The 72,089-nt window shown below is 38.2% G+C and overlaps 1 protein-coding gene and 1 long non-coding RNA gene across 2 annotated transcripts; one reads left to right on the plus strand and one right to left on the minus strand.

The window, feature by feature from the left end:
• The first annotated feature begins 12,371 nt into the window (after positions 1 to 12,371).
• On the plus strand, positions 12,372 to 27,355 carry LOC132492640 (uncharacterized). The gene is made up of 3 exons (XR_009532836.1): positions 12,372 to 12,873; positions 26,034 to 26,117; positions 27,294 to 27,355. It is a non-coding gene; the product is annotated as an uncharacterized LOC132492640 (long non-coding RNA).
• A 6,398-nt stretch (positions 27,356 to 33,753) lies between these two features.
• LOC132491666 (putative spermatogenesis-associated protein 31C1) lies at positions 33,754 to 42,831 on the minus strand. Its single transcript, XM_060100500.1, has 4 exons — positions 42,673 to 42,831; positions 36,528 to 36,585; positions 36,112 to 36,172; positions 33,754 to 35,883 (listed from the first exon to the last, which is right to left on the minus strand). The coding sequence occupies exons 1-4, from the start codon at positions 42,829 to 42,831 to the stop codon at positions 33,861 to 33,863; spliced, it is 2,301 nt and encodes a 766-aa protein (XP_059956483.1). The 3' UTR covers positions 33,754 to 33,860.
• Positions 42,832 to 72,089: the final 29,258 nt, after the last annotated feature.

Below are 72,089 nucleotides of genomic sequence, written 5' to 3' on the forward strand. Positions count from 1 at the left end.
TGGGATGGAGATCTCTGGGAGATTTTCGCTGCTTGATATTATGTGGAGCTGGGAGGTCTCTTGTGGACCCGTGTCCTGAAGTTGGCTCTCCCACTTCAGAGGCACAGCACTGGTTCCTGGCTGCAGCACCAAGAGCCTTTCATTCACCCGGCTCAGAATAACAGGGAGAAAAAGCAGAAAGAAAGAATTAGTAGAAGAAAGAAAGAGAGAGGGAAAGAAAGGAAGAAGGGAAGAAAGGAAGGAAGGAAGGAAGAAAGAAAGAAAGGAGGGAGGGAGTGAGGAAGGATGGAAAGAAAGAAGGAAAGAAAGGAGGGAGGGAGGGAGCAATGAAAGCAAAAGGAAGAGTGAATGGAAGAAGGGAGGGAGGGAGGGAGGAAGGAAAGAAAAAGAAAGTGGAAAGAAGAAGGGTGGGAGGGAGGGAGGAAAGAAAAAGAAAGAAGGAAAGGAAGAGCGGAGGGAGGGAGGGAGGAAGGGAAGGTAGGAAAAAAAGAAAGAGCAGGTAAAGTAAAATAGAATAAAGTATGAAATATAGTAGCGTTATTAAAATTAGAAAGTAATTATTGAAAAAAAAAAAAAAACGGACCGATAGAACCCTGGGACATATGGTGGAAGCAAAGCTATACAGAGAGAATCTTACACAGAAGATTACACATACACATTCACAAAAAGAGAGCAGGGGGAAAAATAAAAAATCTTGCTCTCCAAGTCCACCTCCTCAATTTGGGATAATTCGTTGTAAAAAGAGGAAAAGGGCAAGAAGTCTGAAATCTTGCTCTCTAAGTCCACCTCCTTACTTTGGAATAATTCGTTGTAAAAAGAGGAAAAGGGGGGAAAGTCTTAAATCTTGTCCTCAAAGTCCACTTCCTCAATTTGGGATGATTCGCTGTCCATTCATGCACTCCACAGATGCAGGGCACATCAAATGGACCGTGGAGCTTTAATCCGCTGCCTCCGAGGCTGCACAGAGAGATTTCCCTGACTCTGCTCTCACAGCTCCGGGGTCTCAGCCTTGGACCTGGCCCCGTCTCTGTGCGTAGGTCGCCGGAGGGCGTCCGTTCTTCGCTCAGACAGGACGGGTTTAAAGGAGCCGCTGATTCGGGGGCTCTGGCTCACTCAGGCAGAGGGGAGGGAGGGGCGCGCAGTGTGGGGCGGGCCTGCGGCGGCAGAGGCCGGCGTGACGTTGCAGCAGCCTGTGGCGCTCCGTGCGCTTTCCCGGGAAAGCCGTCCCCGGGTCTCGGGACCCCGGCAGTGGCGGGGTGCACAGGTCCCCCGGAAGGCGGGGCGGACAGTGACCCGCGCTCGCACACAGGCCCCGCGGCTGCGGTGGCGGCGGGCGGCGACAGGCGGCGGCGGTGGCGGGCCGCGGGGGCGGCGGCGGCGGCGGCGGCGGTGGGCCGCGGCGGCGGCGGGCGGCGGCGGGCGGCGGGCGGCGGCGGGCGGTGGGCGGATGTAGAGTCAATGTGGCGTGCAACTTCTTAGTTTAAAGGAAGTGCTTGGCTTGTTCAGGTGAGGCCATTGTTCCGCATCTCAGCGGTATTCAGAGGATGGCACTGGTCGTGGAGTCCTGTCACATCAAATTTTCTCCTCCTGGGGTCACAGGTTGCCTGGACAGGTTTCTGGGGGTAAGTATGGCTGCAGGTGAGGAGGGGAGAGCAGCAGAGTCCGCCAGAACCTGGGAAGGAAGAAGGGCTGGGGACAAGCGTCTGGTGCCCCGCATGCGGAGCGCAGAGCTACCCCTCACTGAGGCTAGAGCTTCCTAAAACGTTGTTTTTCAACAATCTTTAGCAAACATATCTTAGTTTTATTAATCAGAGGGAATATAGGAGCTCAATTTGATATAGGGAACTTGAGCATTCCATCAACATGAATTTGAAGAATACACTAAGAATATCTTCTACATTACATTGGAGTAGTGAATTACTGGTAATTATTTAGGGAATTCTTTTGAAAAATATAGTCACCAGGGGCCAATAATTGAATTCTATTGAAATAGAGATAGATATTAATAAGAATGGAAAATTATATTTTCATTTTATATTGCCCATATCTTCATTTTATTTGTAGGTTTTGAAAGTTTGCAAGAGAAAGATATCAGAATTTATACTTCATTCAGCAGAATCCCTTGGAGCAAATGATCACGCACTCAGAATACATAAGTGGAGACATTACTGACTGTGGCCCAGGAGACAAGGACAAGACCTAGAAAAGACACAGTCAATAATGGAGGGAAAGAAAGATTGGAATAGACAGGCATTTCTCTTAATGAAAAATGTTAACAGTAGAATCCTTGAGGGAGAATCTTTGAAAACATTGGATTTCTATAACAATAAAAAATTGAGTCCCAAAGTACAATGAGAAATAACAATAATGAATAAATAGGATAAAGAAATTATATGTTAACTGGCATACATTCCAGGCGATGATCAGACTCCTGCAGAAACCAGGGCTTTTTGGCCTTTAATTCCCCTTGGGCAGAACTGCAGCGCCCCTGTCCGCAGCCTTCAGCCATCAACTCCAGGACTACAGAGGCAGAGTCCTGGCCCTCAAGTCAGGCTGCCTCACTGACTTGAATGCCCATGGAAAAGGGAACATTGATCCTGACCTGAGACACAGCCCTCAGATGTTTATAAGCTGGAAAGTCTGCATCAGACTTCCTTGCATCTCTCTAGGGTGAACTAGGGAAAACAAAATGTCACAAAACCCTTTCCCACAGAAGAAGTCTGGGAAAAAACACATGACGATCTTGGCCTTGGTGCCAGGTGAGGCTGATCTCACTAGAGCACACCTTCTCCTGGGTTTGGTACCAGAATCCAGGGCCCTGGTGGGAGGACCTGGGCTCTGCCCTGGGTTCCATGGACACAGACAAGCAAGTGTGATCTCAGCAACCTTCAAGGACCCAGATGTGAGAAAGAGGCAATGAAGACACGATGGCTGCTTCAGGGTGGCTTGGTGTCAGCCTAGAACAGCTGGACTTCATAAGGAATAACACACTGTGGAGGGAAATAATAAAGAATTTATAATAGGAACAGAAAATAGTTTTATTTGAGCCAAGCTGAGGGCTATAATCTGGGAGGCAGCCCCTCAAAAGGCTCTAAGGAACTTCTCCACTGAAGCATGGTAGTCTTATACTTTATCAGAACAAAGAACATACATCAAACATGACAGGGGTCTATTCCTTAAAGATTTCAAAAGAGACAGATTTAGTACATATATAGTGAGATAGTAGGATCCTGGCACGTGGGAAAGGAGCCTCATCTTCGAGAGGGTGTTAACATGGGCATCATAAGAAGGGAGTCATTTATCCTTCTTTTTGAATCAGACATTTCTTTTCCTTAATGGTTAAAGCAGATGTGCTGTGTGTGTTTGACAGGCTCTTTCAGTTCACACAAAGTTTACACTGAACCATGTATAAGCCTAAATGATTTCCCCATACCTCACCTCATTACGTGAAAAATTTCTCCCTCAACACTATAATTTGGGGCTTGACTAATCTTGGCGATAAACCAGACCCATAATACCCTCAGCTCTCTAGGCCTCTCCACCTGCAGATCCTGCTGTATCCTCCCCCCAGGTCACAGCACCACAAGAGGGTGTCAGGTGAGGGGTTTGGGGCTCAGAGAATTGACTCCCGAAAGTGTTTCTGTTTTCCAAGATAAATAACAATACAGTTTGGATTCTAAAAATCATCCAAATAAGTGAAAAAAAAATGCTAGACCAACAGTGAATCACAGCGTTTTTCATAAGATAAGTGAATGTTATATAATGAAAGAGTAAATAGAGCCCAGAGGCTTTAATATGTAAAATTAAAATGGAGTTCAGTAGTGTTTAAAATACATCCAAAGGTCATATTTATGAGCTGCAAGTCCAGCTGTATTCCACAAGAATTTAGGCAAATGTATGAAAGATGAGTTATGAGTAAAGCACTATCCCCAAACCGTGGGTGTGGGGAAACTCATCCTAGCACTTTGTGCAGAACAAATACATTGCAACCATATCTGGTTTCAAAACTGATATTTTCTGCAACTAAAAAGGCAGAAATAAGCTAAATAAGCTACCTATCCCCCCTTTGTCCTTCAGTTATTAATTAAGACTCCTATTTCTTCCTCTCTTATCTATTATTTAAATTATAATTTCAAATGCCAAAATATTCAGCTATTATATATGTTATTGTTCTCTTAACTTAGTCTCTACACAACCTGAAATTTCTTTTTAATTTCCCTATTATATAATTAGTTTTATATTCATCAATTATGTGATATTTCCAGCAGGTACTGAGCTTTTATGCTCCAAATGTATGCCCTTCCATACTTTAACGCACATAAATATACTTTATACTTTTACATCAATTTAAAAGGTAATCTATTGAGTGCAAATTCTGTCTTCAGCATTTTGTTGGGGTCAGCAGTGGGGAGTGAAAATGTAGAAGAAGGAAAAGACATGGCTTATTGTTCTCAAACGAAGTTACAGAGAAGCCTCTGACTTCCTTACCAAAAGGAGGCCCATTTCTTTTTCAATGTCTTTTCTTTTTAAAAAAAAAAAAATATTTATTTATTTATTTATGGCTGCATTGGGTTTTTGTTGCAGTGTGAGGGCTTCTCATTGTGGTGGCTCCTCTTGTTGCGCAGCACAGACTCTAGGCTCATGGGCTTCACTAGTTGCAACTTGCGGGCTCAGTAGTTGTGGCTTGCGGAGTTAGTTGCTCCACGATATGTGGGATCTTCCTGGACCAGGGCTTGAACCCGTGTCCCCTGCACTGGCAGGCGGATTCTTAACCACTGTGCAACCAGGGAAGCCCTCAATGTCTTTTCTATTGACTTCAAATCTATCGGGCTTTAAAATGATTTGTGTGTGTGTGCTCATATTCTGACTGTCTCTCACAGCAGATTGTGAGTTCTCTGAAAGTGAGGCAGGAGATAAATGGGCCCCAGGGTAAGCAGCAGGAGTTCATTCCCTCTGGACAGAAACTCCAAAATATCAATAACAGGGCAATCGAGAAAGGAGGCTGTGCCCTGCCCAGATAAGAGATAAAAGACTAGATGTTCCTCATTCTCGTAGTCAAGGAGACCTTCCCAGCTACACATGTGCAGAAGGGTTCCTTGGAGGTCAAAAAGGGAGAGGGCACCACCCCATAGTAAGTGATGTCAACTACCCATAGGCCTCTTTGCTAGAATCCATCTTGGCTAAGAGATGCACATGAACACGGGAGGACCCTGAGGTATACCAAATATGGACTCAGAACCAGGCAAAGCAAGATGATTGGTCAAAGGAAACCTGGAAGAATTTCCCCATAAAAGTGATTCAAACTACCAAGTGAGCGCAACTCTCTCTGAGCCCGCCCATGTGTCTAGCCACATGTATTCTTTGTCCTCCTAATAAACACTTTACTTGTTTCACTACTTTCCATCTCTGTGGAAATTCATTTCTACACAGCAGACAGGCCAGGACCTTGTCACTGGTCACTAGTCCCTGGTGGTCTAGTGGCTAGGATTTAGTGCTTTCACTGCCCCAGCCTGACTTCAATCTCTGGCCAGGAACCAAAATCCTGCTTCAAGCAGCTGCAGGCTGAGGCCACCTGAGATGAAAACAGGGGCAATGTTTATCTTGTTTAAGATCATGTCTTGTCAAAAAACAAAATTCAACTGAGTAAATTTGAAAATCTGATTGGCCTTATTTGATGCTTTATGAATTGGGCAGCATCTCATGTAGTAAATAGGGCACTTTGAGAAATTTTACAGAGTAGAAGGTTTTTATAGAAAGGAGGGTGGGCAAGAGAGTCATTAGCAAAAGAAAAAAAGGTTATTTGGGACCAGTACTATCTTCTCTTTGTAGGGAAGGGAAGCCTTGAGTTTTATCTTGCAGATTGCCTCTTCTTCTTGGGTTGGGGGAGATGGAGAGGGCCCCTGTGATAGATTACCACATTGGTGCCGACCAGAAAATTGCAGATTTCAGAATTAAGATAACATTTCTGGTGAAGGTCGAAATTGCAAGTAGGTTAGGTATTAAATATATGCGTGGTATCGTGGGCTTCAGCACAAATGAAACCATTTTGTGTCAGTGGTTTTCCTCCTTAATAGTCCCTAATGCAGAACTAGCAGAAACACAACAAAGATTTGTGAAAAAGGAAATGAGTGCCTAACTCAATTGGTCAACTTGTGTAAAGAATGTGGCATAAGAATAAAAAGATCTAGAGAGCAGATGAAAGAAGCTTTTGTTTATATTTTTAAAAGGAATGTCTTCTGTGTTTTCAAATTACTGCAAATCTAATCAGCAATGTTGATGTGACTCTTAAAAATGATGCTTTTTGAAAGGTTAGAGAAAGAAAAACAAGAAAAAAATAAGGATGTTTGGCATTCTGGATGTTGGCTAAATGGCAATTTAATCACTAAGAACATATTTTATTCTATTGTCATGATATATGGGTAATATATGTAAAGATATATTTATATGTCATACATAATATATATTTCCTTTTAATCACCCCTATTGGGGTACAATTTACATACAACTAATAGCACTCATGTTAAGTGTATAGCACAGTTAGATAAATTTTGACAAATATGTACAGTTGTGTAATCACTACCACAATCATGATACAGAAAATTTCCATTACCCAGAAAGTTTCCTTAGGCTGCTTTGTGGTCAATCCTCACCTTCCTACAAAAGTGATATGATGATTTGCTTTCAGTGACTATAGTTTTCCCATTCTCAAATTTCCAAAAGTAGAATCTAACAGTGTGTATTTGGTTCCTGTTTTCTTTCACTCAGCATGTTTTGAGATTCATCCATGTTATGTATATTAATATTTCATTCCCCTTTATTGCTGATGTGAATTACTCATTCACTTGATGATGAACATTTGAGCTGTTTACAGTTTGCAGCCTTAACCTTTATGAAACCATCGGGATTTCCATTAGAATTCTTTAATTTCTTACCCAATTCAATGGTATGATTTGAAAGTTATCAGAAACCTGCACTTGTCAGAAAGTCTTTAGTATGAATCTTCCTGAAGATGAAGCATTTTTGCAAAAGCATCTATGAATGATAAAAAGACTTAAAAAGACACAGGTAAAGAGCTGGTTAAAATGCAATTGACAAAAAATTTGTTTACTTCTGTAACATACAAATTTGACATATTCAAATTTTAGAAATTTTATTTAATTTCATATAACATAAGAATATCTGGGCCTCCCTGGTGGCGCAGTGGTTGAGAGTCCGCCTGCCGATGCAGGGGATACGGGTTCGTGCCCCGGTCTGGGAGGATCCCATATGCCGCGGAGCGGCTGGGCCCGTGGGCCATGGCTGCTGGGCCTGCGCGTCCGGAGCCTGTGCTCCGCAACGGGAGAGGCCACAACAGTGAGAGGCCCGCGTACAGCAGAAAAAAAAAAAAAAAAAAAAAAAAAAAAAGAATATCTATATTAATGATATTTAGTATAATCTAAATGTATAACCTAAGAAGGTTGGAGATACATTTATCTCTAATCAATTGACAGTGCCTCCCATAACGTACCAAATCATCCTAATTAGTTTAATATCTCTCTTTGAGATGACTTAGGGGTCCTCCGAAACATCCCAAAGGTATCTAGAGGTCAAAGTATCTTTCATTAGGATTCTATCCTTGAGAAGTTTATCCAAAATGTTAAAAAGTTTCAAGACACTTGGTCAAATAGGATTACAGACCACTGTGAAACAATGCTTATGCATTTAAGCAAAGTTACAATGAAAGATTTTAAAAGCAAGTACAGAAAGTTATAACAGATTATTTAAAAGGTAAAGAAAATTTACAATCTTAATCAAAAGCAAATCAATATTCCAAGAAAACGTTTTTCTCTTAAAAGAGAGAGAAAAAATTTTTAAGTTTTTGTACCACTTTACTTTTAATCTTAAAATTCATTTACTCAATTAAATTCATTCTAATCTTAGTGAGTCCTGACAACACATAGAATTTCTTTCTAAAGATTACTTTTTCCCCAGAAATCTACAACTTTCTATATTCATATTAACTTGCCCTTTATTTTATTTCCTCTTTAGAAATAACCAGCTTTAAGACAAAATTACTTCCTTTTCCTTTAACAAAATAAATTCCTATTCTTCATACCTTCTTTTAATGAAAACACACATCCTATTACCCTGTATACGAAAATGTTCTCATTATTTCTAGTGGCTTTAATTACATATTTAATTAGAATTCTCAAGTCTTAAAAACCTAAATTCCTAGTGAAAATTAAGAAGTAGGCAATTATGAGCTGTTCTTTACATTAGCATTCTGTAGATTGGCAAATTTATAAATAAATGCTATTTATAATTTCTAACATGTACTTTCTTATGGAAAATGTCTCAGTGTGACACCAAACATATTTATTAATAGTCTTAAATATCTTTACTTTCTCTGTAAAAGGAAGCCAATGTTTAGTAATTAATATTTCAGTATATTATTTTATTTGGAAAAGACCTTGATATTCAATGAATTCTCATCATTTAGCTTAATTTAGTTAAACTCTAAAATTTCAAGTTACTAAAACTTCCAGAAAAGCTATTTTTAAGTAGACATTCCTAAAACATAATTATTCCCAGAGTTCACCTAAAAACTCTTGTCTCATTTACCTCTATTTTATTCACTTGTTCTCAAAAATTATGTTTAGATTACCCAAGAAAACTTTATGAGACATTAGACCAAGTCAGCCATTATCCCAAATTTAATATTGAATATTTTTCAGATCACATGAATCTGAAATTCATTCAAGTTAGTTTCTTTTATATTTCTGAGAATTTCTGTAAGTGCTTAATTTCCTTTAAGCCAATTAAATAGAGCTCATTTACAAACTAACTTTGATAATACCATCCAAAGGAAAAGAGATATATTTATAATGTACACATGGACATACATACATTCCAGACAAACAGAGATCTCACAGTTTCCCTGCCTGAGTTTAAAAAGGACTCTTCTCCCTTTTTTTCCCCCCTCAGTCTCAGGAATTGGCGATGGTATAGACAAGAGTGAGTGAGAGTACATTAGAGCCCAGGGTAGAACATTTACATTTCAAAGGCACAGGGAGAAAAATGTAAGTTCCTCCTAGTAAGATTTGTTTCCTTCTGGTCAGAAGAGTGAAGAGATACTTTTAACAAGCCAGCTTTTTCGTATGCAAAAACAAGATTTAGAATGTCAAAAAGTGCCCCCTCTGGGGCATTATTCTCCAGAGCCTAAAGAATACTGTGACCACATGATTTTAGAAAAAATATCACCTTCTCCTTTTCATGGGTATGAGCCCGTGAAAGTAAGACCTAAGAATTTCCCAATTCTGCAAAATACACCGTAGGGAATATAAGATGAAACAGAGCTCTGATTACCCCTTCTCAGTTGTTTATGGCTGGTAATCTTAAAATCTCAAACAAACAAACAAATGTAGTCTCTCAGGGTTTCAAACTCCTAAGCCCAAAAGGGAAAATCCCAACAAATGTTTAGCCACTGACAGACCCAAATGGCTAAGAGAATGAATACCCTGGTATTATCACACACAAGTTCCACTACTTACTAGAGAAATCTCAACCAGCAAAGCATGTGTCTTTTTCCCTTTACCACAGGAATCAAAAGTGCCATGGGCCAATGATGCCTGGTCAGTGGCAAGTGTTCAGGGCCATCTCTGAGACAAAGGTGCTCAAGCAGCTGCTGAGTAGTATCCATGAGCTGCCACTGGTCAGGGGCCAGTGTGCTATGGTTGAGATGCCCACTAGGGATGGTGGCCCCTTCATGGTTGCCCAAATTATTGCCAAACCAAACACAGATTCACTCACCCAATGTAGAGCAAAGCCAATCTACTGATACCAGTTGTGGTGAAGGAAAGTACAGTGTTTATTTGCAGGATGCGAAGCAAGGATAACAAGCAGCTAATGTTCAAAAGACCCAAACTCCCTGAAGACTTTTGGGCAAATGTTTCTAAAGACAACATTAGGAGTGAGGGTCTCAGGGTGAATTATCAGTTCATGGACATTCTTTTGATTAGTTGGTGGAGAGGTGACAGGGTGATGTTTTGGGAACCTTAATCATCAGCCTTCTTGTTCCAACCAGTCTGGGACCTACATGCTTGTGATCAGCATGTAGTCAAATCCTCCATCAGGTGGAGAGCCTTAGTGCCTACAGAAAACGCTCAAGTGTCGTGGTCCATACGTGGGTTGGAAAAGAATTTCCAGACACAAGGCAGAACGTAAAGAAGATAGAATTTATTAGAGGAAAGTGTCTCTGCCAGAACAGCAGGCTGACTTTCTAGTAGTCTGGGGTAGTGGACCCCAAACATGTGCTATTGATCAGTTTTTATAGCCAGAAAACAAAGGAATGCTCCAAGGTGAAAATTTCGTTTACTAATTGGTCGAGGCACATATACTTTCCTTCTATAGAGTGGCAGTGGGACAGGGAAGATGCCTTTTCTTATTTGGGACAGGTCTCATCGCCCAGCTGGGCTCAGGAATTTCATAACTATCACAACATGGTGGGGAGGGCAATTAAGAGTCTGATAAGGGGTGTAACGCTGACACTTTTTCAGAGAGGGTTGTCCTTTGTCCTTGAAGCACCATTGTCCTTGGAGCACCACATCAAGGATATGTGTCAGACTGTTATCTATAGCCCTTGAGGAGAAAGGGATAGAGACAACACTGTTTTTCAATCTATTGTTACTTTTCTTGCTTGACTGCTTTTCCTTTGTTTCTGAATTTGGTCAGTTCTATAATCATTAACTGCTCTTTGGAAATCAAGGGAGGCCTAGGAGACTAAAGCTTTGTTCTACAAACAAGAAGCAGGGAACACTTTGAGTCTGTCACTGGGAAAGCCCCACAGGATTCTACTCAGTTTCACAATCATGAATAAAGTTGTTTCTATGAACGTTCATGTACAAATTTTGTGTGGACATATTTTTCTCATTTAAATTCCTAGGGGGTGAAATTAGGGGATTGTATTAATGCCAAACTGTTTTCCAAAGTAGTACATCATTTCACATTTTCTTCAGGAATGTATGAGACTTCTGGTTGTTCTCCATCCTTACTAACATTTGATGCTATCAATCTTTTTAATTTTAGTCATTCTAGTAGATGTGAAGTTATTTGCATTGTGGTTTTAATTTTTCTTTGATGACTAATAATGCTGAACATTTTAAAATGTTGCTTATTTACCATTCATGTGTCTTCTTTGGTTAAGTGTCTTATTAAATTTTTTGCCTAATTTAAAATAAATTGTTTGTCTACTAAGTAGTGTTTTAGTAAAAGCTGCAGAAGAAGCAAGTTTGGCTGGATTACAGAAAACAAGGGGGAGAGTGGTAGGAATGAGGCCAAGAGAGACATGGGAGAAGGGGAGAACAGATCAAAAAGGACTTTGAGGCCTTGGTGAGAACTTTGGATTTATTGTAATTAAATTGAATTCACTGGACGATTTTGAGTATAGAGTGGCACAATCAGGCTTAAATTTTAAGGGACCACTTTGGCAGCTCTGTGAACAGGCCAGAGGAACAGGAGTAAACACAGGATAGACTAGGAGGTTATTGCAGCAGTCAGAAAGAGAGAAACTGGTTAGCTGCAGTTCTGAATGAGCTTTCCCCTCACTCTTGTTCCTGACATTCCAAACTGCATAATTTCAGATGTGGAAGACTGAGAAATTTCCTGGCTTTTCTCAACAGAATATTGACTTACTCAAGGCCTTTAAGTGGAACACACTCTACTGAGGGTTGAGAGACAGCTGACAATAGTGGCTTGCTTAGCTTAACTCCGTGGTTATGGTTGTTAGTTGTGGTTGCAATATTATGGTTGTGTGACTCTTTGGTTAGTATTCACTTTCTCCATCTTGGAATATACGTTTGATGAGGATGGAAAAATGATCTCTGCTTTTAACTGTAGCCTCAGTTTGAGCACAGTGCCTGCCAATTAGCATTTAGTCAATGGGTTTTTTTGTAGGGGAGTGAATGTGTGTATGTGTGAGGGAGAGAGAGAAGAGGGGCAGAAACAGAGAGGGGAAGAGACAGCCATAGGGACAGGGGAACAAGTCCATATTGCAAAAGAACAGGACAATATTTTCTGTGAGTAGAATGCTCAGAGCCTGTGTACTGTGTTCTTTTCTACTTTCTCAGGTTAGATTTATCACTTCATACATTTTCTTTATCTTATCCAAAATGAATCTACATTTTTTTTTCTTATAAGTATAAAGAAAAAGATGTTTTGGGGGGGAAAATTTTTAATGTCTCACTACAATTCAAGTACCATACATGTCTCTTTCTATTATTTGTATATCTTGAAAATATACCAGCATTATTGTCTAACACAAAGGAGGCACTAAATAAAAGTTTTTCTTTGAAACATTGTTACTATAAATTATAAGAGACAGGAGCCATGTTTTCACAGCTCTGTTTCTTGAGCACCCAGCCCAACGGTATTGTGGAGATGGAATAACAATCACCATGAGCACAGGTCACTGCTGACAAAGGGACTTGCTTTCTCTCTAAACCATTTGACTTTGTTGGTGCCCAGGGCAGGATGCTCCAAAATATGCCTCAGTGGAATATTACTTTGAATTAAAGTTACTGAAGAAATGACTGATGCAAGAGAGACACACTGACCTTCCTCTCTGTCTCCATGAAAGCAGGAAATTAATATCTCATGTGAATGGTGCCCTCCCTGTACCAGGAGGTAGAAAGACATCATTAGCACCAGAGATAGGGAATGCAGGGTCAAGAAGGCTGTATAAACCTTGTTACTTCTTTAACTCAAGAAGGTTGGCAGGGACATTTCTTCCTCCTCAACAGCTGACAAGACAACCAGGAGGCTGGCTAAACCCTGCTTCCCACCACAAGACTGCTGCAGCTGAGAGATCCTAGGACACATGACAAAGGCCAGCAGAAGGTAAAATTTCTTCTCTCCTCAACTTCCCAGGCCTGTAAGGTCTGGTGGGTGGGAAAGTGCTTAAGAGTCTCCTTTTCTCTATCTCTAAATTTAGATTAGCAGAAGAAAATACTTATGGAGCAAGATCCTTGTGACATAGAAAATCTGGTTTTTGGAAATGAGTAATCTCATCTCAGTTTTTCTTAATCCTTTCCTCCCAGAGATAGTAACTGTTTTTCTTTATCTCTGTCTCCTGAGTCATGTTTCATAAGAAGAAAGAACCATAGGGCAGAGTACAGGCATAGACCCTATAAGTCTGCTGTTGGAGACAGCCTCACAGACTGGTGAGTTAACAGTTCTCTCCAGTCCAGTGCCTATTAAGACAAACTTTGCTGTCAGTCCTCTAGATAAAAACCGGATGAGATTTTTCCTTCTGTATTTTTCTATGTCCTGAGAGTTTGGCTTTTTGTCCAGTGAGAATATTCTCTCTGGTCTCCACCATCTGGATGGTGTATTTACTGGGGTGCATCTGGTAACCAGTTGAATTGACTGGGGTTCTGAGACGCAAAGTCATAAACAGCACACTCTAGTCTTGTCGTGCCAGCTGTCAGAGGAGTTTGTCCTAAGGGGACCCAGTCCATAAGGGGCCTTTGTTGTTTCAACCTTCATTACCTTGTAAGTGTTGGAAAAGTCCCATTCCAGCAGCATATGCCTGATGTCACAGATTAGTAGGTTTGGGATCAGAGGGGCCTCAAATTCCCAGGAGAGACCAGGGACACAGTTTGCATTATACCACCCTTACTGCCTGTGCAATGAAGGCCTTTGCTTTCTTAGATTATCCTTGGAAATGAATTTTCACATTATAGGGGCTATACCATCCGTGCCCTCTCCATCTGAAAGTATGCTTATTTCATCCATGGTAAGGATTTATTCTAAGCCAGAAAAGTTACCTCTGGGTCGTTCCATAAAAAGCCTTACTGATTTGAGTCACTATTTGAAATTAATGAAAGGTCTTACTCCTCAATGGCCAGATGATGGCTCCTTTAAATATGCTGTATTTAAAAGATTACCTTTTTGAGAGCTCTCATCATAAACAGCTGTCATATTGGTATTTATGGAAGGATCAAATTGAAAGGAAAAATAATGTATAACAGCTAGCCTTAGGGAATCGTTATTAAGATGAAATAACAGAAATTAGACTTAAAGATCCAACGTGAATTCCCCTTTTTAAGAAAAATTTTAAAAATTGCCCCATCTCCTCAGCAATTCCTTAGGCCCTCCTACAAATAATTAGGAAAAGATCAGTTGGAAGCCAATATTCAAGAGCTAATAGAAACAATTATCTTTGTCTTCCAAATCTCTACAAAACCAGAAATGCAACTTAGGAACAAGTCAAGGCCCATTTATCTTCACCAACCCTGAAACCTATTCCTCTCAAATTCTTGTAGATATTATAAAAGTTGAGGATAATTGGAGCAAAATTGTCCTGTACTTAAGAAGAAAAAGTTTTTAAAATAATTACCCTGAGACTTATGATAATAGAAAAATACACTCCAAAACTCACAGAAGAAAATTTACATTTTTTTCTCTGTCCCTTAACGTTATAAATCTTACCATGTCTTTGAAATGTAAACACAGCCACATTGCCTGAGACTGAGCCCAGATTATCTCAATTGTTAGAACCTGAAACTAAAATTTAAAGAAAAAAAAGGAAAGAGGTTTTTTTTTAAACAAAAACCACCAAAAAAAACCCTCTCTTGCTCAAACTCTAAATCACAGTCTCCTTAAAATTGTTTATCAAGGGCAAGTACACTTAAAGGGCAAGAAGACTTAAAAGTCTTCTCCATAACTAATAAAAGACTGTAGCTATCTGAGTGAGTAAACTTAATTTATTCCAACAAGCAATCTAAAAATTCTCAAAAATATAACAAAAACGAATACAAATATTTTTCAAATTCACATGATCTTAGATAATTTTTGGTAAGCAAAATCTAGTTCAGGTTTAATGGTTTAATTAATACAGACATATCTTAAGAGTTATCAGCATTAAGTATAATAGCTTTATGCTATGTAGTTTTACTAAAAGTCAAATAAGCTCATGTTATCTCTTTTACAAAATTTCTCAGAAAACAGTAATAATAATAATAATTTAAGATGATGGCTAACACTACTTTAACATCTTATGAAATTGTCATGAGTAATCTGAGTGATTGTTAAGAACAAATTAATTAAATAGACATAAGAATTCTTTTAGGTAAACTTTTTTTAGCAATAATTGTTTTTGCTATGTCAACTTAAATAGTTTTCTAAATGTCTTTGATAAATTGTACCCTTAGAGTTTTGCTAAGTTAAATTAAATGAATTGAATGTCTAGATCATTTCCAACTAAGACAAAATACTGAAATATTAATTGCTGCACGAGTCTAAGTTTACCTACTTTTGACCTCTTATTACACACTAAATATGTTTGGTTCTATTAGTAAACATGTCTTGTGCTTCATTAAAAGCTTGTACTATGGGGCTTCCCTGGTGGCACAGTGGTTGAGAATCTGCCTGCCAATGCAGGGGACACGGGTTCGAGCCCTGGTCTGGGAAGATCCCACATGCCGCAGAGCAACTGGGTCTGTGAGCCACAATTACTGAGCCTGCGCGTCTGGAGCCTGTGCTCTGCAACAAGAGAGGCCGTGATAGTGAGAGGCCCGTGCACCGAGATGAGGAGTGGCCCCCGCTTGCCACAACTAGAGAAAGCCCTCACACAGAAACAAAGACCCAACACAGCCATAAATAAATAAATAAATAAATTAAAAAAAAAAAAAGCTTGTACTATGAAGTCGAATATGTTTCTAGAAATTATGAAATGTATTTATAAGTTTGCCAAGCCACAAAATACTTACACAGTTAATAATTTTTAACTTTATCTTTACAAAAAAATTAAAGCTTCAAAGGATTAAGAATTGTAAATAATATATGTGGTTAAAGCTACTAGGAATTATAAGGAAATTAGAATATGTTTTGGGGTAAGAAAAAGTGTAAGCTATGGAGATGTTTTTGTTCATGTAAAAACTTTGTTAAGTGATTTTTGTCCTAAAGCTGGTAACTTCTAAATGGGAAAGAGAACAAGGGACAAATCAAAATGGGCAGAGAAAGTTGTAAGAGGTTTGTTAAAAAGGAATCTTTAGAAAGGAATTTTATGTGTAGTCAGGTCTAAGATTGGAATGAATTTAATAAAGTGATTGAGTTTTAATATCCAAAGTAAGCTGGTAGAAAATTAAAATTTGTTTTTTCTCTCTTTTTGCAAAATTTTCTTAATTATTGGTCTGCTCTTAATGAGAAATTGTAAACAAAGACTTTTTTTTACATTTAATGTAATCTGTCTAGCAAAACAAATATTGTACATTTTGTCTTGATGAGTCTGATAATTTTGAAGAAAAACTGAGTGCTTTCAACATTAAAAGAGCTAAGTCTTTTTACACTATTTAACTATCTGTATTTACATGTGAATCTTTGTCACTTTGATTAAATTGATAACTAAATATTAATTCACAGTGACATATGATCATATTTGACAAAGTGTTTTAAAACATTTTTATTTTTGAAAAAGTAGATTTTCCCCTAAGTCAAATTCAAAATGAAGTCTTATTGACCTGGAAATAATGTTCAGGTTTTCCAGAGGCCCCTTGGAACACCCTCAAAGATTTGTTTTATCTTATTAGAAAAGAGAGCTATGAAACTCATTAGGCTTATTTGGTATGTTACTTACATGGGAAGCATTGCTAAATAAATGATCATAAACTCTAGGTTATATCATAAGGGTGAATGTTATTAATATAAATGTTCTAGAAAGTATATGAAATTCCTAAAATTGGATATGTCCTAGTATAATGTTATCAGTCATAATTCTAGTTATTATCTTAAATGTTTTGTGTCACAGAGATAAATTTTCTTGTCAATTCCATTAGAATGAATCAAATTTTTAGTAATGGATATTTGTCTTTTATTACTTAGACAATGGTTTTACTCAGATGCTTTTACAAAAGCTTCCTGAAAATGTGTTTCATGTTCAGAGAAATTCATGGAAAAGGATCTAACAAGTATTCTGGAACACAAGTTTCTGATGAATTTCAAATCATTACACTGAACTGAGTAAGAATTTACAAAACCCTAATGGAGAAATTGACGGTTTCATAAAACTTCTAACAAAAGATCAAACAAAACAAGAAGTAATTACATGGGACTAAATAAACTGAAGAAGATGGTTATAATATTTTATGATTTTAAAAATAAGTTTATTTAGTTTATTTATTTTTGGCTGCATTGGGTCTTTGTTGCTGTGTGTGGGCTTTCTCTAGTTGCAGCGAATGGCAGCTACTCTTCGTTGTGGTGCGTGGGCTTCTCATTGCAGTGGCTTCTCTTGTTGTAGAGCATGGGCTCTAGGTGCGTGGGCTTCAGTAGTTGTGGCTCATGGGCTTTAGTAGTTGTGGCTCATGGACTCTAGAATACAGGCTCAGTAGTTGTGGCACGTGGGCTTAGTTGCTCTGCGGCATGTGGGATCTTCCTGGACCAGGGTTTGAACCCATGTCCCTTGCACTGGCAGGCAGATTCTTAAACACTGTGCCACCAGGAAAGCCCCATTTTATGATTTTTTTCTCGTGGTACGCGGGCCTCTCACTGTTGTGGCCTCTCCCGTTGTGGAGCACAGGCTCCGGATGCGCAGGCTCAGCGGCCATGGTTCACAAGCCCAGCCGCTCCACGGTATGTGGGATCCTCCCAGACCGGGGCACGAACCCGGGTCCCCTGCATCACAGGCAGACTCTCAACCACTGCACCACCAGGGAAGCCCTATGATTTTTACATTTGAAACATTGCTGTGTTTTTTTTTTTAAGTTTTGTTTCTCCAAATGTCGGAAAATTTGTTTTTCTCTCTTAAGCTTAGAGCAGTTTGGTAAATTATACCCTAGTAAGCAAAATTGAATCATTTGTCTTTTTCTCCCTACCCGATTCCTCCAGAATTCAGAAGCTTTCAGTGAACATTTTTATTTTCTTGGCAATATAGTTATTTGCATAATTTCAATAAGAATCTGTTCTCCTTATAATAGCACGTAATTGCAAACATTGATTATATTACTAAAGTTCTGCCTAGAATGTCATAGTTGAGAGAGATATACATAAACTTAGGTTTGACCAAACAGCTTTAAGAAACTAAGGTTGACTTCATGGAGCCAATAAAGCCCCTTGGGAAAATAGTGTGGTACCTTGCTTAGAGTTCCCAGCAGCCTTACTAGCTGAGTAAGGAAGGTCACTTCCTGGCAAATGCAAGAACCTCAGAATATTTGGGGGACATTGAGGAGAAGAATTCACCCAAATCTATAGATGTCAAATGATTGGCTTGGCTTCTTAGCCTCAAGGGACTATTAAAAGTTTAATCTGGCGATTCCTTATAAAAAGTTCCAGCAAAGCAGATTGAAAAGAGCCTATATGGGAGATTTCCCTCTAACCCTGGAGATATTCTGCAGAGATAGTGGTTGACCAGAGGTAAAACCTGAAGTCCTTCATGAATTTCAATCAAAATTGAACTTTAAGAAGCCAGAACTCCTCACAGTGACATTCAGGAGAGAGGGTAGAGAGAAAGATGGCAGAGTAGAAGGACGTGAGCTCACCTCCTCTCATGAAACCACCCAAATCACAACGAACTGCTGAACAACCATCAACAAAAAAGACTTGAACATACAAAAAAGACATTCTACATCCAAAGACAAAGAAGAAGCTACAACTAGATGGTAGGAGGGGTGCTTTTGTGATATAATCAAATCTCATACCTGCTGGGTGGGTGACCCAGAAAGTGGAAAATAATCATCATATCACAGAGGTTTTCCCACAGGAGTGAGAGTTCTGAGACCCACGTGAGGCTCCTCAGCCTGGGGACATGGCAATGAGAGGAGGAGATCCCAGAGCATTTGATCTTGAAGGCCAGTGGGACTTGAGGGCAGGAGCTCCACAGGATTGGGGGAAAGAGACTCCAGTTTTGGAGGGTGCACACAAGGTTTCATGTGTACTGGGACTCAGGGCAAAGCAGTAACTCCATAAAAGCTTGGGCCAGACCTACCTGAGGGTCTTGGAGGGTCTCCTGGGGAGGAAGAAGTTGGCTGTGGCTCACTGTGGGGGCAAGAACACTGGTGGCAGAGGACCCAGGGAATATTTTTTGGTGTGAGCTTTCCTGGAGGTCACCATTTGGGCACTGAGACCTGGCCCCACCCAATAGCCTGCAGTCTCCAGTTCTGGGATGCCTCAGGGCAAACAACCAACAGGGTGGGAACACAGACCCTCCCATGAGCAGACAGGCTGCCTAAATTTATTCTGATCGCACAGCCGCCTCTAAACACCACTTGACACAGCCCTGCCCACCAGAGGGAGAAAACCCAGCTCCACTCACCAGTGGGCAGGCACCAGTCCCTACCACCAGGAAGACTGCACAAGCTCCTGGACCAACCTCACCCATCAGGGGGCAGGCACCAGAAGTGAGAGGAGCCAAGATCCTGCAGCCTGAGGAAAGGAGGCTACAAACACAAAAGGCAGAGAAATGTGTTCCAGATGAAGGAACATCATCAAACTCTGGAAGAACACCTAAGTGAAGTGGAGATGATAGGCAATCTTCCTGAAAAAGAATTCAGAGTAATGATAGTAAAGATGATACAAGTAACTGGAAAAAGAATGGAGGCACAGACCAAGAACATAGATGAAAGTTTAAACAAAGAGCTAGAAGTTTTAAAAAACAGAGATAAACAATAACTGAAATGAAAAATACTCTACAAGTAATCAATAGCAGAATAAATGAGGCAGAAGAATAAATAAGTGAGCTGGTAGACAGATTGGTGAAAATCACTGCTTTGGAACCGAATAAAGAAAAAACATGAAAACAAATGAGGACAGTCTAAGAGACCTCTGGGACAACATTAAATGTGCCAACATTCACATTATAGGGGTCCCAGAAGGAGAAGAGAGAGACAGAGGGGCTGAAAAAATATTTGAAGAGATAATAGCCAAAAACTTCCCTAACATGGAAAAGGAACAGTCACTCAAGTCCAGGAAGCACAGAGAGTGAAATACAGGGCAAACCCAAAGAGGAACATGCCAACACACATGAATGAAATGGACAAAAATTAAAGACAAAGAAAACATTAAAAGCAACAAGAGAAAAACAACAAATAACATACAAGGAAACCCCAGTAAGCTTATCAGCTGATTTTTTCAGCAGAAACTCTGCAGGCCAGAAGGGAGTGGCCCAATATATTTACAGTGATGAAAGGCAAAAACCTATGACCAAAAATACTCTACCCAGCAAGGCTCTTATTCAGACCTGACAGAGAAATCAAAAGCTTTATAGACAAACAAAAGCTAAGAGAATTCAGCACCATCAAACCAGCTTTACAACAAATGCTAAAGGAACTTCTCTAGATGAAAAATAAAATGCCACAACTAGAAAAAAAGAAAATTATGAATGGGAAAGCTCACCATTAAAGGCAAACATACAGTAAAGGTAGGAAATCATCCACTCACAAATATGATATCAAAACAAGCAATCATGAGAAGAGGAGAGTACAAATGCAGGATATTGGAAATGCATTTGAAATTAAGAGACCAGCAACTTAAAGCAACTTTTCATATATATATATATATATATATATATATACACTCTGCTATATCAAAACCTCATGGGAAATGCAAACCAGAAATCGACAATAGATACACAAAGAAAAAGCAACCCAAATGCAACACTAAAGATGCTCATCAAACCACAAGGGAAGAGAACAAAAGAGGAAGGGAAGAAAAAAGAGCTACAAAAACAAACCCAAAACAATGAACAAAATGACAGTAAGAACATACATATTGATAATTACATTAAAAGTAAAGAGACTAAATGCTCCAACCAAAAGACATAGACTGGCTGAACAGATACAAAAGCAAGAACCATATATATGCTGCCTACTAGAAACTCACTTTAGATCTAGACACCCACACAGACTGAAAGTGAGAGGGTAAAAGAAAGGTATTCCATACAAATGGAAATCAAAGGAAAGCCAGCGTAGCAATAGTCATATCAGACAAAATAGACACTAAAATAAAGACTGTAACAAGGACCAAGAAGGACCAAGACACTGCATAATGATCAAGGAATCAATCCAAGAAGAAGATTCAACAATTGTAAATATATATTCACCCAACATAGGAACGCCTCAATATATAAGGCAAATGCTAATAGCCATAAAAGGAGAAATTGACAGTAACACAGTAGTATTGGGGGATGTTAACACCCCACTTTCATCAATGCACAGATCATCCAGACAAAATCAATATGAAAACACAGGCCTTGAATGATACATTAGACCAGAAGGACTTAATTGATATTTAGAGAGCATTCCATCTGAAAGCAACAGAATACACATTCTCCTCAAGTGCACACGAAACATTCTCCAGGATAGATCACACGCTGCGCCACAAAGTGAGCCTTGGTAAATTTAAGAAAATTGAAATCATATGAAGCACCTATTCCAAACACAATGCTATGAGATTAGAAATCAACTACAAGAAAAAAAACTGTAAAAAACACAAATACATGGAGGCTAAACAATATGCTATAAGCAACCAATGTATCACTGAAGAAATCAAAGCAAAAATTAAAAAATACCTACGAATGAAAACAAAAACATGAAGATCCAAAACCTATGGGATGCAGCAGAAGCATTTCTAAGAGGGAAGTTTATAGTGATAAAATCTTACCTCAGGAAACAAGAAAAATCTCAAATAAACAGCCTAACGTTATACGTAAAGCAACTAGAGAAAGGAGAACAAACAAAACCCAAATTAAGTAGAAGGAAAGAAATCATATAGATCAGAGCAGAAATAAATGAGAGACAAAGAAAACAGTAGGAAAGATCAATGAAACTAGAAGCTGGTTCTTTGAAAAGATAAACAAAATTGATAAACCATTAGCCAGCATCATCAAGAAAAAAATGGGGAGAGCTCAAAGCGATAAAATTAGAAATACAAAAGAAGTTACAATGGACACCACAGAAATACAAAAGCTCATAAGAGACTACGACCAGAAACTATATGCCTGTAAAATGCACAACCTAGAAGAAATGGACAAATTCTTAGAAAGGTACAACCTTCGAAGACTGAACCAGGAAGAAATAGAAAATATGAACAGACAAATCACAAGTCCTGAAATTGAAACTGTGATGAAGAAACTCCAACAGGGCATCCCTGGTGGCGCAGTTGTTAAGAAACCACCTGCCAAGGCAGGGGACACGGGTTCGAACCCTGGTCCAGGAAGATCCCACATGTCACAGAGCAACAAAGCCCGTGGGTCACAACTACTAAGCCTGCTCTCTAGAGCCCACGAACCACAGCTGCTGAGCCTGCATGCCACAACTACTGAAGCTCACGTGCCTAGATCCCATGCTCTGCGACAAGAGAAGCCACCGCAATGAGTAGCCCATGCACCACAATGAAGAGTAGCCCCTGCTTGCCACAACTAAAAAAAGAAAGCCTACATACAACAACAAACACCCAATGCAGCCAAAAATAAAATAAATAAATAAATTTACTTTTTAAATTTATTAAAATTTATTTTAAAAAAAGAAGCTCCCAACAAACAAAAGTCCAAGATCAGATGGCTTCACAGGTGAATTCTATCAAGCATTTAGAGAACACTAAACACCTGTTCTTCTGAAACTATTCCATAAAATTTCAGAAGAAGAAACATTCCCAAACTCATCCTATGAGGCCATAATCACCCTGATACCAAAACCAAACAAAGGTACTACAAAAAAAGAAAAAATAAGTCAATATCACTGATGAACATAGACTCAAAAATCATTTACAAAATACTAGCAAAGTGAATCCAACAACGCATTAAAAGGCTCAGACACCATGATCAAGTGGGATTTATCCCAAGGATGCAAGGATTTTTCAATCTCCACATATCAATCAGTGTGATACACCACATCAATGAATTCAGTAAAGTCACAGAATACAAAATTAATACACAGAAATCTCTTTCATTCCTATACACCAAAAACAAAAGATCAGAAAGAGAAATTATGGAAGGAATCCCATTTACCATCACATCAAAGAGAATAAATACCTATAAATAAATCTACCTAAGGAGACAAAAGACCTGTACTCTGAAAACTCTAAGATGCTGATGAAAGAAATCGAAAGTGACACAAACAGATGGAGAGATATACCATGTGCTTGGATTGGAAGAATCAATACTGTCAAAATGACTATACTACTTAAGGCAATCTACAGATTCAATGCAATCCCTATTAAATTACCAGTGGAATTTTTTTTTTTAGATTTTTTTCATGTGGACCATTTTTAAAGTCTTTATTGAATTTGTTACAATATTGCTTCTGTTTTATGTGTTGGTTTTTGTTTTTTTGTGTGTGTTTTTTTGGTTGCATGGCATGTGGGATCCCAACTCCCTGACCAGGGATCGAACCTGCATCCTCCTCATTGGAAGGTGAAGTCCCAACCACCGGACCGCCAGGAAAGCCCCCACCAATGGCATTTTTCACAGAACTAGAACAGAAAATTTTAAAATGTGTATAGAAACACAAACCCCCAAATAGCCAAAGCATACTATGAAAGCAAAATGGAGCTGGAGGAATCAGGCTCACTGTCTTCAGACTATATTACAAAGCTACAGTAATCAGTATGGTACTTGCACAAAAACAGAAATATAGATCAATGGAACACAATAGAAAGCCCAGAAATAAACCCACACAACTATGGTCAATTAATCTATGACAAAGGAGGCAGGAATATACAATGGAGAAAAGACAGTCTCTTCCATAAGTGGTGCTGGGAAAACTGGACAGCTACATGTAAAAAAATGAAATTAGAACAATTTTCTAACATCACAGACAAAAATCAACTCAAAATGCATTAAAGACCTAAATGTAAGACTGGATATTATAAAACGCTTAGAGGAAAATCCAGGCAGAACACTCTTTCACAGCAGCAATATCTTTTTGGATCCACCTCCTAGAGGAAAGAAAAGAAAAACTAAAATAAACAAATGGGACCTAATCAAACTTAAAAGCTTTTGCACAGCAAAGGAAACCATAAACAAAACAAAAAGACAACCTACAGAATGGGAGAAAATATTTGCAAATGATGAGACTGACAATGGAATAATCTCCAAAGTATACAAATAGCTCATGCAGCTCAATATCAAAAAAGCAAACAACCCAATCAAAAAATGGACAGAAGATCTAAATAGACATTTCTCCAAAGAAGACATACTGATGGGCAAAAAGCACATGAAAATCTGCTCAACATCGCTAATTATTAGAGAAATGCAAATCAAAACTACAATGAGGTATCACCTCACACCAGTCAGAGTAACCGTCATCAAAAAGTCTACAAACTGTAGACTACAAAAATGTTGGAGAGGGTGTGGAGAAAAGGAGTCCTCCTGGACTGTTGGTGGGAATGTAAATTGGTTCAACCACTATGGAGATTATTATGGGATTCCTTAAAAAACTAAAAATAGAAGTACCATATGATCCAGCAATCCTACTCTTAGGCATGTATCTGGAGAAAATTATACTTCCAAAAGATACATGCACCCCAGTGTTCGGTGCAGCACTATTCACAATAACCAGGATATGAAAGCAATTTAAATGTCCATCGACAGGTGAATGGATAAAGAAGATGTGGTACATATATACAATGGAATATTACTCAGCCATAAAAATGAATGAAATAATGCCATTTGCAGTAACATGAATTGACGTAGAGATTATCATACTAAGTGAAGTAATTCAGAGAAAGACAAGTATCATATGATATCACTTATCTGTGGAATCTGAAAACATGATACAAATGAACTTAATTACAAAAGAGAAACAAACCCACAGACTTAAAAAACAAACTTATGGTTACTAAAGGGAAAAGGTATGGGGAGGGATAAATTAGGAGTTTTGATTCACATATACACACTACTATATATAAAATAGATAATCAACAAGACCCTACTGTATAGCAAAGGGAACTCTACTCACTATTCTGTAATAACCTATATGGCAAAAGAATCTGAAAAAGAATGGATATATGTATATGTATAACTGAATCATTTTGCTGTACACCTGAAACTAATTCAACATTGTAAATCAACTATACTTCAATATAAAATAAAAATTAAATTAAAAAAAGAGATGAACAAAAGAAGTGTCTTCCAATGCAAGGATCAGATCAAAGAACATGAATGGAATATTCCTACTGGGACGATTAGGAGGATAACACATCCTTGGTAGGTGCAGAGCCTGTTCACTTATCCTCTGACTTTCCTTGTTCCCTTTCTCCACTACATCCTATTAAGCAGATAAAAACTTTGAGAAAGCTGCCTCTTCCTTCACCAATGCCAAGAAGGACAAACTCAAAGAGCCATTTTCTGTCTGTCTTCCTCTGATGTTGCTTCTTCATGTTTGAGCTATTGGGAGGAGAGAGAGGCAATAAATTCTCTTAATAAAAGCAAAAAATAAAAATAAAAAATAAGCCTATATGGTCAGTCACAATCCTTGCTATACTTATATAAATAAGACCAAGTTTATTGAATCTAGACTTATTTTGCAAACAAATTTGTCTTAATTTGGCTATCTTTGATAGAAATGAGGGTGATTTTAGAGAGAAAAATTATCTTTCGATAGAAACCAAAATACGTATTGTGGATATTAGATTCTAGTGCTATTAATTTTCCTTGAAGTTTTGTTAATTACCTGAAAACTGGACTGTGTCCTGAATTTTTCTAGTTTCCTCCACTACCTGACTACAACTCTCCAAACTAGTGTTTCCAAATTTTCTCCCACCCTTTTAACTTGGAATCATTGAAACTAAAACTGCCTTTTTTTCTGAAGTCCTGCATACTGAAGGTAGATATCTTAATATAAACTTCAGAGAAATCTCCACAGCAGCTCATGTTTAGACAGTCTTCTTCATTCCTGTTGCTATATGGACCACTCAGAAAGTTTACCTGAACATCTGATGGACATTCAAACTACAAAAGATGCTTTAACCCTGACATTTAGAGATCTTCTCAACTGTCTACCCTCAGAACTCAAAAACTGGTATGAAATTTGCCTCCATTATTAACCATTGTTTTTTTGTCTCCATAGCAATGCCTCTTATTCAATACCTGATTGCTTGTACAGTCAGCTTAACTTCTACTTGGAAATACTGCTTTGGAAGAGAAAATTAAGGTAAAATGATCATATGGATGGACTCTAATCCAAGATGACTTGTATCTTTATAAGGGGGGAATACTAGAACACAGACATGCACAGACTGAGGGGCAACCATGTGAGGACACAGCGAGAAGGTAGCCATCAAAGGAGAGAGACCTCAAAGAAACTAAACTTGATACTTTGATCTTGGACTTCTAGCCTCTAGAGCTATGAGAAAATATATTTTTGTTGTTTAAGCCACCTAGTAGCCAGTGTGGTATTTTGTTATGGCAGCCCTAGCAAACAAATACCATCACTATTAGGGAAAAAAAAATGTGCTTTGTTATTCCAGTAGAATGATTTTAACACTGATTACTTCTTACCTTGAGATTATAAAAGACAGTGATAAACATTACTGTAGAGTATATATGAGTTGTGTCCTATGAAACAAAGGTAGTTAACAAACACCTCTCAGCTGTAGATGATGCCCTGTGTTCATCTGATCAGCAAGAGGACATGAGTGGAAGGGAGAACCTTTTCTGCTTCAGACAAGCAACTTCCTGGGTTACCCTGAGTACGACAAAGAGGGCCATTGCTTGGGGACCAGGTCTCCAAGCAGTCACAACAGGCCTCAGGAACCCACAAGAAAATTGTGAAGGAAGAATATTACTAGCCAGGCCCATATGAATCTTTTCCTCCGATCACTGCTCTTTTGTGAAAAGTTCTTCCAAATACACATTTTTGTCCCAAAATATCATGTTGGATGCTCGCTACTAGGAGCAAATTTTTCTAGCATCTCTGTTGGATGAATTTTCACACTTGCAAAATCACTCAGAAAAGAGTTCATCCTCCCAACACCTCCCCTGCACCAGTGTCCCCCTAAACAGCATCTGACCACAATATGAAGGAACTTACCTCCCAGGTAAACAGGTGCTTGAATGTGATTTAATTATCTCTGCATCCTCTCCCTGGTCTCCCTGTGAAATCTAGTCACCTCTTTGCATTAAAGCATTTCTGTGGGAAGCCCTGTAAGGTGCTGGCTATTCTCAATTCTGTCCTGCTGGTTTCTCTGAAGTGCCTAGAAGCTGTGCTCTCCACACACAAACTGTTCTGACAAACTTCATTTGAATGATTTGGATTTTAATTCTCAATTTGCTTCTGTTCCTAAGCCTTAAGGCTTTTTTTTTTTTTTTTTTTTTTTTACCAATTCAGAAAAAAGCATCATTAAAAAAGAGACAAGGTTGGGCTTCCCTGGTGGCGCAGTGGTTGAGAGTCTGCCTGCCGATGCAGGGGACACGGGTTCGTGCCCCAGTCCGGGAAGATCCCACATGCTGCGGAGCGGCTGGACCCGTGAGCCATGACCGCTGAGCCGGCGTGTCCGGAGCCTGTGCTCTGCAACGGGAGAGGCCACAACAGTGAGAGGCCTGCGTACCAAAAAAAAAAAAAAAAAGACAAGGCTACTCGCAGATCTAACATGCTAAGCTTTAACTTAGTACGTTCTTAGGACTGATGTTTTCCAAGGAACAAACTTTCTTGTTTCCTGTGCAATAATAAAGGTTTGTTATAAAAGTTAAGTACAAAAAGTGAGAAAAAATAAAAATAGTGGTATCTTCACAGTTGAGTTCTTAACATATTTTCTGATATATGTAAAAAGAGAAAAATTGGCAAAATGAGTACCAACATTTTAAAAAATAATAATTAAGCCTAAATCCCTGGATTTACCAATTTTATAAAATAAGAAAGTAACATTTTATAAAATACAATTTTATGAAATATGATTTTATAAAATTTGTTTAGCTAAGTAACAAATGGTTTGCCCACAAAACAGATTTAGCAGGTGGAGTCCAGGGGGCACATTCTACAAAATAAATTTATTGACACTGTAAATGGTTACTAGCATAAAATTGTGGTGGGAATAAAAAGGGCAGTGACCTTCGTCCTGAAGTTTAGGAGTGATCCCTGAATTGAGAGATATCTGAGTTGAAGTGGTCACTGGAAACAAATGGTAGAGACAAATCACAGAGAGCACACTGTATCAATTCCAGCTTCTGGACTCAGAGAAGGAAGGAAGAGCTTCAGATTTCATTGCAGAGAATGAGGCTGAGAAACTTTAAAATCAGATGCTTTTTCCCAGATCCAGGGGGCCAGCTAATGCACAAAAATGCTTAAAGACACATAGGTATGCCACCTTTATTTCCTAGAGAAGATGTTAGCATTTTCTAAATCCTCATCTACCGTGCCTGGCATGCATTATTTTATAGCTTTCTGGAAGTTTCATCAGCACCACTTGTATATTTGTAGTACGATGTGTCTGTGGAGAGTAGGGAATGCAGGTCCGGGCTGGGGGCAACGGACTCTTCTAGCTACCACAGTGAGTGGTGTCCCTGCAAACCTGAGTAAGGAAGACAACTTGCCTTTGGGTGGGTAGTGTTACAATCTGCATGTCTAGGGGCACAAATGTAAAGACCGACCCTGTTCTGGGAATGATTATGATTTTGACTGACCTCAAAGGGGTAATGATGAACCCCCTGGATCATCAGGATCTGGATGTTCCCTACTTTTTCCATGGTGTGATCATGACAGAAAGTGTGGCTGTAGATATCTGGGAACGTTTCCAGAAATGTCCTCCTGTAGGAGTTAATTATAAAGTAAATGTGCATAAAAGAGAAAATAATATTGAAACCTATCAAGGGGAGTAGATCTTAAGGGTTAATATTGTAGATGGACTACTTTGGAAAAAATCTTTTTCCCTTGGAGTATTAAGAAGTCATCGCATAATTGCCATCTCTCCACATTTTGTTCTAGAGTGCCTGGTTTCTTGATATCAGTGTGAGACCTGTTTTAAATAAAAACCTATTTGTAAAAATCCAGATCTGTAATATGTTCTAAATATCATTATAGTGTCTTTTAACTATAGATTAAAAATCACTTCATTTTCAACAAAATATTTCGATGTAAACATCAAATGTTTTGAAAACAAAGGGGATCTGTTTTTGTTGTTTTCTCTTTTATCTAATTTTTGTATCCATTTTGTCTGGGCATATTAAATGGTAAAAATATTTATAAGATTTGCACTAGGTGAATCTTCTTAAAAAGAAAATACGGAAGGCCACAGAGTCTGGGAATATTAATATCTTTTTAATAGATTGATCCCCTTGATTTCTTATTCTGGAGTAAAGGTACAAGTTTTTCCATGAAAATTAGACACACAAATCATCTGACACAATGTATGACAGATGGACAATGGTTGATGGGAATTTTGCTTTAATGCACATTGTTCATTGTAATTTTGGCCAGCTTAATGAACTGTGAATTAATAATGAGGAGCAACACATTCAACATATTATAGTAATAAAGTGCTTTTATGGACATTTTTCATGTTTCCAGACTTTCTTGGCCACCCTGAACAATTTTAACTCAAAGGATTAAAAAATAATCACTTATTTAACTGTGTTAAAATAGTCAACTTTGAAAAGGATATTTTCCTGTATGAACTTTTTCCTAATTGATTCCATTTTGTTCTGATCAGTAAACTTACCTGAGTAAGCTGCACTATTTAAAAAAAGGGATCTGATAGAGTATTAGATGACATACATGACCATAGTCCATTGTTTTCTGATTCAATGACATAAAGGAGTAAAGGGAAAAATTAATAATTATACATTTTTTAATTAGGAGAATAGAAAAACTAAATTTCTTGTAGAAATAAGCCCAAAGAGTCCTCGTGTCAGCCCCGTTCCTCTTAAAAGACCGTGACGCTGTAATACCAATGGATAATCTGGGAGACAACCAGCTGTCATTAAGATAGATTTTACCAAGGCAAGGGCAATAGGTTGCTTATTAGCAGTGAGAAATCAGTAGTCTTTTAGAAGTGTACCCTTTGGAAAGTGTGAGATATATAATAAATGAAAGCCTTTCATTATTCATTGTTATAAGCCAAATGTAGATTAAATGTACACTACCTTCAATTCAGATATTAAGATATCCTTCCCTCAGTAATTTTATGAGGTAACATGTAGAATGTCAAGCATAGGCTAAGTCATATATTTTATAATCTTTCAAAAATTTTTTAAGCAATGTGTTAACCCTATAATGAATATAAAGTGGATCCTAACTGCATGTCTTAGAAAATGTGCATTTCATAGAATTATTTAAGAATGAATCCTTAATAGCCCATCTTTTTAAGTATGTTAGCTGAACGTTATGATTGTGTAATATCATTTTAGGGCATTACCACATTTTAAGAAATAAAATAATATTCAGAAGCATAATTTTGCCAGAATGTAAAATTTAAAACCAGAAATTTGACTTGTGAAAAATCCTCACATGATTATTGGCCTGTTCAAAAATAAAGCAAACCCCACAAACCTGATGCAAGCTATTATGTGCAAAATAATGTGCTAGTTACACAGCCCTCTGGGAAGTGAATGTGAGTCCGGATGCTTCTTTCTTGGTTTATTTCATTCCTAGAGTACCTTTGTTGCAGGTTTTTCTTATGTTCCCAAAGGAAACAAGTAAGCCATCTCAAGTTTAAGTTCTGTCCTCAATAAAGTAAAAAATGTGCCAGATACCATTTGACTGGATGATAACTAAAACTGGACAAATATTTTCTCTCACTGGAGACTGACAGTGTTTTAGTTGTGCTTAAAATTTGTGATTCTCCTAAAAAAAGGGTACAAATGAAAACTTATGGTTACCAGGAGATAAGGGGGGAAGGATAAATTGGGAGATTGGGATTGACATATACACACGACTATATACAAAATAGATAATAATAACCTACTGTATAGCACGGGGAGCTCTACTCAATACTCTGTAATGGCCTCTATGGGAAAAGAATCTTTAAAAAAAGTGGACATATGTATATGTATAACTGGCTCCCTTTGCTGTACACCTGAAACTAACACAAATTTGTAACTCAACTATACTCCAATAAAAATCTTTTAAAATAAAAAAATAGAGTACTACATGCATTTCTAAGAAATAAACATTATTTTCTTTATTCTTCTAAAATAAATAAAAATAAAATAATGTAATATGTGATTTTCAAGCTAATGAACACCTAAGAAAGAAATTTGAAAATCTACATTTGGAATGTATAATTCTTTTGTTCAGGGGCAGTGACATTCCAAACGAACAAAACTTCTCAAACATGTCCCCATTGAGAGTAATGCTGACAGTGAGTGTCTGGTGGATCTCAGAGGGGCACAACTGATAATATATTTATCATGCTGCCAGTTTGCTAAGTGGTTTCATATTCACTAAGAAAGGCTTGTCAATGGATACTGAAGAATAGATGTGAGGTCTCTGTGAGGTCTTTGTGCCAAGTCTCTGTGTGTTGTCTCTGGGTGAGATCTCTGTGTGAAGTCTCTGTATGAGGTCCCTTTGGAAGGTAGCTCTGGGAAATCTGTTAAATCTGTGCTAGGTTTCTGTCTGAGGGTCTGTGAAGCAACATGAGGTCCCTGTGTGAGGTCTCAGTATGTGATCTCTGAGAAAGGTGTTTGTGTGAGAAGTCTCTCTTGAGAGGTGTGTCTGTGAAGTCTTTGTGTATTGTCTCTGGGTCTCTCCATTTCTTTTTTTCTTTTGGTCTCTCAATTTCTTGTCTTACTGTACCTGATGGAAGACGGAGCAGCAAGAGAAAGGCAAAGGGACTTGATTCTTTCTGTTTTCTTGCTGTTCCATCAGCATCACCTGTCTGTGGCACTCTCCCAGCAGGAGCCAGCGGGGTCCAAGTCCAGCTTCCCCATATTCCCAGAACTCACTTCTGGGTGCCCCTGCGAGCACCCAGCAGCAGCCAGGCTCAGGTCCCAGCCCTGTCAACTCTTTCCTCTGGGTACCGACCCCTCCCACAAGTCCTGGCTCCACTCTCACTGCTCTGCCCATTCTGGAGGCTGCCTTGGGAATTGGGGCCCAGAGGTAGGGCCTGGCTCCAGGGAGAAACCAGGGGTGTGAGCAGTCCTGTGCTCACTCTGCCCCCTCCACCCCAGGTCACAGCATTTCCACGTGTTGAGGGGCCTGACAGGGATGGGGGATGGGGTCCATTTCTGTTGTCATCTGGATCAGGGGCATCAGCTGGAACAGAAATCTCCACAATGAGAAACACACCACCTGGAGCTGTGTCCACCATGCGCCCTGCACATGGCAGAAAGCACCAAATCACTCTAGAGAAATTCTTCCTCTTCTCCCTGCTCTTCCACATGGATGGGGGTCAGGAGACAAGAAAAGCTGTGCTAGAAGCAGATCAGTGGAACACCCCTGGATTGCACCCTGCCCCATCCATTTTGCCAGGTCACCTCCACACCACCACAAATCCTGTCTGATTGCTTCTTCACCTGCCAGGCTCTGGGGTGATCAAGGACTGGGAGACAGGCAAGGCTTACTACACAATCACAGGCCAGTCCCCACCTCTCCCCTGGAGCAGTCCTTGGGCCATGTGTTTATGTGAAGGTCACCAGACTAGGAGTCACATCCCAAGTTCCCTAGTCCTGGCTTTTACACCTATTGTTAAGTTATCCTTCCTAAAAGTCAAGAGGTGATGATGTGTAAGCTTATTAAATATAGTATTAAGAGATTAACCTTCCCTGACTTGCTTTACTTCTATAAGTTTGACCTTCTGTTTTGACCTAAAGGTGGTTTCTCTAGGTCTGTGATCTTAGAGTTGGAATAGGGTAGAGACCCTGGGGTGGGGTCATGATGAGCTACTGGACCCTTAACTTTTCCTCCCCTTGAGGCCTTTAGATGGTGGTTGTATGTCAGGGGGCTGCTCTTTCAGAACTGCACATTTATGGGAATCTGGTACCACTTTGCCTCCCTCCTTCGATCCAGGGATTTTTCTACACCTACGTCCCACCCTAAGTTCACAGTGTTTGACCATCAGATAGTTACTACCCACAGTCACACCCCTATTCCATTCATCCAAAACTCCTTCTCTGGGGTTAACATAGAGTGGAAGGTAGGTGACCCATGAACATAGCCATTCATTTATATGGGGTTGCACTCAACACAGCCCTCAGCAGCCTCCCTGATACTCCCCCCACCTACACACACAGAACTGGAAATGCCATCCTTGCTGCTGCTCTAAAGTCTAGGAAAAACAGAGGTGGGGGAGGGTGATGCTGTACATTTTATTATGCCTAAGCTAAAAGGGGTTCATAGGGCATATCTCAATCCCAGCCTTCATCAGAGAGAGAAGGAACTCTTAAGAGCAGATGTTGGATATTCCCTACCAAGAGATCCAGGGGCAAGATTTCTCCCGTTTCTGAACTCAGAGCCCATACTCTATTCCCCCCAAACTTCCATCCACTTGGCTCTGACACTTCCTGGAGCCTGAATTGCAATGTCCGGCCCTATCGTGTAAACCTATCCACTACAGTTGCATAAAGTTCAAAGTAGCATAGAAGAAGGAGAAAGACTGGTTGAACCAGATCCTTGGGTGTGGGCTTCATAGGTTTTTCCCATCTCATTGTTAGAGTAATTTTGGTTTGTGTAATGACAGTATCATAAGGTGCAATGAAGGGACACGAGACAAGGAGCAAGCTTGTGATGCTACTGTCCACTTCCCTCCATGCCCCTCCCTTCTAGAAGACAAAGTGCACAGCACAGACAGCAGCCATTACACTATGCTTTTATTAGAAAAAAGTATATGTATATATATATATATATGTATTGGGGAACATTAAATATCTTGGATGTGCTAATGAGAAAATCATTTTCTCTACATGGACTGAATTTTTACTTGGAGACATGTTTTCCTACTAAAGGGAAGACTAAAGAAGGATTTTACTGTCGACCAGGCAAGACACCTCCCCAAAGATGACAATGCCTTGGACAGTAGTGTTGATGGCAGGCTGGGGCACCTGGAATCCTTGGCCCATACTGGCAGGTACTAACTGGAAACAAACTCTTCTTGGGGGGCAAGGATGGGAGGCACCTTAGGCCCAGCTGCTCATCGTCGAACCTTACACTTTTCAAACTATGTTGGTGTCTGACTTCCCTTTCCCTGATAGGACAACTCTGGCCCTTGGAGGTGGCTTTATGACTGCAGGCTGTAGAACCCATCATTCTCCCTTGCTCTGGGTAGGAGGTAAGCCTATGGCAGCCGAAACCCCCACATACTGGGACTTGGAACTCCAGTCTGTGTTCGTTTAACTTTGTGGCATGAAGTCCATGGTGAATCGCTCTTTTTTCTTCTACGATCTGTCCAACAGCTGTCATGCCTGCCCGACCCTCAGCAGTCCCACTCTTCAAGGTTGATCTGCTTTTGACGGATCCGTGACTCTGGGCAGTGGCTGATATGGGCTTTTTTTTTTGCAGAGCATCTCGACCATTGACTTTTTTCTTGGGGAAAATCCACTTTAAAAATAGCCTCATCCTTTTTCTGAAGAGGCTTTCTGGAGGGCTATGTTTCTTCTCTGGCATGAGCTGGAGACATCTGCTCCCAAGAGAGTCTGTTATTCCCCTGATCTGGGCAGGGCGGCTCATACTTCCAGCTTGAGAGGTCCCTAATTCTTTAAACCTTTCTTCATGCTCTCCTGGTTTATGCCTCCTACAGTCCTCTCTTTTGTAAGTAGGGGCAATCATCTTGCTCTGGCTCTTCCATGAGTCTTGGAGTTTTGAAGTTTTGGGCTCCTGCTGCCCTAGGTGGCTCCTTTGGGCTTCCACAAGGCCACTTGGCTCCTGGGAAGCTAACCTGTCTCTGGTGGGGACTCTCTGGGGATGGCACTGAGGCACCTGAGAAGCCAAGTTGTCTGCAGCAAGGAACCTGTGTTTGGGAAAGTCCTGAAGCTGGTTGTCTGACTGTACCTTTACTTTGGAGTTAAACTCACTAGCAACCTCCATGTTAAGGCATGGCTCACCTGGATGTTGGAAAACAGACAGTCTAGGTAGTAGAAAACTTCTACTGGCCCCTGGCGCCTCTAAACTCCTCATATGTACATTTGTGGTTTGGGATTTTGTCAACACTTTGGTTTCCAGGATAACACTAGACTGTGGTTGAAGAGCAGGAGACTCCTTGGCCTCCACAGCCTCCCTGGCCTCTTCACCTCTCAAAGATTGGGATCCTAAGTTCACCTCCATCACTGTTACCCTATGGCAGGGGTCTCGTGAGGCCTGACCACCACTCTCCTCTCTTGGCTCATTCCTGACCGTTGCTGAAATTGGACCTGGCTCTAGGCTGTCCCTCTTGACCCATTCCACACTCTCACTCTTCCAGGTTCTGCCCACAAGGCTGAGTGTGAGGGACTGAGAAGGTGGCCTGCCCTCCTGTCCAGTCAGAGAAGCCTTTGAGGGCCCATGGTAGTCAATAGATGGAACCGCTCCCAGGGTACTCTGGATTTCCTTACACACAGTTGAGGGGACAAGGAGAGGCCTCTTCAGGGTAGGAACTGACTCTTCTGTTATCACCTTATCTCCTGAATGAGCCCGAGGAGGTTTCTCCAGGAACTCAGCAAACTTGACTGTTGAGTGGGACCCAGACACACAGGTGGCTGAAGGGGAAGTGGCAAACTGCAGAACGGTGGAGGGTTGGCACTTTTTCGACTTAAAGAGATTTATGGGCTTGAGGACCTTGAGGGGTAGGGTCCACCTGTGCTTTACCCAAAACCTTTTAATATGTGCTTCCAGCACCTCTCGAGTGTCTGGATCAAGGAAGGAAACCCTACAGGAGGTGTTCACGCAGGGTTCCCAACCCTTCAAGCAGTATCTTCCACAGGCTCCAGCAGGCACGGCTTTGCACGTCTCACCAGGAGGGTCTTGACATGAGAGCTGATGAAAGTTGCCCTTGCCAGGAAGCCTCCCCAGGCAGCTGTAGGAGAGCAGATGGGGCCAGGATGGCCGGACAGGACAGGCAGGGGTGGGCACCTGCAGCCCAAGAACCCTCCTCTGCCCCCACACTGACTTCATAATGCTCCTGCTCTCCCTCACCCTAGGGCCTTAGCCACACCCTCCCATGGCTCCCCCTCCCAGGGCTGGGGTCACATTATAGGCTCTGGGAGGAAGGACGACCCAGGAGAGAAGGGGAAAGGTTCTTTACCTTTGCAGAAGTGAAACCAGGTCGTGAGTCCCCTCCAGTTCTTCCAGGAAATCTCTGCAAGCTGGAAATCAGGAGACTGGGTCATGGTGGTGAAGGCAGAGGCCTAAGAGTCTTTCAGGAGGCTGAGTGCAATGGCCCTTTAAGGGAAATCTTTGGAGGATTAGACTCTGGAGCCCAAGTATCAGTGTCCAAGGCCACATGTCCCTGACAGTGATGGTAAGTCTCACTTGAAAAGGGTTTGTCCTTTGCAAAGTGCTTCCACGTTCATTAGGCTCTGTTAATTAGGCTCAGGCTCTGTTTCCTGAGGAATAAGCTCTGCCCCTGGCATCCTCAGAGACCGTGAAGCTGGGCCCTCAGGATTAGGAGAGATGGAAGCTAACTCTCGGGTCGCGCAGGGCTGAATGGCAAAGGCTTACCTTTCAAAGATCCACTTTTCTTCCTACTCCTGCTCCTCCCCTTCAGCTTTACTTGATGCTGAGAGATAAGAAAAAGTGAGGGGCTAACACCCAACTCTCACTGTCCTCTATCTAGGCAAGCTGTGTTCATGAACAACATGACTTTCTACATTTAACTAAAACTCTGTGGGGTTTTTTCCCCTTTTACTTATTTTTAAAGTGGATAACAATATTTTCAGTTTTTCTTCTTTGAAGAGTGCAAAGAATTTTTTTTTTTGGGGGGGGTATGCGGGCCTCTCACTGTTGTGGCCTCTCCCGTTGCGGAGCACAGGCTCTGGACGCACAGGCCCAGCGGCCATGGCTCACAGGCCCTGCCACTCCGTGGCACGTGGGATCATCCCGGACCGGGGCACGAACCTGCGTCCCCTGCATTGGCAGGGGGACTCTCAACCACTGCACCACCAGGGAAGCCCAAGAAGGATTTTTTAAGTTTTGATCACCATAGATTTCTTCTGTCACTGTTCCTCTGATCAAGAAACACACACATTCTCAGACCTAAATGCCCACGTGAGCTTTGTCAGATAGGATTCTGCTTCCCAAGGCCAGACCTCCACTCCAGCCTCTTCTCTCAGGCTCTCAGGGGCTCAGCCCCAACACAGAGGAAGGTCTCACTTGAGACACCCGCTGTGGGAAGGTGGCTGGTGAACCAGGGCTCAGGGGTCAGCCTTCCTGCAGAGATTGAACTCTTCGTAATCCAGTCCTTAACCATTAGTCACTGCATTTGGGACTTGCCCTGGAGCCCTCTACCATACCTGAACTCCTGGTCTAAGATCTTAGGCTAGAAATCCTCATGCCCACTCTAACCCCTCTCTGGCCTGGCTTTTCCCTAGAAGGATGATGTTCTATACTTTTCTGAGAGTTCCCATCTCAGGAGTCTCTCTACGTGGTTTAGAAAAGTGGAAATAAGAATAAGAAAAAAAGAGAGAATCTCTGCTGGGATTAAGCCAAAGGTTTCTTACCTTCCTGATGTTTCTATGTTTCCTAGGTGGTGCTAAGAATAGATTACTCTGGAAGCAGTGGAGTAACATTAGGAAGAGCCCCAGTCCACACAGGAACCCAAGGATGATATCAATCACCCAGGAAGTTGGGCTGGAGCTCAGCCAGATCGCAACAATGTCTTTCAAAGAAAAGAGATTCTCCATCTTCTGAACTGCATTGCTGCCCTCAGGCAACAGAGCACTGGGAGTTCACTTGATGGCAGAACCCCAGGCCTGCATCACAGAGCTGTGGCCTTGTCACAAAGGGCTCCTGAGTTTGGGGGGAGGGGCAATAAGAGAAATAGGCTGAATCACTGCCCCTCCTTCCCATCCACACCCACAGACACCTGCACCCTCCTGGGGCTTCCAGATCCCTCCTTCCAACTACTCTCATCCTGTCAGAGAGACCTTAGCCAATTTTCTCTTCATTCCATCTGGAACCTGGTTCCTTCATCCATTAGAGACCTTTACTTGAGGCCCACCAACTTGATAACTCTTGAACATCTTAAGCTGACCCTGGAAGACTGGCTGTTTCACAGACATTTTTACTCAGGATTTCCTTTGTCCTCAGCTCCAACTTTCCCACATCATGTATGTGTCTTGTGTAAACCCAGGGATAGAACTTGAATTTCTTTTACACTTATTTAGTTTTGTGAATTTTGAATAGTGTATGTTTTGCCTCATTTTCTATCAGAGGGAACTACACACAAAAATTAAAATAATTTATTTTTCGAAATTCATAAGTATGAAAGAAGTATAAATAGTTATGTAATAGGGAAGAACAAATCTGCCTCCACATGAGATCTTTTTTACTTTAATCTTTATGCTTTGTTGCCTGAGCTAACTCTGTCCATCCCTGTGATCCAGGCTGGCTCTGCACTTTTTGTAAAACAATGTTGCCTAGAGCCTGAAATATACAGGATAGACTATTTCTAAGGCTCTGACTTTTAAGAGCCCATTCATGGAGATAAAAAGTTGCAGAACAGAGAATAATAATTGTTTTCTTGGAGGTTTACAGGAACACATGACCTGACCAGGATCTGACCCATCTGGCCAGCCTCTAGAACAAAGGATCCAACACCAAGATATTTGCAACAATTAGTCATGCCCCTCCCTCACCTTGCCTTTAAAAAGGCTTTGCTGAAAGCCTTCAGGGAGTTTGGGGTTTTTCCTGGGCATGAGCCACATGTCTTCTTGCATGGCACTGTGTAAACCTTTCTCTGCTTCAAACTCTGATGTTTCCGTATTTAGCCTCACTGTGCATCAGGCACACAGACTTGCATCTGGTAACAGTTAAACCTTCAAATGATGTTTTTGTAAGTTTATAGTGTTTATAATTCTGGAGTTAGTAAATCTTTAAACTGCACAAAAACTTTTGGGACACACTGCAAACACGCACACACACACGTACTCATGTTCCTTAACCAATCTAGTACTTTCAAATCCAATAATCCATAATTTTCTACTTAAAAAAAAATCTTTCATATGTTGTCTCAACCCAGCTTCTTAGTTTGCAATGATAAGACAGCCCCCACTCTCCAGATAAATTTTGAAGTATGTGGTCTTAGTCCATTAGGGCTGCTGTAACAATGTACCACAGACTGGGTAGATTAAAGACAACAGACATTTATTCTCACAGTTCTGGAGGCTGGGAAGCCCAAGATCAAGTCACCAGTATGGCCACCCCGTAGTGAGAGCTCTCTTCCTGGTTCACAGCTGGAGCCTTCTCTCTGTATCCTCATATGATGGGAGGAGGCTAGAGATATCTCTGGAGTCTCTTTTATAAGGCACTAATCCCAGTCATGAAAGCTCATAAGCACTTTTGCACGGCCCCGCCTCCTATCTTTAAGAGGTAGGATTTCAACATGTAAATTTTGAGAGAACATTAACATTCAGACATGTGCACTCATTCTATACCCGGAAGCTAGGAATGGGTTAGGGTGAGCCAAGGTCCTGACCCTAAAGGGCTGTAGGGTGAAGAGTAGGACTAGGGGTCAAACCCTTGGGGCTGAGCCAGGTCTTGAGCAGCCTCTTCAGATATTCCTAGTGTGTTATGGATGTATTCTCTTTTCTGAGTGTGCCTTGCCTTTCCTGCCCCATCCTCCCAGGCCCCTGAAGCTTCAAGTCCAGCCTGAACCATATAGAAAGGGAGCTTTGAGTCTTACACAAAATTCCCTTATGACATCCCTTAGCAGTAACACAAGATTCACTGAAGGATTCACATGGTAAATATGTCTTAATGCCCCATGAGGGCTTTAAAATAATGTGTATTCTCTGCTTGTTGGTCATAATTTTATACAGTTTTAGTGGGAACGTGGGCATGTGAGTTTATTTGGCTATATTGCCATGAATGTGCACTTTCACAAACATATCTCCTACATCTACTCTTTTTCCTACAGTCTTTTCCTCCCATATGATATTCTCACCTTAATTCAACCTTTTATCAAAATTTAGACCTAGGTCTGTCACCATGTGGACATGCTTTGTAACAAAATAGCTTCAACCGAGGAGGTCAGTGGAAGGCCTGGACCAGCTATCTTGGTTCCATGATAGTAAGCAAAGGATCGCAAACTACCATGTTAAGCTTAAGCACAAAGCAAAGTTGATTTAAGCATAGGTACACTCTCAGAGAGGGAGAGAGAGGAGAGAGAAAGAGCAGGCTGTTTCTGAGAACAGGCTATTTCAGCGAAGTGAAGCAAGCCCAAAGCAAAGTATATCGAAGCAAAGGTACACTCTCGGGATGGGGGGGGGATGGGTGTACTGTTTCTGCAAATTGAAAGCAGCATTCCTATAAAGGCTTACAAGCGCTTTTTTTTTTTTTTTTAAAGAAGATGTTGGGGGTAGGAGTTTTTATTAATTTATTTTTGCTGTGTTGCGTCTTCATTTCTGTGTGCGGGCTTTCTCTAGTTGTGGCAAGCGGGGGCCACTCTTCATCGCAGTGCGCGGGCCTCTCACTATCGCGGCCTCTTGTTGCAGAGCACAGGCTCCAGACGCGCAGGCTCAGTAGTCGTGGCTCACGGGCCTAGTTGCTCCGCGGCATGTGGGATCCTCCCAGACCAGGGCTCGAAACCGTGTCCCCTGCATTAGCAGGCAGATTCTCAACCACTGCGCCACCAGGGAAGCCCCTTACGAGCGCTTTTAAGGAGCATTTGGCAGAGAGGCGGGGGTGAGTGACAAGGATCATTATTTGATTGACAGTCCTGAGCTATGTAACAAGTTTTCTGCTGCGCACGCTCTCAAGGGATGGCATATTTGTGTGAATAATTTTTAAAGACTATTTCTCTTTTTCCAGCTCTGATTTTTATTTCAGAGGACTGACTCCTGAAAACTCGGTTTCCCAGGATTCACTGGCAACTAGCTTCCAATTAATTTTGAGTAAAGGAAGGACTGGTGAGAGTTTGGAAGAAGGGGATAGGGGAGAACCCAGAATGCCCTCTTTCTTTGAGTTGTACATACAACTGAGGCTTCGTCTCCCTCATGCGTCCAATTCCTGCTCAAGGGCTTCTCCCTCCATGTCCCCAGCACCCACCAGCAGTCTCTTCATTCATTACAGTTCTGCTTAGGGGATTCAGTCTTTCCAAACTCTAGGTTGCCTTCCTAATTCATTTGACTCCAGCTTTTATAACTTTTGAAACAAGCTCCTTTTATTAAAATCTACTTTCTAAACTTCCTGAAGCAGATTTCCTGTCCTGCATGAGTAAACCCAGGAAAAAGATGCTCAAGATGGGACTCTGGAATAAGGTTTTGAGCTTGAATGTAGTAGTGACTCCATTGCCAATGCAAAGACAAGTGCTTCTTCCGAGTAGTGGAAGCAATAAATAAATTACCAGCAATATTTGCTTTGAACATATTGCCAGTTGAAGACAATACTTTTACATCTCAAGAGGCAGCTGATTTTGTCTATTACAGCAGTAATAACTATAAGCACCACGGGGACCATTAGCTGCTTCTTATAGCACCAGAGAGCTTACAAAATGAAAATGTTTACACTTAATGTTAAAAGATGTTAGGTGTTTAAACTCTCAGATCGAGGCATGGGAAGACACAGAGAGCCACACTGAGGGCCTTAAAATTTTCTCATGTCTTATAGCCACACAGCAGACATGGCTGAGGATCAAGTTTCAAATCTAAAAGTGTGAGTTGCAGAATTAAAATGCAAGTTCAAGGTACATCTGTGCTAAGTCTCACAGATTAATATCAGGACATTGATCAGGAAGAGCTGGGTATTAAGATAAGGATATATTTAGTATTTAGGATAAGTGCAGGTAGGCAGGCTCAGATTAATAGGAAAATTTTTAACCCAAATCTTCCTGTGGTTTCCTCGCCAAAGGAAGCCACCCTTCTTCCTCCCCATTTGAGGAAACTAACCTTCCCTTACTTAACATATCTCTAAAGACCTTATCTAAATAGGTTAGTTTTCAAGGAAATTTCTACTTTTCTCAAGACCCATCCACATCAGCACTTACTGCATCCTAATAACTACAGTCAGATTCCACCAGGCCCCAGGAGGCAAGTATAATGTCCACCCTGGTAGGAGTTAGCATATATATCAAAAGAAATGCTATATCCTGCTAATTTGTATCAGCAGAAACCTGTAGAATGTGTGTGTGGCATATGGTTTTTTGGGTTTTTTTGTTTGTTGTTTTGCAGTACGCGGGGTTCTCACTGTTGTGGCCTCTCCCGTTGCGGAGCACAGGCTCCGGACGCGCAGGCTCAGTGGCCATGGCTCACGGGCCCAGCCACTCCGTGGCATGTGGGATCCTCCTGGACCGGGGCACGAACCCGTGTCCCCTGCATCGGCAGGTGGACTCTCAACCACTGTGCCACCAGGGAAGCCCTGGCATATGTTTTACAAGTGCTAGACTGAGAAAGATGGAATATAAAGTTGGAAGGGGGTGAATTTATTATAAAGAACATACCTGAGATTCAAAGTATTAGCTCTAGCTGATGGAATTGGCTCTAATCGTTGGCTTGTTTGGCTGACTGATAAATAGATTCAATAGTCAGCAACATTCAAAGAGGGCAAGATGCCATAATTTACCTGACAGAATGTAGACAAAGGAATCCATGTACTTAAAATGAGAATGTTGGAGTGGATTAATTATGTAAAACCCACTCAACTATCCCACAGTTATGCCCCCACAGAGGTCATCGATAACATTCTTCTTCAAGACATTAAGACATTCTTTGATGAGAGAAATACAAGCATCCTTGAAAACCTCTGTGGCATCTGTCTTCTGTGGGCTAAAGATGACAATGCGGGATAGCACCAATGAAATGGCCCCCATGCTTTTAACAGGAATATGGGTTACAGAGTAGCAGAGGTTAAGTGGTGGCATTTAATATGAGAAAGAAGGTGAGTGCAATTATCATAAAGGTCAGCAGGGCAGAGTGGCAGTATTTTGACCCAAAGTGACTTCCAGCAGTAACAGATTAATCACATTTACACTGGGAATTACATTGATGAGCAGGCTTGAACTGTATAAATGAAAATAAAATTCAAGCACAATGAGCAGAAACCTGCATTGATTTTCCAGGAATGAAAATTACAGCTTCGCCCAGACCTAAACCAGAGATCAGGTGGCTACAACAGCTTCAGAAACTTTGCTGCAAAACTGTCAAAAGTATAGAGTGTGATTTTTTTTTTCTCCAGGTCTACCTCAAAGGGGTTTACAATTTTCCAGGGGGAATGTTTAGAAAGAAAAGTGGAAAACTCAGAATTTTTCAGAGATTATTAAGATAAATTTACACACCTGAGGTTCCAAAACATCACTGTGGTCTTCAGGTCATAATAGGGCTTATGGAAGCCATGTGATAATTGGAATTTTGACACAAGTTCACCTCACTAGAAATCCTGTGCAGTGACCTACACTATATTTCCCCATATCTGAATATATTTTTGGAGTACACATACTTGGAAAATGACAGAACTCTCAAACAACATAAGTGCTATTAAGAACGGCTGCTGCCTGACATCCATTAGGATAGCTATTATTAAAAACAATAATAAATAAAAAGTATTGGCATGGATGTGTAGAAATCTGAACCCTTCTCCATTGCAGTTCCTCAAAAAATTAAACAGAATTACCATACGATCTAGCTATTCTACTTCAGAGTATATATCCAAAGGAATTAAAAGCAGGGACTTGAACAGATGTTTGTAATTTCATGTTCTTAGCAGCATTATTCACAATAGCCAAAAGATGGAAACAACCTAAATGTCCATCAACAGAGGAATGGATAAACAAAATGTAGTATATACATACAATGGAATATTAAATGACCTTTAAAAGGTAAAAATTCTGACACACACTACGATACAGATGAACTTTGAAGACATTATGTTAAATGAAATAAGCCAGAACCGAAAACACAAATACTGTGATTCCAGTCCTATGAGGTACTAGAGTAGTCAAATTTATATAGACAGATAATAGAACGGTGATTGCCAGGGTCTGGGTGCAGTGATGAATGGAGAGGTGTTGTTTAATGGGTAGAGAGTTTCAGTTTGGGAAGATGAAAAAAGTCTGGGAGATGAATGGTAATGATGGTTGCACAACAACGTGAATGTACTTAATGCCACTAAATGGTACACCTAAACATGGTTAAGATGCTAACTTTTATGTCATGCATATTTTGCCACAACTGGAAAAAAATACATAGGAAGGGCCAAGTGGAAGCTCCTGGAACTGTCCTTACATGAAAACAATACCAAAAAATAGCAATAGCACATATCTGGGGAATTTGCAGAGACTAAAATAACCATGCAGATGGTAATCTCCATCACCTGCCCCATTTAAATAATCTGTTTGGCCTGTAAAAAAGGCAAATAAGTCATGGACAATGATTGTTGATTATCATACGATAATGAGGTACTAATTCTAATCAAAGCTGCTGGATTTTATGGGCCTTTTTTTCCTGGAACAAATCAAAACATCTCTAACTCCTGATATACAGCTATTGATCTGGCGAATAGTTGTCTCCACATCAAACAGCAAAGGTAATGGAGCAGTTCACTTCTATCTGACAGAGACAGAAGTACACTCAAACTCTGTCTTACTTGAGTGCTATGCCAAGTCTCCCGATGTCTATAATATTATAGTCCATAGGGAGATTAGTCATCTGGATATCACAAAAGCATTATGATAGTCCCTTGTATTGATGAGTTTATGGTGATTGGACATGAGAAAAAGTAGGAAGTACTCAAGTTGTGTCAGTAAGATACATAGATGTCAGAGTGGGAAATAAACTCCATGAAAATTTAGGATGTCAAATATATCACAGCCTAGGTATGATAATGCACACAAACAGAAACCAACCTCCAGGAAGCACTGAAGATCGTGTTGATTTGTTTTTAAGATGGAGGCAGCACACAGCTAGGATTCCGAACGATTTGTTACACACTCCCTTTCCTAAATCCCATTCCTGATAGTGACTGCTCTTTCCTTTTACCTCTTCTCTCCTGTCCTCACCCTTCCTTTATTGTTCCCTATCCTTCTTACCCCTCTGCCCTCTTTCATTCTTCCTCATAGAGAATAACCTGGGCTATTCTTTATATTCTTTACATTCTTTATATCTCTCTCCCGTCCACCCCCCACCTCAACAAAGGCCTTGTACCAACTAAGAAAGGAAACATTTCAAGTCTTCAGAGTATTGAGAGGAGAAAGGTTATGGGGAAATAGCAAATCCTGACAATTTAAATATTCTCTATGTATCACGTAAGTATATTTATCGTAAATAAATTCATACATGCAATAATAGTACAAACAGAAAATATTCACAAGCTACCAGACTGCCAAATTCTGCATGAGATACAAAATCACATACCTATACTATCTGCTTTTCAATTTATAATTAAAACCACGTTACCTCAGAATTTTAAAAATAGCATTTTGATAATTATAAAAAAAATTATAACTACATTAAAATTTTAAATTTCTGCACTTTTAAAGACACCATTAGAAAATGAAAGGGCAAGCCACAGATTAGAGAAAATATTCATGAGATATAGATATAGATATAGATATAGATATATACATAACATAGACTGGCATCCAGGATATGTAAGATGATCTTACAACTCAATAGTGAAGTAGTATTCGGGGGAAATACTACTTCAGAATTATAAGAAACAAATATTTGTGTTTAAGCCACCCAGCCTATAGTATTCTTTATTGAGATATAGTTGAAATATAACATTATGTAAGTGCAAGGTGTACACTTGTTGGTTTGATACATTTGTATATTGCAGTATGATTACCACCAGTAGCATTAGCTAACACCTCTATCATGTCACACAATTATCATTTCTTTTTTTGTGGTGAGAATAATTATGATCTAGTCTCTTAGCAACTTTGAAGTTTATAGTACAGTATTGCTGACTGTAATCACCATGTTGTGCATTAAATCTCCAGGGCTTATTTATCTATCAATACCAGTTGCTAGTTTATATCATTTGACCAACATTTTTCCAATTTCCCCACTCCCAGCCCCTGGACCACCATTCTACTCTTTGCTTTTATGACTTTGGCTTTTTTAGATTCCATATATAAGTGATATAAGACAGAAAAAGACAGTCTATGGTATTTTTGTCATAGCAGACCAAACAACGGAGTATTTGGGAGATGCCATATCATGTAAGCTTTTTAGTCAATGGTGAGAAATATTGATTTTATTCAATTACAATAGGATAGTGCAATGCAGAGTTGGGTTTGGAGGCTTAAACATGGGAGAAAAATGATCTAATTTATTTTTTTAAGATTATCTATTGGGGGGTGCTTCCCTGGTGGCGCAGTGGTTCAGAGTTGCCTGCCGATGCAGGGGACATGGGTTCGTCCCCCGGTCTGGGAAGATCTCACATGCTGCGGAGCGGCTGGGCCCGCGAGCCATGGCCACTGAGCCTGCGCATCCGGAGCCTGTGCTCCGCAACAGGAGAGGCCACAGCAGTGAGAGGCCTGCGTACCACACACACACACACACACACACACACACACACACACACACACACACACACACACACACACACACACACACACACACACACAGATTATCTATGGGGAGTTTCCTATAGACAAGTAAACAAGGATTCAAGAAGAAACTTTAGAAGGCCCTTTATAAGAGTCCAGGTAAAGGATAGCAGATTAAGGTGGTAAAAATAGAAAAACATTAACTAGCAATTAACTGAGAAATAGATTTTCAGGAACTAACCCCCACACATTTAGATAATTCATCTGAAATACGCTATTTGAAAATATAGTTTCTTAGGATGCATCATATCTCTGAAGGAAATGCTAAAATACCAATGGATTGATAGTCCAAGCAATGAAGATTTACTGAGTGGTGTGTGTGTGTGTCGTCCTCAACTGTCCTAGGTTCAAGGAAAGGCAAATAGAAATAAAACCTTCATGTTAGAATACTGTCCCACAGTGAGTAAAGGTATCATGTACTTTAAAAATTATATCTATTTAAACAAAGTCTAATATAATGGGAAAAATAAACTAGACCTGGACTCAAAAGACCTGAGTTTGAATCGCAGCTTGATTAATTACCAGAATATTAAGTTCGGGCAAGTTGTCCACATTTGATCAATTTCAGGTTCCTTTACAAAATGGTAGGCTGGATGGAGTGATCTCTAGGCTCCCTTCTTGCATGAGATTTTGTTATTCTACAACACCATATTGGTATTCTCATTAAAGTGAATTTCAAATGATTGGTCAAGAAGAGGCTCATTTATTTACTTCTTTTATTTCAAATTTAATAATAATGTAAGCCCTCATCCCATCAGGCAAAGAAGAAACTCTACCAGTTTGTCATCATTCAAGAATCCATTCCTTTCATTAGGTCACATGAACATTCTAGAGGCTTAAAATAACCCTAGAAAGTGTGGTAGAGGCTCTGTATTTGGGCCTTAAACAAAAGATACATCTTGTTGAACTTTCATGGTGGCTTTAAATCTGCTGAGTCTACTGCTTCACTGATAAACTGGAATAACAGGAAAGTTGGTGCCTGAACCCATATTACTTGCATGAAGTGCATAACCACTGTTTCTGAAATCTTTCTCTATCTCTGGAGACATGCCCTATTTTCACATTGCCATAGTGAATGTTTAAGTTTTCTGCTACATGAAGATATGTCCCTCTCTCCAGCCTCAGGGACATCTATCCCTCTTCCTTTGGAGTCTCAATGGCTCTCCTCTGTTTCCTCTCTCTCTCTCTCTCACCTAACATTATTCTTTCAAAGTATTTGTGCTTTTCAAAGAACAAAGGAAAATCTGTCAATTCCAGGAAACACCAGCTTTTCACCCTAACACAAATCTCCCCTGAAGTAATTAACAGCAAATGTTAACTACCATCTTGAAGTGGTGGTAATAGAGTTATTGGGGAAAATAAACACAAATTAAAGATTCAGTAAATTATACTGCCATAACTACAAATAATTAGCTCTTCAAGAAAACAGATTTATATATGGACAAAATCCTTGTTTTGGAGCCTTCTCACCAAATAGCCTTAGTCTTTAAGGGAACAATCAATGATCTGAAATCTATCCCTCACCAAGCATACTTTGAAAAGTTCATTCTACTATACAACTCATTAGATCGAACTTGCAATAAATCTTAACAGACTCAGAGAAGAAAATGTTTATTTAAAGTGGTAAATTTTTCAAAACTTCACGTGGAGCCTGACCGTATTTCCAAAGATCTGATTCCTGCATTTCGCTTCAGATCATCCCCAATCATTAGAGAGATCTCTAACCAAAAGGTATGTAAATCTTCTATGTTCATGTTGCCATATCTGACTACATATATATTCTTATTTAACACACACAAAAACTCATGCACACACTGTCTCTCGCTCTCTCACATACATACACAAACACACACACACCCATCCCTTCAGTTCATATATTTGTAAACCTACATACTCTTTTTCTAACTGCAATTTATTTTTTAAATCCACATTATGTTATTATGATCCACCCATGTTAATACACACAAAAACATTTCATTCAATTTACCTATTGTATACTATTACTTTTGAAAACAAACCATAATTTATTTATCAATTACCTTTAAGAAGGGAATTTAGGTAACATCCACCTTATTATAAACAGCACTACATTAAAATTCCAATGCACCTAGCTTCTAATGTAGATAAATAAGAACTTCCTTAATGATAGAGAGGCTGACCTTTCTATGATAATTTTCGTGGCCACCCAGATTTATTCTTTTGTGTTTTTATTTGTCCATTTGTCTATACTGCTGTGGAAATGTTTCAATATTAATGTCATATAATCTGTTCAGCTTTTCTTCATACTTTGTGATTGTTTAAATGTTGTCCTTAAGACACCTTTCCCTAACCTGATTTCATAAAGCTATATCCATATTTTGCTTTTAAAGTATTAATGTTTTTTCTTTCATATTTAATTTTTGATTTGAACTGGAATTTATTTTCTCATTTCTTTAAGATAGGGGTCTAACCCTTTGTCCATATGAATTTCCAATAATCTCAACACCATTTATTAAAAGGTTCATCCTTTCTCCACAAATCTGTAATCTTACCACAATAGTCTTTTTTTTAATCTATCTATGTTCCTGGGCCCTATATTCTGTTCAATTTTGTTTGTCTATACCTTTGCTGTGCCAGTACCACACTGTTTTAATTAATATGACTTTAAGTGTTTATATCAGGTAGCATAGGTTGCCCTTTCTTCATGTTTCTTAATGTTTTCATATCTTCTTCAAAAATTTTTGGCTACTTTCAACTCCCTACTTATACCTAATGGTCACCTTGGCTAAGACACGGTAACCAGACATTTGGTCAAACATTATTCATGATATTTGTGTGAAGAATTCTTTTAGATGAGATTAACATTTAACCCAATCAGTTGAAAGTCTTAATAGAAAAAAGACTGACGGCCCCTCAAAAAGAGGGAATTCTGCCAGCAGACTGCCTTTGGACTCACACTGCAATATCAGCTCTTCCCTGGGTCTCCAGCCTGTTGCCCTGCCCTGCCGATTTTTTGCACATACACATGTCCTATTGGCTCTGCTTCTGTTTCTCTGGAGAACTCTGCCTAATACACTTCTCTCCCATATAAACTTTAGATTTAGCTTGTCATGGCTTATGAAAATATCTATTGCAATTTTCACTGTAATAGCAATGCATACACAAGTTATTGCCATGGTCAATTATAAGATATTGATTCATGTTTTCAAAGAATATTACAAAGTGTTCCATTTAATTTTTTACATCCTTTAAGAAAGCTTCATTTTCTCTATGAATATTTGACTCACATTATATTTATTCTCAAATCCCTGATATTTATTGTTTTATTGTGAATGATATTTTTACTTAACAGTAAAAGTATTAATGGAATAGTATTTACTAACAGTAGTACATTTTCTTACTGGTTGTTGCTAATGTTTTAAATTCTTATTGGTTTCTGTACGTCAGTCATCCAGCAAGTTCAGAGATTACAGATTTTCTTATATTTTGTATGCAGACATTTTCCACCTCTTTTTTTTTTTGTTTTCACATATATTTTCCACTGGCTTTTGCTTTGGTACATATAAATTAATCTTGTGTTAATATTTTATTTGGAATAGTTTTATTGATTTCTATAAACGGATGTGTTGTATATTTTATTTATTTATTTGTTTTTTGTTTGGCTATTGTATATTGAAAAAGTGAGTATACCCTCTTGTTTCACTCTCTGAAAAATTTTATATAAGATAAAGGTTAAATTGAGCCCTGAAGGATTTGCAAAGTCACTTTTAAAATGTCTGGTCCTGGTGTTTTTGTTTGCTGATTTGTAGACATTTGACCAGACTATCCTATTCATGTAAAAGTTGTTAGTATACTATGTTTCTCTATTTCCTCTTAAGACAATTGTGCTAATTTTTTTTTTTCATTCAATTTTTTATAAATTTTCATATTAATGGCATAATACTCTTTATTCCTATAATTAGTAAAACTCCAAATATATGTAAATAAAACCCCTTTTCTTTCATAGTTTTGTTTGTGCCTTCCTCTTCTATAAACATAAAAAAATACCATTCTTTATATTTTCAAAGAAACAAAATTGAAGTTTACTGATCCTCTCTATTGTCTATTTAGATCCCATTTTTTACTGACATATAATTCACATACCATCGAATTCACCTATTTATATATTTCAGTGATTTTGAGTATATTCTCATATAAGTGCAACCATCATTACAGTCAATTTTGAACATTTTTATCACTTCAAAAAACAAATCTAATATTCTTTAGGCATCACCTCCCTATATTCCCACCCTACTTGCCACAAGCTCTAAGCAACCACTAATCTATCTTCTGTCTCTGTAGATTTCACTATTCTGGACATTTCATAGAAAGAGAATCATACAATATAAGGTCTTTTGTGACTGACTTTTTTACTTAGCATAATATTTTGAAGGTTCATCTAGGTGATAGCATGCATCAGTATTTCATTCCTTTTTATAACCAAGTAATATTTCATTGTATGGACATACCATTTCTGTTCATCCATTTATCAGCTGATGGACATTTTGGCTGTTTCCACTTGTTTGCTACTATGAAACATGTTGCTATAAACATTCTTCTTCAATTGGTGTGAACATAGGTTTTCATTTCTCTTGGGTATACATCTAGGAGTAGAATTGCTGGGTCATATGGTAATTTCATGTTTAATTGTTGGAGGAACTGCTTAGATGGTTTTCAATTGAGTGACGCCATTTTACTGTCCTACCACTATTTTTTTAAATAGTGTGAAGTGTGAGTCCTCCTACAAGTTGGAGATTATTGATACCCTCTAAAGTTTGTTTTCTGTTTGTCCTACTTGTTTTATTAATTATCTCTTCTTCTATGGCACAATCTATTTAATTCTTACGTTGCAAACTTAGCTAATTAATTTCTAATAAGTTTCCTTTCAAATATGTGTGTGTGTGTGGGGGTGTGTTTGTGTGACACAGATTACAAGTATTGATTTACAGGTTCCCAGCAAGGGTTTTTTTTTCAGCTCTAAATATTTAGTAAATTCTGACAGAAATTGTCATTAAATAATAAAATAGAGCTTACAGTTTCAAACTTAATAGAGTAAAAGTAGACTGTGATAAATATTTCATGATTCCAGAAGAAAAAGAAAAATATGAAAGGATTTAGACAAGTAGGAAAAAAAGGAAGATTTAAACCAAATTAGTAACTACATTTAATGCAAATGGATTGGCTGCTCCAAATGAAAAGAAAATAAGTGTCAGATTGTATAAAATTACATGTAACTATGTGCTATCTTCAAGAGACATACCCAAAGAAAGTGGAAGAAGTAAATAATAAATGCAAGAGCAGAAATTCATGACATAGAAAATAAACAACACAAATTCAAAAGCTAACACTTGGCTCTTTGAAAATACTAATAAAAATGGCTATCTACTTGAGAGTCTTCTCAAGACCAAAAAAGAAAAAAAAAAGATAGAAAGCACAAGAAACCAATATCAGAAAGGTAAAAGGGTCATATATCACATACATGTTACAGACTTTACAAAGGAAAAAATGAACAAAGTGTTTTCAAATAAATTTTAAATTTTATAAAAGTCACAGTCCCCTAGAAAAATATAACATCAAAATAGATTCAAACAGAAATAGAAATTTATACATACATTTATACATTACAGACATTGAATCAGCACTCACTACTCTCACCATGAAGAAAGCTGAAATCCAAGATTTTTCACTAGTGTGTTCTAAAGAAAGGAAGAATTCCAGTAGTACACAAACTCTTTGAGAATAGAAAGAGGGAACACTATTCAACTACTTTTAATATTTTCTTCATTTCAAGACAGGAAAGGGTAGTATAAGAAAGCATAATTAGAGGTGACCTTACCCAGGAAAACAGATGATAAATATAATATAAGCAAACTGAGTCCAATATAAAAAGCTAATTTCATGACAGACAACCAAAATTATTTTACACAACAAAATTAATAAAATTAAACATACAAAACAATTAAATCAAAAGTTTCTTATAATTTCAGCAGTCATGTATGATTTTACAAAAACCTGCAGCTAATCTTATCAAAGTAGAAACAAACTTTCTTAAATGAAAATTAGCAATCTACCATAGAGTAACATTACAGATACAGGTGAGATGATGAAAGATTTAAAGATCAGGAAGAAGACAAGGATGCCCCCTGTCACCACTCTATTCAGTATTGTACTTGAGAGTTTAGCCAGTGGAGAAAGTCAAGAAAAAGAACTAAAATGTCTAAGGATTAGAAAAGAAAACACACAACTTGTTCTATTTATATATGATATGGTTGTGTACAGAGAAAATACAAAATAATGTACAGGAAATTGCTAGGATTTGTAAGAGAGCTTCTTAAGATTTCTAGATAAAAATCAATAAAAATAAATTGTGTTTTTATATAATAGCATCAAACAGAAAGTGATAGTAAAAAGAAAGAAATCCTTTTAGATAGCACCAAAAAGCTGAAGTAGCAATAAATCCAATAAGATATACAAAGCCTTTACAGACAACATTATAATAGTTTTTCAAAGACCTTGAAGATTTCAGAAATGAAGAGAGATATATTTTGTGTTTATAAGTTGGATATCTTAATAGTGAAAAGATGTTAAGTCTCTAAAGATTAAGTTATAGAGTAAGAAAAATCTAAGTGAAAATGCCAAAGATTTTGTTTTGGACCTGAAAAACTTCTTTAAAAATTTATACAGATTACAAAAGTCCACCACACACTTGAAGAATAATATAAATGTGGGAAAAGTTGTTCTACTGAATATTTAGTGTTCTTATAAAGCTATAGTAACAAAGAGGGTGCAGTTTTGATATAGAGACAAACAAATGAATCAAAAGAAGACTTAATAGAGACACAGAAAAACAAACCAAAACATCTATTATTAAAACAAAGTCATATGTATATATATGTACACACACACACACATACGTATGGCACCTCTGTATAACAGAGATATCACAGCACCTCAACAAAGACATAACAAACTTTTCAATTAAAAAATGCTGAGCACTAAGGTATCCATAAAGAAAAAATAATTAAAATTGTATCATATTGTAAACAAAATTATTTCCAGATGGATTAATGACCTATATGTGAAATGGTACCAAATATATTTTATTTTATTTTATTTTATTTTATTTATTTAATTTTTTTTTTCTTTTCTTTTTGCGGTATGTGGGCCTCTCACTGTTGTGGCCTCTCCCGTTGCGGAGCACAGGCTCCGGATGTGCAGGCCCAGCGGCCATGGCTCACGGGCCCAGCCGCTCCACGGCATATGGGATCCTCCCAGACCGGGGCACGAACCCGTATCCCCTGCATCGGCAGGCGGACTCTTAACCACTTGCGCCACCAGGGAGGCCCCCAAATATATTTTAAAAGACAATATAGGAGGCTATCTTTAAGCCACAAAGTAGAAAGATGGAAAAAAAGTATAAGCTTTAAAGGAAAAGATTGATGTATTTACCCACATTAAATTAAGAAATATTTTCCAACAATAGAAAACACAAAGATAGTTAAAAGAGAGGTCATGCCACAGAGTTTGAAAAGATCATTGCAACATATAAAACCAATAGAGAGACTACTATTCAAAATATGAAAAGAACTTAAAAAGAATAAAGCTGGAGGTATCTCACGCCCTGACTTTAGACTATAGTACAGACCTACAGTAAACAAAACAGTATGGTACTGACACCAAAACAGACATATGGAACAGAATAGAGAGACCAGAAATAAACCTATATACACTTATGGTCAATTAATCTAAGACAAAGGAGGCAAGAATGTTCAATAGGAAAAAGGTCTCTTCAATAAGTGGTGCTGGGAAAACTGGACAGCTACTTGTGAAACAATTAAATTAGAACACTTTCTCACATCATATACAAAAATAAATTCAAAATGGATTAAAGACCTAAATACAAGATCAGAAACCATAAAACTCCTTGAAGAAAACATAGGCAAAACACTCTGACATAAATAATAGCAATATTATTTTGGATCTGTCTCCTAAGACAAAGGAAACCAAAGCAAAAATAAACAAATGGGACCTAAATAAAGTTAAAAGCTTTTGCACTGAAAAGGAAACCACTGACGACATGAAAAGACAACCTACTAAATGGCAGAAAATATTTGCAAATGATATGACCTATAAGGGGTTAATATCTAAAATATATGAACATCTCATAAAACTCAATATTAAAAAAACAATGAAAAATGGGCAGAAGACCTGAATAGACATGTTTCCAAAGAATACATACAGGTGGCCAATAGGCACATCACTAATCAACAAAGAAATACAAATCAAAACCACCATGAGATATCACTTCATACCTGTCAGAATGGCTATCATCAAAAAGACTACAAATAACAAATGTTGACAAGGATGTGGAGAAAAGGGAACCCTAGTAAACTGTTGGTAGGAATATGAATTGGTGCAGCCACTATGGAAAACAGTATGAAGGTTTCTCAAAAACTAAAATTAGAACTACCATAAGATCCAGCAATTCCACTCCTGGGTATATATACAAAGAAAACGAAAATACTAATCCAAAAAGATGAATGCACCCAATGTTCACAGCAGCATTATGTACATTATTTACGATAGCCAAGATATGGAAGAAACCTAAGTGCCTGCTAACAGCCAAATGAATAAATAACATGTGGTATGATACACACACACGCACACACACACACACACACACACACACACACAGAGAAATATTACTCAGCCATGAAAAAGAAAGAAATCCTGCCATTTGCAACAACATGGATGGACATGGAGGGTATTATGATTAGTGAAATAAGTCAGACAGAGAAAGACAAATACTGTATGTTATCATTTATATGTGCAATCTAAAAAATAAAATGAATGAATATAACAAAACTGAAATAGACTCACAGTTATAGAGAACAGACTAGTGGTTACCAGTGGGGAAAGAGAAGGAGGAAGGAGCAAGATAGGGGTAGGGGATAAAGAGGTATAAAATGTGTAAAATAAATCAGCTACAAAGATATATTTACAGTTCAGGGAATATGGCCAATATTTTATAATAACTTTAAATGGAGTATAATCTATAAAAATATTGAATCACTATGTTCTACATCTGAAAGTAATATAATATTGTAAATCAACTATACTTCAATTAAAAAATGAAGTAAACTCTTAAAAGCAAGAATAAAAAGGCAAATAACCCAATAGAAAAGTAGGCCAAAAATGCAATAGACCCTTCAAAAAACAGCAAATCCAAAAAGCCAATAACTATATTTAAAATGGTAAAATATTTATATTTTCACTAGTAATCATGAAAACTAAAATTCACACCATAATGAGGTACCACTACACACAGATTAGATAGGAAATATTAAAATAAATGATAACAACTAATGTCAAGGAATTTAAATATCAGTCACCACCACTGTTGGAAGTGTAAGTTGATTTGACCACTTGTCATTATCTTGTGGTTTAAGGACATATATTCTCTGTGACTCAGCATCTCATTCCTGAAACTTCCCTATAACCCAGTAGTTCACTCCCTAGAGAAATGTGTTCTCCTGTGTACTAGGATACATATATAAACATGTATCTTGTTCAGCATTGTTCATGACAGCCATAAATAGAAAACAACACAAATATCTATCAACAGTATTACAGGAATGTGCACATAAGTAATAAATCTACAAAGAAAAACAATGAATGGGTTAACATAAAAGTTAGGTAAGTGGTTATTGTTTGTGCTATGGGAGGGTTTTGTGATGATGCAAGGCATGGAGGGGATTCTTGGTTGTTGCCAATGTTCCATTTCTTGACCCGTGTGATTGTAACAATTGTTACTGCTTCATAATTTTCATTAAATGTACATAGAGTCTATAGATTTTCCATCTAAACTCACAAAGAAAAACAGCTATTGTGCTTACTACCTAGGGAGTTAAGTACACAGAAATGATGCTACAGATGAATACTTATGTCTCCACAGCGATGCTTGCTGGCCACAAAAGCTAAAGCACCAGGATAACTGCCTTTCCTTATTTTCAAATTCCAAGTCTCACATAAATGCACTGAGTTTGTGGAATTTCTTTTATATAAAGATCCCAAGCTGAAAGAGGGTTTGGGATTTTTTTTTTCTTAACTTCTATCCTCTGCCTTAGGAAGGTATACTAGAAAATGCAGTAGCCCCCTTATCCTCAGGGTATACGTTCCAAGACCCCAGCGGTTGCATGAAACAGCAGATAGCACCGAATCCTATATATACTGTGTTTTTTTCCTATACTTACATACCTATGATAAAATTTATAAGATAGGCACAGTAAGAGGTTAACAATAACTAATAATAAAATGTAAAAATTATAGCAATATGCTATAATAAAAGTTATGTGAATGTGGTCCCTTCCTCTCTCAAAATATCTTATTGTACAAATTTAATGCCTTTTCCATCTTAACTAAGCACTTATCATGCACTGTGGCCATAACTTTTGCAAATTGAGGTGTGACCGCAAAACTAGCATGAATTTATTTTTCCTTCTTCACAATTTCACATACAGAAGATTCATTCTTACCATAGATCTTAGCAACCTCAGCAAATGATTTTTTCTTTCCTTATTAAACCAAGAACTTTCCCCTTTTCACCTAAAGAAAGTACTTTACAGCTTCTCTTTGGCATATCCAAATTGCCAGCATCACTCCTCTTTTGCTTTGGGGCCATTATTAAGTAAGATAAGGGTGACTTGGACACAAGCACTGTGATACTGAGACAGTCAGTTCTATAAGGAAGAGGGCTACTAAGTGACTAAGGGGTGAGATACGCCAGACAAAGGGATGGTCCATACCCCGGTGGGTGGATGGATGATACAAGATTTCATCACACTACTCAGAAATTTATGAATTGTTTATTTCTGGGAGTTTCTATTTAATACTTTTGGACTTCGATTGACCGTGGGTAACTAAAACAGCAGAAAATGAAACCTCGAATAAAGGGAAATGTCTATAGATCAAATAGATGCTGAATGCCAATCCACTTATTTCACTCTAGGAGTAATCTTGGATGAATCAATTATAATACCATCTGAACTCTCCAAATATCTTTAGTTCTTTCAGATTGGTAAGAAGTGGTCTTGTTAATGAGATAAGTAATTCTTTTTCCCCTTGTCAATAAACAACATGGTGCACATATTCACTGAAGTGTGTCAAAACTCACACCTGTTAAATGACATTTTCAAATTAACTTCCTTAAGGTGATCTTGCCCTTAGAGAAGTAACTTTTCTTGCTTTTTCAGAGTCCTTAACTCCAAGAATCAAGTTTATTATTTAACTATACCTACACTTCCAAATACTCTCACCAATAGCCACTGTTCCCAAAGAGTTTAGACTCTAGTGTTACCCTGAAGCATTGTTTCAAAGGAAAAAAAATCTCCCTAGAAAAAAGTATTTATATTCTCTTTAGGTTTAGTCTTCGTATGGGTATCAAATAATATTCACTCCTTCCTTAAATCTAACACAGACAAAAAAATTCCTGAATCTATACCATGCCAACTTCTGAATTCTGAATTTGGGATATAGTAAATTAATGATTAATAGTTTCTTCTTCAACTTCCTTTAGTACAAACACACACACATCCTAATTTTCTTAGTCTTTTACAATACCATCACAATTGAATAAGATTACTAACTTCGGTACTATGATATCATAATATAGGATTTCCTACTATGGTACCATAAAACATTGATCTCTGATGGCTCAATCCCACTGAAAAGCTCTACAAACTCTAGGGTTCTACAGCTGTAGTTCTCCTTTTGCACTGCTTATTGAGAGGAAAAATGTGTATTCATACCTTATAACTTCTCTTTAAACTTGCCTTCCATTCTTAGGTTACTTAAGATTTTGTATATTCAAATCTGTCCATAAATTGGAGTCAAATATTACTCTGATATTTGATTAGGTGCTAAAATCAGTGGAAAATATTGTTTAAGGGAGTAAAGTCAAAATTACCCTTGAAAATCTCTTAAATCAATCATAATATACACTGTCCACTAAATAATTTATATCAGTTCCTCTAAAGCTTATTTAATCAATTTCCCTTACCCATCCTCTCAATTAATTATTCAATGAATTATTTGAGAATGGCAGAGAATCATGAATTCCTAAAGAATGCATTCTTCTTCTCACGTACCTACTGGCTGTCTTTTCACTAGTTTCAAGCCCTGTTTCAAATGTAGCTGGAGTCAAATACTGTATCAACTGCATTGTCCCCATCAATATTGCCATATCATTCAGGGACTTTTCCTCCGTCTTCATAAACGATCTAATTTCCCTTCTATCATCCATTTTGGATGATGCAGATACACAAATGACCTTCCCCAGACTTCTTCCCTCTCTTCATAGCCTGATAACAGCTTGTGAAATTTTCCTATGGGAAACTAATAAACTCACTAGAAAGTATTAACCTAGGCATTCGTTAGACCATGCATTCTCAAACTTGACACTCGGCCAGTGCTTCCAGGCCAAGATTACTACTTTTCTCAAGTTACTCCCCTGCTGAAAGAGTATTCATTACATCAGTTTACAAAAGCTGTGAGCACTCCCCTTCCTCAGCAACAATCTGGTAGTTTAGATAAACGGTGGAGTATTTCTTGGCTAATTTCTATGGTAGTCTTAGATGGAGGCACAGCCATATGTTATGTCACAGTACAGTAATCTCAGACAAGACCACAAGTATATAATTCCTCATTTATGTCGACTTGAATATATGGAAGAGCATGAAAGTGGGTCTGTTACTAGAAGAAAAGCCTACTTTACAATACAAAACACATAGAGAACATGGAGAGCATGGATAGTGTTTTCCTCTTTTCCATTTAAAGTCTATACAGGTTTCAGCTTAAAGCTGCATCTCTGTAGGTTCTCCCTAACTTTTCTCCTCTTCACCATGACCTTGGGTTTTTTTAGCTTTCTTCTTACTCTGCAAGGCTTGATTAGCAGCCAATAGGCTCCTTTCATCTTCTCAGCAAGATAGGCTGTGGGAGAGGTCAGGTACCTTGAAGGTCCTACGGAAATATGTTTTAATCTTTCAGTTAAACATCTACAATCAAAATTTCTCTTGCAAATGTTGATAGCCTTTATTTGGTGTTATGATAATAGAAACTTTCTTTTCTCATCTAAGCTAAGGTTCTCTTCTAGGAGGGGGAAATGACCAAAAAAAGGGAGGGGGGACTTGGAGAAAACAAATCTTGTCTTACTGCGTAACACTGGAGACAGAGAACAGAATTATATGGCACTTTTTCTTGAGGAGATGATGACATTGCACTGTGGTATTCTTTTTTCTTCTTTAATTAATTAATTTTTATTTATTTTTGGCTGCGTTGGGTTCTTCATTGCTGCACGTGGGCTTTCTCTAGTTGCGGCGAGCGGGGGTTACTCTTCAGTGCGGTGTGTGGGTTTCTCACTGCGGTGTCTTCGCTTGCTGAGGAGCACGGGCTCTAGGCACGTGGGCTTCAGTAGTTGTGCCATGCAGGCTCAGTAGTTATGGCACATGGGCTTAGTTGCTCTGGGCATGTGGGATCTTCCTGGACCAGGGCTCGAACCCATGTCCCCTGCCTTGGCATGCGGATTCTTAACCACTGCGCCACCACGGAAGTTCTGCACTGTGGTATTCTAATGAGAGAAGTGGAATTTTTTTAAATTGTTTGGCATAGAGGGAATTTACCACCATAGTGGTGATATCTGACTTCTCTTATGTCTTAACTTCTGAGACCTAAAGCCTTTCAGCAGTGTTTTCTTGGTAGCTCTTGAAATATCAGACTGTAGTAGAAGAAATTACAGACCTTTCTCCAATGTCTAAAGCCAGTTTATTAACCAGAAGCACAATTTAAGGACTCTGTGCTTCAAATAAATCAAATCCTTATAGTCTCTAATTTATACATAATCTTTCAGTTCCATTATTTTTCATTTCCAAAGATAATTCTTTTTAAATCCACTAGGCTATATTTTCTACCTAAACTATATGTTCCATTAAAATAAAAGTATGGGGTTTGCTAAATGAGCCAAGATCCTCTCTTGTTCTATCATGTATGTCATTAAAAATAATTTAGAAAACAATGCCATGTTTATTATCAGATTATGTGTCTGTTATAAAAGATACATTGGAAAACCAGGTTAATCATATGTGGTTTGATTGAGAAATTCAATCTTGATGAAGTAAAAAAATTTAAATGTTTAATTTTTTTCAGTAACTGCTACAAGGGAAATTTAATGCTTTTGCAGTCTAGACCAAAAATTACATCTAATTTTAAAGAATTCGTTTAAGTAAATATATGGACATTTCATGTACCACTATTATTATGTTATTATTTTTATTGGGGGGATATTTGTTCAAAGCAACAACTCCAAATAGCCAAAAAGCTTCCCACATGCTCTTCTCTAAATTCCTGTTTTGTTTAATTATAACCCTGAGTTTAGAATTAAAAAGAAAAAGGGGGAAAGAGGGAGACCCTCCTCTGACTACAAGCACAATTAGCTGCCCATTAGCAGTTATGATCCTGGTCTTCTGCCTCTGGTATCAGTGGCCTCTATTAACATGGGATGGGTTCACTCTGTGGCTTCAGCATGGGAAGAGTTTAGGGTTCATCCTCATTCTTGCCTCTTTTACACGGAAGAACCCCACCGAAGTGGAAGCCATGTCATACTTTTGTCACTTCCAGCAATAACCCCCTCCAACTTATTCTCTGGGCTACTGTTTGACCACACTGAGTTCTCTTTTAAGCTCTCTGAGAGTGACAGTGAACTAACCGGAGGACTGGTATTTTCATCATCTCTTACCCAGAAACACTGTTTCTTCTACCAGGTCTGACTGGTAGAACAAATGAAACAAATTTTCAAACAACAAAGTTTCAAACACACAAAACCTATCAAATGATTTGTTTGTTGCTTTGTTTTAATCTCAATAACTGTAGCTTTCATCTCTAGAAGTTAAATTTGATTCTTTTATGTATCTTCTATATTTCTACATAACTTTTTTTAACATGTGTGGTACAATTATAAGAGCTATTTTGACTTCCTTATCTTCTAATTCTAACATCTGTGCCAGTTTTGGGTCACTCTCAAGTGATTATTCTTATTCTAGTTCATCTTTTCCTGTCCCTTTGTATGCCTGGTAATCTTTGGTTGGATGACATAACTTATTAATTTTGCCTTGTAGTAGTGATGAATATTTTTGTATTTCTATAAATATTATTGAGTTTTGCTCTGGAACATAGTCAAGTTACTTGGAAAGGTTTTCACCTTTTTGTGTCTTGCCTTTAAGATTTGTTCTGCTCTCAAAAACTTCATTAGTTCAATGTTTTATATCTATTGTTTAGACGATGAAAATGAAATTCCTAGAGAAAATGTAAAAGCCATGTACCTGGCTGTGGTAGGATCTCAAAAATTATCATTGAATAATTTGAATTCATATCCCTCTGATTCTAAAAACACCATGGTGCCACTCTTCACAACGTTTCTCTGTTTTAAATTAACTCACTTATTAGCTAGATGAAAAGTCCCTCAAAAGTTTCTTAAATATCAAATTTAAATACTGTGCTAAAGAAACAATATAATAATTTTCTTACCACTGGCTGTAACAATTTACTCATCTAATTCAGGCTTTTCATTTAACAGTAATTATATATGGTTATAATATGTGAGAATATGCAACGAGAACTTACGTTGGAAAAACATCTGTTCTTACATTTCATATTATAAAAATGTTTTCACTGTACAGGAAAAGCCAGACATATTCTAAAATATTTATTTGCAGGAATGTCTTGGATATATATTTTCCTTTAATAATTAATAAAACTAAGAACTGACAATAGCATTGATTGAGAAGGTGTATAATTTTGAGGTTCCTGCCTCAGAGATGATGTTAATCTTCATGTTCACATTTCATGTAGTTTAGTTCAGAAAAAAGTTTTCATTTTCCTCTTTGTAACTAAAAGGATCCCCATTCTGCATTCAGAACAGTAACAGTAAAAAACCAAGGCCTACTTTATATAAAGTCAGAATTTATAAACACACACACACACCCATATATACATATATATATATATAACTTCCTTATTCTTGTTTCCAAAATATTATTGTAAAGAAAATTATGACTTATGTGGTATTTATTCATGAATAAACTCTAATGGAGAGTTCTGCTCCTCGTTTTTGTCCAGTGTATGAACACATATATAAGTTATGGAAATCCCCATCTTATGAGGAAGAATCTGTCTCTCATAGAGATTGAAAATGCCAGCTACTTAATCTCTGAGTGTCCTTTATAGCCATAGGCTAGCATATGACCTTAGCTCTGACAATCAGTTATATCCATTCTGGAGACTGGACTAGAAGCTACTGACAAGAAGAAACGACTGCTTAGAATATATTCTGGCAGTGGAAAGCACACACTGTTTTCAGTATCCAGAACAAATGTATCAGTGATTCATATTACTGTATTTAGCATCCCCTATCATTGATATTTGTAGTTCTAGCTGAAGTGTCTCTGCCCAGTGACTCTTGCACTAGGTTGCTCCCTGGACCAATTCTACAGCATGATTCCTAGGCATAAGTTTAAACTTCCAAACACCAATCCTGTTTGTTGAATCTTTTATTTAGAGATTCCATAAACTGTCCAATATCTTTTTAATAGTTTATTTTCTACTTAATTAACCCAGAGTAAGTCACCGATTGCTCTAACATAAAAATTGATACCAGGAGAGATCAGAGACAACAGATCATTGAGGATATAGGGGAAATTGCCATCACTTATCTAGCCTGGTTTGCACTGAAGACAGTAAATCTCTAGTTGGCAATAAGAAACAAATTGAGAAAAAAGTATCCTTAGAGTGTCCTGGAACTTAAAGCCTACTAGTGACCTGACTAGGGAAAATCAAGTAGTAACTCACATGTAAAAGTATGAAGGTCCTGGGACTTCCCTGGTGGTGCAGTGGTTAGGAATCCACCTGACAGTGCAAGGGACACGGGTTCGAGCCCTGGTCCAGGAAGCAACTAAGCCCACGAGCCACAACCACTGAGCCCGTGTGCCACAACTACTGAAGCCTATGAGCCTAGAGCCTGTGCTCCGCAACAAGAGAAGCCACGGCAATGAGAAGCCCACACACTGCAATGAAGAGTAGCCCTCACTTGCCACAACTAGAGAAAGCCTGTGCACAGCAATGAAGACCCAATGGAGCCAAAAATAAATTAATAAATTTATCTTTTCAAAAAGTATGAAGGCCCTGAGTATTCCAAATCTGTAGGGTGTCATGGTTACTTCTAAGGGCACTGGGAGAGCATCCTTTCCCAACTGTGTATTCTTAGCTCCCTTGTCAAAGATCAGTTGGCTGTATATGCATATGTTTATTTCTAGTCTCTTTATTCTGTTCCATTAGTCTGTCTTTTTGCCAGTACCATGCTGTTTTGAGTACTGTAGGTTTGTAATATATTTTTTGAAATCAGAAACTCTTATGCCTCCAACTTTGCTCTTTCTCAGAACTGACAAATGGTGTTGGTGAAATTGGATATCCACATGCAAAAGAATGAAACTGGACTCTTGTATCATACACAAAAATCAACTCTAAATGGATTAAAGACTTAAACATAAGATCTGAAACTGTAAAACTCCTAGAAGAAAACATAGGGGAAAAGATCCTTGACACTAATTTTGGCAATGATGTCCTATCTATATGACACCAAAAGCACAGGCAACAAAGCAAAAATGGGCAAGTAAAACTACATCAAACTAAAAACCTTCTGAACAGCAAAGGAAACAATCAACAAAATGAAAAGGCAGCCTATGGAATAGAAGAAAATACTTGCAAACCCTGTATCAGATAAGGGGTTCATATTCAAAATTTATAAGAAACTCCTATGACTTAATAGCAAAAAAAACCCCCAAACAACTCAATTTAAAAATGGGCAATAGACTTGCACAGACATTTTTCCAAAGAAGATACATGAATGGTCAACAGATATATGAAAAGGTGCTCGACATCACTAATCATCAGGAAAATGTAAATCAAAACCACAATGAGGGAATTCCCTGGTGGTCCAGTGGTTAAGACTCTGTGCTTTCACTGCTGAGGGTGCAGGTTCAATCCCTGGTCAGGGAACTAAGAGACCACATGCCACACAGTGCAGACCAAGAAATCCCCCCCCAAAAAAACCCATACAATGAGATATCATCCTGAACCTGTTAGGATGGCTATTATAAAAATAAAAAAAATAAAGTATTGGTAAGGATGTGGAGAAATTGGAACTACCGGGTACTGTTGGTAAGAACGTAAAATGGTAGAGTTGCTATGAAAAATAGTATGGAGGGTCTTGAAAACCTTAAAAATAGAATTATCACGTGACCCAGCAATGTCACTTCTGTGTATATAGTCTAAAGATTTGAAATCAAGATCTAAAAGGTATTTCTGCACTACCATGCTCACTGCAGCATTATTCATGATAGCCAAGATATGGACAAAACGTAAATATCCATTGATGGATGAATACATTTTTAAAATGTGATATATACATACAATAGAATATTGTCCAGCCTTAAAAAAGAAGGAAAATCTGCCATGTACAGTAATATAGATATACCTGAAGACGTTATGCTAAGTGAAATATGCCAGTCACAGAAGAACAAATACTGCATGATTCCACTTATATGAGATATCTAAAACAGTCAAACTCATAGAAACAAAGAATAGAATGATAGTTGCCAGGGGCTGTATTATACACTTAAAAATGTGAGAGTAGATCGCATATTGTTTTCTTACCACAATAAAATTTCTTTTCATAAATTAAAAAAAAGACAACAGGATACACCAATGTAATAAGAATGTAATATTCCAGTCTTAAATTCCCAGCTCAAGATAATGCCAAAATATCATTAACTTTCTGTGAATGTGATAAAAGTCTTACTTCTTGCATCCACAGGCTGAGATAGAATAACACTAAACATTTAATTCTGATGACTGCTTTATTATGAGAGTTTAATTGGCATCTTGGAATGGGGCATTGACTGAAAAGGAACTGGACTTCTTTGTAGTGGGATGAGGATATAATGGTAGATTCCAATAAAGAAAGGACTCTCCAACCCTCACTTGCCATCTTTCTAAGGAGAAGTCAATTTTACAATATATAGTAACATTTTTTTCGCCATGATTGGAGACATGTAATGACTTAGCCAAGAAAAGTTACCTAGAAAATGGAAGTCAATTTTTCCCATCCCATCCTCTTTAGCCTTCCCTGTATTGATTCTTGGTACCTTCAATACCACTATTCTCCACTAGTCAGGGTGGAGACATGAAGATGAAATGATAAATGGCAGTTTGACTTAAGTCTGCCTCCCAGTAGGACTAGTAGGATGCCCCAAATGTCCATAAATATTTCATTAGTTTCTTAGTATATCATTAAAGTAGTACACTCAGCCACAAGCAGAATCACCATCTTGGCTGCATGTCACAGGGAATAATATTTTTTATTAGGAAGAGCCCACTAAAAGCCCCAAGAGCTTCTTCTATTTATTATAATAATATGTCAAAAGCATGATTAAATCCCTAAGAGAATCACAGTGATTAGTTTCACTACTGAAGATTTTACAAATTCAGGATTGGTGATTTCTATCATATTCCCTTTTAAAATTTCAATATGTCTAGTGTAGAAGTCAGAGTATTCAGGAGTAAAACAGAAGACTGTTATAAATTTGATCAGCTAGAGACAGCAAATTGAGACCGTTGTTCTATATGTGGTCTCTTCACTAGAACAAATCAATAAGGTTCTAAGGAACCTGCTTTGCTTTCTAAGTAATCGATAGCTATTGATTAGGCACATGCTTTTATTCCTTTACTCTAAAAAGCTGAGAACATCAGAACAATTTGCTTGCAAATCACAAGGCAGCAGTATTAATTTCACTGTATTGTCTCAACTTTTTCATTCTATATCACAGCTTAGCTCATAGGGACCTTGACCTTCTGACATCACACTTATCCTCTATTTTAATGACCTCGTGCTCAGAGAACCTACAGATCAGTAAATAGACTATCCAAAGTCTTGGCAAGACCCATGTCTGCCTGAAAGTCAGAGATAAATTGCATGAACCTTGTCCATTCCCTATGTTTTAGGAATCTCCCTCTTTATGAGGCAAATCCACCTTTCACCATAGAAGCTAAACATCTCAAGTACTTGTTTTCTCAGTCTCCTTTGAAACTAGGGCATTAGCACAAAAACGGAATTCTATCAGTTGGATGCATAGGCCCCAGATTTGCAATTAAAAGCTGCCAGTGAGTGAGTGGAAAACAGCAATTGTAGAGTCTATACTGGTCACATAAAAGAACCCTAGTGGAAGCAATATCCTCTTTCCAGCAGCATCTAACGTTCTGTGTTTGTGAGCTCAGCATTACAATCTGCAGAGTAATCAAGTAATCCAGCAGTAGTGGCAATCTCATCTTCACCACATCAGACCATGAAATAAGTTTAGACATTTCTCCTGGCTGATAGTTTGGACCCACGGTTCTCTGACTCTCCAAACCATTCTGTGAGCTACTCTATATCATTGTAATAAATTCATTTTCTTAAAGTTATCTAAGTCATATCATGTTGCTTAAAACCAAGAGTTCTGCCAATACACCCAATTAGCATTTAGTAAGCATCTTCACCTGGCCTTATCAGGCCCTAAAGGAAACTAGATAAATAGGATACAAACTCTGTTAGTGCATATGCTTGTGGGGGAAACTGTGATGGTGTTAGAGTACACACATATGTAATAAACCATGGGAGTATAGCTAAAATTTTGCTCTTCTTATGCTAATTGTGATTTCTTCTTTGTGGATTATTAAAGTAAAATGCTTAATTCCTGAACATTTGGATCTATTTTAAAATAACTTTTGTTACTGATTTCTAACTCAACATCTCAATGGTCAGAAAGCATATTTTATTGTATTTCAGTCTTTGAAATATGTTGAGACTTGCTTTATGTACAACCATATAATTAATTTTGTAATATAGTCTATATATACTTGTTAAAAGTGTGATTTCCATCATTGTTGCATAGAGCGTTTTATATATTTCAAATTGGTCAAGTTTGATATTTGTGTTAAAAATCTTCCATGGACTTCTGGCTGGTTGTTCTACCTACTACTGAGAGAGTTGTGTTAAAATCTCCCATGATGATTGTGGATTTACATATTTATTCTTCTTTTCCTGTCAATTTTTGCTGTATGAATTTTTAAAAACATTATTGTTTGTATGAAATCTTAGATTTATTACATTGTTTTAGAGAATTGATCTTTTAATCATTATGGTATTTGAAACAAATTCTACAGGTAAGCCATTTGAATAAGATAATTTAACAAGGTTGCTGAATCCAAGGTCAGTATTTTTAAAAATCAATTGTATTTGTACAGACCAACAGCAAATAGGATATTCAGAAAACGATGCTCTTGATGGTAATATCTAAAAAGTGAAACACATAAAAATAAATCTAATGAGAGATACGAAGACTTCTATATGCAAAATTATGAAGCAGTACTGAGAAAAATTAAAGAATACCTAAATAAAGGTATGTGAAATAAAGTCCATGTGATCATGGACTGAGGGACTCAACTTATTAGAGAAATCAATACTCCACATATTAATCTCAGTTTCAACATAGTCAAGTCCCATTAATTTGGGGTTTTTTATTTTTGTTTTTGTGTTTGGCTGTTATATTTGTTGCATATGTGTTTGTTTGTTTGGTTTTTATTTCTTTGGAGAGATTGACAATGGTTTTAAAATCACTGGGAAGTGTGTCCTCCTACAATTTAAAACTGCTACTCTCTTCCTCATTGATACTTAAAATTTCATATTTAGATATACATTCTATAACTTTACCTTTCTTTGCCCCTCTTAAATCTCACTCCTCACACTTCCCTGGGAGAGGCAGCACCTTAAGGCTTGTAAGCCATTTACATTTCAGTACAAGTTTGATATAAGTTTCCTAGAAGAAGTTTTGGTAGGAGAAGGAGAGAACAGAGATAAGAGGCACCTAAAAGGGCAAGGAAAAAAGAAAATGAGTTCAATAAAGACAACCACAGATTGGAGAAAGACCAGCCTTTTGCTATTTCTCAATCCTTCTTAGAACAGCTCTGTTTATTGACATTCAGAAAAACAGATGACTGCAGTATTTCTGCTTATTGATTTACTTTATATTCCACTATAAGCCACTACCAATCAAGCAGTCATCATCTGCTTAATCCAAAGTCTTACTTTACAGTTGTTTTTTATGTTGCTTTTTAAGTTGATATGATATCTGGATTCTAAAACATGACATTCTGTTCTCTTTTGGATACAGGAAAAAATATTTTGATGTTTGAGACTGTATGATTAATTTTCCAAATGGTGGAAAAAGTACTGGATTGAGAACAGAGATTTTAATATTTCTTAATATTTAATATGCAATCATTTATCTTTGGTAAATTGCTTAGCTAAGCAGGCTCATAGTTTTCTCATTTGTAAAATGAAGGGACTAAAATATCTCATGAACCTGTTCTCAACCCCTTTAAGAGTACATGACTCTTAGTCAGATGTTCATTGGATCACTCAGGAAATTCTTTCTAAGAATGAGACAGTATAATTTTAGATGACACCTTTCTTTTAATAACATCAATTAATTTTTTCTCAAAAATTTCCAGTTAAGCAGTAGAGATAAATATCTTTTAGATATGGGGATATCAATAAAGGCTGAAGTTTTACTAAGCTTACAGAGTTGAAAGTAAAAGGATAAGTATTGTTAATATCAATATTATCATTTAGAAAATGCTTTTTACATCTTTTAGGTTTAGTTCAGAAACAAATAATGTTTTAAGTCATCTCCAAATGCTCAAAGGGCAAATAATTTATTCTATATATGACAATTATAATAACACAACACTTTGACTCCTTAAGTATGATTTGTAATTCAAACTTACCCCTCATTTATTACAAAAAAAGTTTATTCCTTTGATCTAAATTTACTAAAATAGATATAAATTGTCTGTGTTAGATAATATTTTCAAATGTAACTTCCTTGTCTTAAAATACCCTCACTTGAGACAGGCAATATAATAGATGTATTATTAAAATTCCTGCTCTTTCTACAATCTAATGGTTTTCAACATGACTTAGTCAATCAGTAAATACTTACATCAAAAGTTACTGAGACCAGGGACTTCTCTGGTGGTCCAGTGGGTAAGACCCTGTGCTCCCAATGCAGGGGGCCCGGGTTTGATCCCTGGTCAGGGAACTAGATCCCGCATGCATGCTGCAACTAAGAGTCCACATGCTGCAACTAAGATTCCGCATGCCACAACTAAGAAGTCTGCATGCCGCAACTAAGACCCAGTGCAGCCAAATAAATAAATATTTTAAAAAAAGAAAAAAAGTTACTGAGACCAGTGGTTTTTAAATTGTATTCTTGGAGTTTGGGGATTTTGTCAAGGACATTTATGAGTTTATAAAAGAGCGGAGGGTACAAATAATCAAAGCCACACTTATTTTGTATTTCATAAAGTTATTGGGATTACATGTAAAATTTTGTTTGAAAGATGGGATATGTTCTATTAAACATCTGGATGTCACTGACTGTACAGACGCTTTTCAAATGTAGAGGTTAATAATAATAATAATAATAATAATAATGCATATTGAGCATTCATTAAATACCAGGCACTGTTTGAGTGCTTAAGAGGCACTAACTTATTTCATCCTAACATCAATCCAGTGATCATTATCTCAATTTTACAGACGTAGAAATCAAGGCACAGAAAAATTAAATATCTGTCCCAGTTAGTAAATGAAAGAACAATAATCAAACTCAGGCTGTTTAACTCCAGTACGTTCACTCTTACCCACAACACTAATTCACTTTCTTAGGACCTCCTTAGAATAGAAAAATGGACAATCTTAAAAGTCAGAAAAAAAGAGACAAAATAGACTAAATGAAGTTTCTGATCAGAAAAGCAGCAATACAAAAGTGGTATTAAAAAATATTCATCTGGTAATTAATGTAAAATAAATAATAGGAGAACCTAACTTTGGGTATTTGGGCTCATTCATTTATTAATGAATATTAATTGATCTAGTTATCATCCTTTGTGATTAGGCTACATTAATGAACAAAGCATAAAGAAAATTCTGCCCCCTTGGACTTTCTAATGGATCCAGAGACTAGTTACCTTGGCCCAAAGACCTGGCCTAGGAGGATAGCAAGGAGCCTACAGAGTGTTAGTTGAAAAAACATTCAAATTTTTTTGTATCTAAAGGCTATGGCAGAGATAGAAGAATGAGAAAATCAGAAAGCGGGACTAGGTTTGGAGAGAAAAATGATTTTGAATAGCTATCTTTCAAGGAATAGCAAGACATCCATTTATGAATATTTAGAAGGCAATTAGCAATATAAAGTTGGGGCTTTAGTGAGAGTACATTACATGGATACCATAGCCATTTCCCACTGAGGTAATAGCCAATCTAATGGCAGGTTTTAGCTGGAAACATAAAATTGAATCAATAGTCTGATAGAGGAGAACCAGCACACAAAATACAGAAGTATGGTGAATTCCCAAAATAATGGAATGGGAAAAATCAAAAAGAAGCACTCAAAGTAACAAACTGATTTGCTAAATATGTAAAAAGAGTAACAGGTAGTACACAGTCAACACAATTACAGCAAAAGAGATAAGAGTCATCTGTGAGGAGCAAAAGATCAAAAGCAATTGAGATTTTAAAGTAAATGAGACAGAAGAAAACCCTTTGAATTTGGAAATTATAAAGCCATTACTGATGTGGAAAATAAAATCTTGGTGCAATGTGGAATGAAAGCAGGGTGAAAAGAGAACATAAAGAGTTCGTATATGTCATTTGTTTTGCACATATAGTACAAGGAAGGGGAGGAATAGACCATTAGGAAGAAGGGCATGCTTCATGTTGGTGGTAACTGCATCAAGAACACGACAGGATTTTGAAACCACAAATTAGCTGAGGATTAGAGAAAACTTTACTTAGCTTTGGAAAAGCTGTGCTTCAAATAGCTTACGGATAGCCTAACTAATTCCTTAGTCTTTCCACTACTATATGCTACTTCCAATAGAGTAATACAAACCTGTCACTTGTTTTTATTTTTCTTATTTTATTTATTTTCATTTTTTAAAAAAGTATTTATTTATTTATTTATTTATTTATGGCTGTGTTGGGTCTTCGTTTCTGTGCGAGGGCTTTCTGTAGTTGCGGCGAGTGGGGGCCACTCTTCATCGCGGTGCGCGGGCCCCTCACTATCGCGGCCTCTCCTGCTGCGGAGCACAGGCTCCAGATGCGCAGGCTCAGCAATTGTGGCGCGCGGGCCCAGTTGCTCCGCGGCATGTGGGATTCTCCCAGACCAGGGCTCGATCCCGTGTCCCCTGCACCGGCAGGCAGACTCAACCACTGTGCCACCAGGGAAGCCCTCACTTGTTTTTAATAATGCTTGCTCATTTCCCCAGCAGTTTTCTCTTAATCTACTATCTTTGAC

This window comes from Mesoplodon densirostris, chromosome 6 (genome assembly GCF_025265405.1).
Source record: "Mesoplodon densirostris isolate mMesDen1 chromosome 6, mMesDen1 primary haplotype, whole genome shotgun sequence".
Taxonomy (NCBI): domain Eukaryota; kingdom Metazoa; phylum Chordata; class Mammalia; order Artiodactyla; family Ziphiidae; genus Mesoplodon; species Mesoplodon densirostris.

Bases quoted from the DNA above. Each gene is read 5' to 3' on its own strand.
- LOC132491666 (XM_060100500.1), bottom strand. From the start codon at position 42,831: ATGGGGGCCATTTCATTGGTGCTATCCCGCATTGTCATCTTTAGCCCA. The intron at 36,586-42,672 runs GTGGGATAGTTG...CTTATCTCTCAG, and splicing joins ACCTCTGTGGGGGCATAACT to CATCAAGTAAAGCTGAAGGG. The intron at 36,173-36,527 runs GTAAGCCTTTGC...CCTGATTTCCAG, and splicing joins GAAAAGTGGATCTTTGAAAG to CTTGCAGAGATTTCCTGGAA.